The sequence below is a fragment of the Salmo salar genome, chromosome 23 (genome assembly GCF_965601325.2).
Source record: "Salmo salar chromosome 23, fSalSal1, whole genome shotgun sequence".
Taxonomy (NCBI): Eukaryota; Metazoa; Chordata; class Actinopteri; order Salmoniformes; family Salmonidae; genus Salmo; species Salmo salar.
This window is the reverse complement of record NC_138313.1, coordinates 10,790,367-10,862,455: the sequence shown is the minus strand read 5'-3', so window position 1 is coordinate 10,862,455 and position 72,089 is coordinate 10,790,367. Positions and strand designations below refer to the sequence as shown.

General features: G+C 41.1%; 3 protein-coding genes and 2 long non-coding RNA genes across 5 annotated transcripts; 1 reads left to right on the top strand and 4 right to left on the bottom strand.

Annotated features, from left to right (window-relative positions):
* Positions 1-5,670: 5,670 nt before the first annotated feature.
* Positions 5,671-33,377, bottom strand: LOC106584041 (uncharacterized). The gene is made up of 2 exons (XM_014168853.3): positions 32,644-33,377; positions 5,671-12,248 (listed from the first exon to the last, which is right to left on the bottom strand). Exons 1-2 carry the CDS (start codon positions 32,860-32,862, stop codon positions 11,409-11,411), a joined length of 1,059 nt encoding a protein of 352 aa, XP_014024328.1. The 5' UTR covers positions 32,863-33,377; the 3' UTR covers positions 5,671-11,408.
* Positions 33,378-46,075: 12,698 nt separating this feature from the next.
* Positions 46,076-46,730, bottom strand: LOC106584043 (uncharacterized). Its single transcript, XR_001323679.3, has 3 exons — positions 46,600-46,730; positions 46,392-46,498; positions 46,076-46,230 (listed from the first exon to the last, which is right to left on the bottom strand). It is a non-coding gene; the product is annotated as an uncharacterized LOC106584043 (long non-coding RNA).
* Positions 46,731-49,653: 2,923 nt separating this feature from the next.
* Positions 49,654-51,911, top strand: LOC106584042 (uncharacterized). Its single transcript, XR_001323678.3, has 3 exons — positions 49,654-49,973; positions 50,320-50,398; positions 50,555-51,911. It is a non-coding gene; the product is annotated as an uncharacterized LOC106584042 (long non-coding RNA).
* A 9,342-nt stretch (positions 51,912-61,253) lies between these two features.
* On the bottom strand, positions 61,254-66,837 carry LOC106584040 (hsp70/Hsp90 co-chaperone CNS1 homolog). The gene is made up of 10 exons (XM_014168852.3): positions 66,369-66,837; positions 64,189-64,306; positions 63,931-64,092; positions 63,539-63,616; positions 63,089-63,213; positions 62,832-62,918; positions 62,476-62,714; positions 62,141-62,225; positions 61,936-62,018; positions 61,254-61,837 (listed from the first exon to the last, which is right to left on the bottom strand). The coding sequence occupies exons 1-10, from the start codon at positions 66,480-66,482 to the stop codon at positions 61,714-61,716; spliced, it is 1,215 nt and encodes a 404-aa protein (XP_014024327.1). The 5' UTR covers positions 66,483-66,837; the 3' UTR covers positions 61,254-61,713.
* A 140-nt stretch (positions 66,838-66,977) lies between these two features.
* On the bottom strand, positions 66,978-69,989 carry LOC106584039 (putative proline--tRNA ligase, mitochondrial). The gene is made up of 3 exons (XM_014168850.3): positions 69,901-69,989; positions 68,623-69,224; positions 66,978-68,496 (listed from the first exon to the last, which is right to left on the bottom strand). Exons 2-3 carry the CDS (start codon positions 69,199-69,201, stop codon positions 67,615-67,617), a joined length of 1,461 nt encoding a protein of 486 aa, XP_014024325.1. The 5' UTR covers positions 69,202-69,224; positions 69,901-69,989; the 3' UTR covers positions 66,978-67,614.
* Between the last annotated feature and the right edge of the window lie 2,100 nt (positions 69,990-72,089).

Genomic DNA, 72,089 nt, shown 5'->3' with positions numbered 1-72,089 from the left:
CCTGAGACTAAACACCTCCCTCTGCAACTGGATCCTGGACTTCCTGACGGGCCACCCCCAGGTGGTAAGGGTAGGTAACAACACATCTGCCACGCTGATCCTCAACACGGGGGCCCCTCAGGGATACGTGCTCAGTCCCCTCCTGTACTCCCTGTTCACTCATGACTGCATGGCCAAGCACAACTCCAACACCATCATTAAGTTTGCAGATGACACAACAGTGGTAGGCCTGGTCACCGACAACGATGAGACAGCCTATAGGGAGGAGGTCAGAGACCTGGCCGTGTCGTGCCAGGATAACAACCTCTCCCACAACGTGATCAAGACAAAGGAGATAATTGTGGACTACAGGAAAAGGAGGACCGAGCACGCCCCCATTCTCATCGACAGGACTGTAGTTGAGCAGGTTGAGAGCTTCAAGTTCCTTGGTGTCCACATCACCAACAAACTATCATGGTCCGCACACACCAAGACAGTTGTGAAGAAGGCACAACAAAGCCTATTCCCCCTCAGGAGACTGAAAAGATTTGGCATGGGTCCTCAGATCCTCAAAACGTTATGCAGCTGCACCATCGAGAGCATCCTGACTGGTTGCATCACTGCCTGGTATGGCAACTGCTCAGCCTCCGACCGCAATGTACTACAGAGGGTAGTGTGTATGGCCCAGTACATCACTGGGGCCAAGCTTCCTGCCTTCCTACCATTCCTACCAGCCTCTATAACAGGCGTTGTCAGAGGAAGGCCCTTAAAATTGCCACTCCAGCCTTATTTCTTATACCGCACAGCAAGAGGTACCGGAGCGCCAATTCTAGGTCCTAAAGGCTTCTTAATAGCTTCTACCCCCAAGCCTTAAGACTCCTGAACAGCTAATAAAATGCCTACCTAGAGTGTGCAAAGCTGTCATCAAGGCAAACGGTGGCTACTTTGAAGAATCTCAAATATAAAGTATATTTTAATATGTTTAACACTTTTTTGGTTACTAAATTATTCTATATGTGTTATTTCCTAGTTTTGATGTCTTCACTATTATTCTACAATGTAGAAAATAGTAAAAAAGAAAGAAAGAAAAACACTAGAAAAGATAGGTGTCCAAACTTTTGACCAGTACTGTACATCTTCAGTGTCATGTAGTCTATTTCTTCATCCTTTGCGGCTGCTCAAATGGACTTCTTCCCTTCTCTCACTTCCTTGGCTGCTCTCTCAAGCTACCAGCTCTCACAGTATCCCTCAGAATTAGATGTTCATCCATGTTTCTCAAACGTCAAATTTCAAAGTTGTTCCAAACGTCAAATTTCAGTGTTTATGGTTAAGTTTAGGCATTAACTGCACATGTTTAAGGTTCGGGTTAAGTTCAGGCATTAACTCCAAGTTCTTAAAGGTTAAGCATTAACTCCGAAGGATTAAGGTTTGGGATAGGCTTAAAACAAAAATATCAAAAACAACTTTCTATCTCGATTCGAATTTGAAACATTTGGAATCAGAGGGAGATACTTACTTTGTTCACATTATTAATTTTGGGTATGGTTCCTAGAAACAAGGGGTGGCTCAACTAGCCTTTTGGCTCAACTTATCCCACTCTCCCCTATGAGTATAAAACTCAAATATTGGTATTTCATATGACCTTGGTCACTGTCTACTAGGTTGTAAGACATTTTTGCATTTTATTATCAGATGCCCAGTATAGTATGTTTACTCATCAGGTGTCCAGTGTATAATGTTTGGTTTGACTCCAGGTGCCAAACACTCATAATCTATTCTGAGCAGCTGGCAAACAGAACATGATTGTACACAGTAACAGATATCGACTCAGTTACCATGGGAATGATCCCAGGTTATACATATTTGAATATTCATGGCTGTAAAGTGTGTGTATTGACTTTGTGCTACTAAACAAGACAATGCTGTCATGCTCAAATGCACAAAATACTGTATTCCCTATCCTTCCTAGGGAAAGTCTAGTACAGTAAAGTACAGTTAAAGGAAATGGAGTTGTCTTCATTCTTGTCGGCCTCCTGTATGGTCTTATCAGCGACGTTGCCAACAGGTCGTCAGAAATGTTCACACCAACCATCATTCTATGAACCTGTAGCAGCTCGTCATGGAAGATATTATCATCTCTATCATAGGGGAAGCTTTTAACCAGTAGCCTTTCAGCATCGGGTTGCTTACAGTATTTCCCACATTCTGGATTAGAAAGCCAGGCTGTGTTTCAAACACATAAAAGACACACCCTCCTCCATTTACCCTCACCTTATGCTCTTTGGGGAACCCCCGGGGCCATCTTTGCCGTTAGTCCAAACAATTAGCCAAGCAAGGGAAGTTGGCAACGTAAGCCCCTCAGTCCTCGTTTGCAATCGAGTGTGTGAGTGTACAATTATTTTCACTCCGGGGCCTGAAATGCCCTATAATTCAATTCGCGATGATTGTACATCTGCTAAGAAAAGTCAGCCAAAATTGAAAACCAACATCAATATGGAGAACTCGACATACAAGTGTAAGTAAAAACGAATGTCAATGAGTTCTAAATTGTGCTACTAATGCACATGACGGGCAAAAACACGTATCGTAAAAGTAATGAGGAGCGGGGATCTGATGACAGGCCTTTCGTTGGTGGTGGTGAGGAGGTGGATGATCCATTGGAAGTCAGAAACAAACGGTGAGTGACGAGTGAGAGACAAGGGGTGAATTAACATAGAAATACTCCTAGATTTATGCCTATTGTTTGAATGAACGGAAAGGGATTATTGCACGAGTAAGTTATTCAGGAAGCGTGGTGGAATTGCCTTAGTGTGCCATGCTCATAGGCTGAAGTTAATAGGTGAATGACATTCTGCACGCTTGCTAATAGTGAAGGAGGAGAGACGTGATGCTATGCTGACGAGGTCACATTAATAACACTACCATGTAAATGCCTGCTAAGCTGATTAGGCAATGTTAGACACTACCATAAAAATACCTGCTATGCTGATGAGATAGCATTATACACTACCATAAAAATACCTGCTATGCTGATGATAGCATTATACACTACCGTAAATTCCGGACTATAAGCCGCAACTTTTTTCCCACGCTTTGAGCCTCGCGGCTTAAACAATGACGCGGCTAATATATGGATTTTTCCCGTTTTCATTCTGTGACGTGCTCAGTTTTTTGCCGGCATGAAGCTTTCATTAGACCAATGAAATTGCCGAACGGGTTAAGGTCAAACAACTTTTTTGTTTACTGTTTAGATTAAATCGAGCGCTCTCAAACTTCCCATCATTCTGATTCCGGTAGTCATTTTGTCACCCTCATCATGGCAAAGACACAGAGAAATGCATATGATGCAGCTTTCAAGTTGAAGGCGATTGATCTGGCTGTTGGAAAAGGAAATAGAGCTGCTGCACGGGAGCTTGGTCTTGCTAATTTTTATTTTTTGTTACAAGCCGTGTTTTGTTAAAGCCTATTTATTTTTGTTACAAGCCGAGTTTCTTTAAAGTCTGTGTAAAATTAATTCGTTTCAATGTACCGGTAGGCACCTGCGGCTTATAGACATGTGCGGCTTATTTATGTTCAAAATCGTTTTTTGTTTTTTTTATTCAGTGGGTGCGGCTTATATTCAGGTGCGCTTAATAGTCCGGAAATTACGGTACCATAAAAATACCTGCTATGTTGATGAGATAGCATTATACACTACCATAAAAATACCTGCTATGCTGATGAGATAGCATTATACACTACCATAAAAATACCTGCTATGCTGATGAGATAGCATTATACACTACCATAAAAATACCTGCTCTGATAATGATAACATTATAAATGCTACCATATGAATACCTGTTATGACTGTGAGATAGGAAGTGATGTGAATTATATTGTGCATACTAGATACAATTAAAAGTGACGAGCCATTCAGAACAACCTTACTGATTGAACTTCCGTAAACTACATTTAGTGCATTCATCTTAAGATAGCTGGGTGAGACAACCACATATCACAGTCAAATATACAGGATACGAACATTCCATTCCATCTAAACAATGGATATATAGCATTAAGGTAGGCAATCATTTCTGATGAAAAAACACAAATGTGAAAAATGTGTGTATATAGCATTTTGGAACTAAACTCTTCATTTAGATTCTTTCAGTGGGTCTTGTCTCAGTCTGTAATACAAGTTAAACCATTAGGAAAATATCTGTTATTTATATATGATCTGACATGTTTGTTGATCATGGGATCCTACACTAAGAATCTGTCTCCTCCATTTGGGGTGGGCTAATTTAAGAAGAAATCCACAAACTAGGAGGGAAACACTGACTCGTTGGCATGCCATGACTTAGTACCAGCCAACCCATCTGTGAAATACCATACCTAACGGGACACCCAACATCTAACCATGGACAGTCTTTTACTTTATTAACAGGCATGCACATTCTATTTCTTACCATAGGCCCAGACAGAGAGAGAGACAAAAGAGGCAATAGGGATTTAAATGATGCAGTCATGGGTCTGTAAGGCAAAGCATAAATTTGGAGGCCAGTTTTGGCATAGTCCCCCCTCCTCATCCCCAGGATTGAGTTATGGCCATTGTTTCCCCATTGCAGTCCTTATCGTACCATGGCCCTTGAGTAGACGAGCACAAAATGTGCATGTTGGCACTGGACATGTATTTCCAGCAAGTCATTGTGGTGGAAAGCAGGATGAAAAAAACTGGAGGAGGAGAAAGAAAAACAGTTTAAAAGTGAAGGAGGTGGAGTAGGGGGGTGGAAATAGGGACGGGTGGGAGGAAGGGTGTAGTGTGGCCAGTAACGTGCGGTGAGGTCAGCGGCTGGGTAAGGACTGGCTATTATCGAAGCCAGATTTACTCACAAATAAACCTTGATGAAGCCCAAGTTCATCATACAACAAATAGCTCCAACAACCAGAGTGACATTGGTTATTAACCAAAATTGACAAACAATTTTCACCAAATGTAAATACCAATGTAGCTAAGGTACACAAGCGATAGTCTCCAATGGCGGCATATTTAAATTACATCCAACAAAATGACACACTGCTCAACTCAGCTCAGCCAAAGACCGATGTAGCATCCACAGTTACAACTGAAAGGTGGCACTAAAATACCAATATTGGCACATTTCATCAGAATAATTTGCCACACAAACTCCATAGTCTTTCACAATGGATTTACAATTCTTCCAATGCACGGCGTGCGCAAACACACACGCACATAATAATATTATTATATGAAATATTATTACACACACATATAAAATAAACAAGGTTCTAACGAAATGTCTATATCAACAATCGAAATGACTGAAAAATGCGGTTCAAAACGTTAAAAAAGTGTCTCATCAAAACAAAACTCTAGCTGGATAAATCAAATGCACTCACATGGATGTTGTCTATTCTCATGATTCAACAGTAGCCTAACCTGCAAATTGCAAAGAAAAATAAATGTAGTCCTACCTTGTATATTAAATACATATGTCTGTCCTTCAACATGGAAAATAGTTTGAGGTGCAATAGTGTCCATCTGTCAGGTAACATGTTGTTTTTGTTAGCTAGCTAGCTTTGTTCAGTTCAGGGGAGGATGCGAGTGCCAAATTACGTAGATGTGACCGGTGTAGATTGTTACTGCGTTGTGTTTTGATCGGCTTACATATGACCAAAGGATCAAGGTTGGTGTTGATCTTTTATTCTCTGATAATGACAGGAAAAACTTCCATAAACAAATGCTGTACTGCCCTTTTATGCCAACTCCTCTCTTCCACATGGTTACAGTCGACAGGGCCCATATAACAATAATCTGAAGAATGACATAACAATGTAATACAAACGCAATTTACATTATGAAATGGAAACTTACAGTACAGACTATAGGCGTTATGTACAGTGACATGGTGTCCGCTCACAGTCAGTAAGATATTGTCAGAATATTTTAAGAAACAAAAACACAGGACATACCGGATAATGACAGGAAATACTTCCATAAACAAATGCTGTGCTGCCCTTATATGCCAATTCCTCTCCAAAGTACACATTAACAATGAATAGCCATGCTAGGTCAATGATGTACAGAGAAAAGAACAGTAACTAGCTAGCATGTACAGCATTCACAAATCAACAGATAAAAAGTTAATAAATAACTGAAATACATACACTACCGTTCAAAAGTTTGGGGTCACTTAGAAATGTCCTTGTTTTTGAAAGAAAAGCTATTTTTTTTGTCCATTAAAATAACATCAAATTGATCAGAAATACAGTGTAGACATTGTTAATGTTGTAAATGACTATTGTAACTGGAAACAGCTGATTTTTTTATGGAATATCTACATAGACGTACAGAGGCCCATTATCAGCAACCATCACTCCTGTGTTCCAATGACACATTGTGTTAGCTAATTCAAGTTTATAATTTTAGAAGGCTAACTGATCATTAGAAAACCCATTTGCAATTATGTTAGCACAGCTGGAAACTGTTGCCCTGATTAAAGAAGCAATCAAATTGGCCTTCTTTAGACTAGTTGAGTATCTGGCGCATCAGCATTTGTGGGTTCGATTACAGGCTCAAAATGGCCAGAAACAAAGACATTGCTTCTGAAACTCGTCAGTCTATTCCTGTTCTGAGAAATTAAGGCTATTCCATGCGAGAAATTGCCAAGAAACTGAAGATCTCGTACAACACTGTGTACTACTCCCTTCACAGAACAGCGAAAAATTGGCTCTAACCAGAATAGAAAGAGGAGTGGGAGGACCTGGTGCACCACTGAGTAAGAGGACAAGTACATTAGAGTGTCTAGTTTGAGAAAAAGACGCCTCACAAGTCCTCACCAGTCTCAACATCAACAGTGAAGAGGCGACTCCGGGATGCTATCCTTCAAGGCAGAGTTCTTCTGTCCAGTGTCTGTGTTCTTTTTCCCAACTTAATCTTTTCTTTTTATTGGCCAGTTTGAGATATGTTTTTTCTTCCCAACTCAGCTGTGCTAACATAATTGCAAAAGGGTTTTCTAATGATCAATTAGCCTTTTAAAATGATAAATTTAAATTAGCTAACACAACATGCCACTGGAACACAGTAGTGATGGTTGCTAATAATGGGCCTCTGTACGCCTACGCCTATGTACACCTATGTAGATATTCCATTCAAAATCAACCATTTCCAGCTACAATAGTCATTTACACTGTATTCCTGATACATTTTATGTTGTTTTAATGGACAAAAAATGTGCTTTTCTTTCAAAAACAAGGACATTTCTAAGTGACCCCAAACTTTTGAATAGTAGTGTACATATCACAATTTATTGGTGGAAGACCATTATAATACACTGTCAGTGAACATATAAACTCATTATAAGTGTTTTAACATATACAATTGATAATGATTTTCATGGGACAGTTTTACAGTAACCTAACTCTTCCGCATACAGTTGAAGTCGGAAGTTTACATACACCTTAGCCAAATACATTTAAACTCAGTTATTCACAATTCCTGGCATTCAATCCTAGTAAAAATGCCCTGTTTTAGGTCAGTTAGGTCAATTTATTTTAAGAATGTGAAATGTCAGAATAATAGTGGAGAGAATGATTTATTTCAGCTTTTATTTCTTTCATCACATTCCCAGTGGGTCAGAAGTTTACGTACACTCAATTAGTATTTGGTAGCATTGCCTTTAAATTGTTTAACTTGGGTCAAACGTTTCGGGTAGCCTTCCACAAGCTAAGTTGGGTGAATTTTAGCCCATTCCTCCTGACAGAGCTGGTGTAACTGAGTCAGGTTTGTAGGCCTCCCTACTCGCACATGCTTTTTCAGTTCTGCCCACAAATGTTCTATAGGGTTGATGTCAGGGCTTTCTGATGGCCACTCCAATACCTTGACTTTGTTGTCCTTAAGCCATTTTGCCACAACTTTGGAAGTATGCTTGGGGTCATTGTCCATTTGGAAGACCCATTTACGACCAAGCTTTAACTTCCTGACTGATGTCTTGAGATGTTGCTTCAATATATCCACACAATTTTCCTGCCTCATGTTGCCATCTATTTTGTGAAGTGCACCAGTCCCTCCTGCAGCAAAGCACCCCTACAACATGATGCTGCCACCCCTGTGCTTCACGGTTGGGATGGTGTTCTTCAGCTTGCAAGCTTCCCCCTTTTTCCTCCAAACATAGCGATGGTCATTATGGCCAAACAGTTCTATTTTTGTTTCATCAGACCAGAGGACATTTCTCCAAAAAGTACGATCTTTGTCCCCATGTGCAGTTGCAAACCGTAGTCTGGCTTTTTTATGGTGGTTTTGGAGCAGGCTTCTTCCTTGATGAGCGCCCTTTCAGGTTATGTCGATATAGGACTCGTTTTACTGTGGATATACTATATATACTTTTGTACCTGTTTCCTCCTGCATCTTCACAAGGTCCTTTGCTGTTCTTATGGGATTGATTTGCACTTTTCGCACCAAAGTACGTTCATCTCTAGGAGACAGAACGCGTCTCCTTCCTGAGCAGTATGACGGCTGTGTGGTCCCATGGTGTTTATACTTGCGTACCATTGTTTGTACAGATGAACGTGGTACCTTCAGGCGTTTGGAAATTGCTCCCAAGGATGAACCAGACTTGTGGAGGTCTACAATTTTTTTCTGAGGTCTTGGCTGATTTATTTTGATTTTCCCATGATGTCAAGCAAAGAGGCACTGAGTTTAAAGGTAGGCCTTGAAATACATCCACTGGTACACCTCCAATTGACTCAAATGATGTCAATTAGCCCATCAGAAGCTTCTAAAGCCATGACATAATTCTCTGGAATTTTCCAAGCTGTTTAAAGGCATGTCAACTTAGTGTATGTAAACTTTTCACCCACTGGAATTGTGATCAAGTGAATTATAAGTGAAATAATCTGTCTGTAAACAATTGTTGCAAAAATTACTTGTGTCATGCACAAAGTAGATGTCCTAACCGACTTAGTAACACTATAGTTTGATAACAAGACATTTGTGGAGTGGTTGAAAAATGAGTTTTAACGACTCCAACCTAAGTGTATGTAAACTTCCGACTTCAATTGTAGATACAGTAGACAGGGAAGAGGTAAGGGGGCCAGGGGATGTTGATGAGGGGGAATGCAGAAATAAAAGGAAGTGTGCGACATTAAAAATAAACTTACAACAACACATGGAATGTACACTAATATCAGACATGGGAACTTTTCAGATTTTGTGTAATTATACAACATGAAATGTAACACTCGTTACATAGACACGCCCAAATATGCACAGCTTACCCCAGGGCAATACCCACACAACATATTGAGGCAATACGCATGCACACAATATGAAATCTGTCTTGAATGAAGCTACGAAAAACTAGTCAAAGCTGAACCTGTCCATTAACAGTGACTGGGATGGAATTGGGAAAGTCAGTGCACGTCAAGGATTTCAATGGCTTTGATGGATGGAAAGGCATGAATACCCTGGATCCTTTCCTAAGGTTTTGATGCAGTTTTAGGAAATGATTAGACTTTTAAGGGTGTTTAATTATTTCATAACAGTCTAATAAAAAAAGCTATCACAGGGTAAGCACTGCCTCCCCGTCACTGAGTCTTGCTGAGGTCTTTAAGTGAAAACTCATCTGAAACATATTAAAAGGTTGCTCTGATAGGAGTGCTGAGTGGTACAGAACTGGAGCCATGCAAGCAAAGACATCACACAGAGACAGACACCCTAGAACCATAGAACTAAGACAGCTAACAAGGAAATAAAGGCATGAGTATACAGAATTCAAAACAACACGAAGGGAAATCCTAACTTCATTCAATTGAAAACAGTCCTTCCTAAATTGATTTGTTACACTAATCTAGTTCCATGATATGCATAATAGATCTGATAACATTCACAATGCTTATGCAATACACATGCCTTATATGATGTTATCTGGTATCCATTATCTATCAAATACAGTGCATAATTCTCCCAGCATAAATATGACTAATGGCGACAGGGTAGAATGGGATGGGACGGGAGAGGGTGATGGGGTGAGGCAATTCTTATGGATTTCTTTTACATGTTCTATTCTTACATACACCAGATAGGTGCAGTGAAATGTGTTGTTTTCCCATGACGAAAAAGAAGGGGATAGCCTACTGAAGAACAGACCCATGAGACGCCTCCATCCTCATCTAAATCTAGCAGAGCAGCTGCGCACAGCAGCCAGTTGCAAACACAAATACGTGCACTCACATGGACACACGCAGACATGTACATACACACGTGGACTCTCTCACTCTCTCTCTCTCACCCTCTCTCTCAGTTGTCCTGGCAACCCCTCCCTTGGAGTGTTGAGATATTATTAACTTTCAGTGGTGATGGTTCTGTGTGAGAGTGGGTTGTTTATAACCGAATACAAAGGCTTCGAGGGAATATTGCTTTTCTTCCCTGATGATTGTATTAAGCCTTTTCACACATTTTTCATGGTGATTTACACCAATAAACCAGTCAGCACATGACATGCAATTTTCACCCACCCAAATGACTGTAATAACTTCACACCACTCAACACTGAGTAAAAGAACAGAGACAGTTGGACTCATTAAGACACAGACAGCAGAGTACTGAAAGAGGGCAAATCAGTCATTTAAACAATCAGGACTATCAGAAGAACAGTGCAGTTATCTTGGAACGGGAGATACAGGCATAATAGTTTAAGATTACAGCAATGACAACATCTGCTTTCCAAATGAAAAATACTGTATAATCCACAAAATGACAATATTAATACTCAGCCATATTGACACATTTATCTAAACACATCCACCCACATAAGAACCTGATGCACAGATTCATTGCATTGCGATTCACTGATTATACATATTGCATTGACTGGTTAAGTACTTTAGGTAGTTTTAGGACATCCACAACAGCAATTGTGTGCAAACAGTAGGAACATTCTAGATGCTCTTTGCATGCTATGGTATAGTATGTATGAGAAGGATTCAGGTATCTATAATTCATGGATAGGGTGTTTTACAATCATTTTGACATGGGATTGATCAGTAAGGGCAAACTTTGGTCATTAACAAGGTTCTATAGATGTGTGTGTGTAACAAATATATTTATTTTCTCTGGTACTGTATGTTACAATGCACACAGGAAGAGAGGGTTAACAAAAATATCAACTTTATCCCTAATATAATACTGTCAATGTTCTAGAAAGTTAGTGCAGTCACATTTAGAGTGAATAGAACATAATGTAATGATGTTGTATTCTCCTACTCATCCACACCTGATGTCTTGCACAATGGCAATGGTAGAAGTTTGTATAATAACTGCAATCAACCACAACACCAGTCCAAGGTCCCCTCTCTCTTAACCTATGACCTGTTTGGTCATCACATGGGAGCGGGCTAAGTGTCTTTAGTGGCGTAATACATCCACCTCACAGAAATGTAACATCATCCTGCGACTGCACCCATCGCCAATGGGCGTCATACTCCAGATGCATCGTGCCGTTCATCTTGCAGCCATCCAGGTCTATCTTGCCGTTCTTATAGGGTTTGAGTTTGGGGCTCTGGTTTTTCCCCAGCTTCTCAGCCAGGCAGGCCCGGGCCGAGTCAGCAAGTCCTCCTGCTTGCCTGACTGCCTTCTCCAGGACGCCATTGCTCTTACTGGGCTGCTGCGTTTGGTTGGAGTCCTTGGTGTCCTTGGTGATGGTGGTTCCTTTCACTACCTTTTTGGCCTTAGTCCAAATGGGAGGCTCCTCTTTGGGGATCTCTGGCTTGACTTGGGGAGCCCCAGGCCCAACAATTACCTTGCCCCCTGTGCCTGGTCCTAACCCAGCTCCTGCCCCTCCTGTCCCAGCCAAAACCCCTGCCCCAGACACTGCCCCTGCTCCAGCACCTCTCCCCGCCTCTACCCCAGCACCTGTCCCTCCGCCAGTCTGAGTGGGCATCTCAGTCCCCAGTGGAGTAGAACACAGCGCATACTCCGAACTAGAGGGGCCGTACTCATCCATGTCGTCCGCCAGGGTGTCCAGGTAGCTACCTATAGAGATGTTATCCAGCTTGTCGTTGAGGGGGTCCTGCAGGCTGCTCCAGCTGTCTCTCCAGGAGGTGTCTCCTCCAGGGCCCTCTCCCAGGCTGTACTGGCTGCTGGTCAGGCTGCTGCAGCGGCTGGCCAGGGTGCCGCGCTCCTCCAGGAGCCACTTACATGCCTCGATGCCCTCGTGCACCGCCAGCAGCTGCTGCAGGATCTTCACATCCACCGAGCGCAGGTGGGCCTATGGAGAAGAAGACGACTTTGTACTTTATTGATCCAGCAAAGAGGAGAGAGGGTGGGAGAAAAGAGGAGAGAGGGTGGGAGAAAAGGAGAGAGGAGAGAGGGTGGGAGAAAAGGAGAGAGGAAAGGGTGGGAGAAAAGAGGAGAGGGTGGGAGAAAAGAGGAGAGGGTGGGAGAAAAGAGGAGAGGGTGGGAGGAAATCAATGGACCCAGGAGAGAGGAGCACCCTTAAAAATAAAAGGTTTCTGGAGGATCCTTTACGGGTTCTTCAAATTGAAACTAGGGGGGAACCCCTATAATTTATTTGAAGAACCCCCATTAACAGTTCCACAAACAACCTTTTTGTCGTTCCTTTTTTAACCCCCCCCCCCCCCCCCCGTTATTATTATTAATAATAATAACAATCAGCACAAAAATAACAACAATAATACAATGTTTTACTTGTCAGTGTTTATTAGGATTTTAGTGGCAAAGCAGAATCTAAAAAATCGAAAAATGAGGTACACTGCCAGCCTCAAGTCCAATAGATATATCCTCTGGCGTGTTGATGTTGATGTCCTCTGTAGGCTATCCACAGCCAGAATGATTTTGCATTGCATGGTGATCGAACAGGTTTCATGTTATATTCATCAAAGGTGTAGGCAGGGTGTGAATACAAAAGTCTGTGAACACCAAAAAATATATAATTACACAGATGATTAACAAAATGTGCACACGACAGTATTAATATCTTGGTTTTTGTGGTAAAACTTATGTGAATTAAAAAAGGTCACTTTTGACAACGGTTTTCATACACATACCTTGTCCATAATGTAAAGGCTTCTGGGATCTTCATTGAAAAGTTGACGGAGGACGAAGATGGCTGCTGTGACTGAGTCCTATAAGGTTTTAGAGGAACCATTCATTCAAATTAACTGTAGATGATACATGTGCATAACATTATCAGACAAACCAATATCAATTGTTCATACCTTTGTGTGCCTCCTCGTCAGTATACCTGCAAACACAGACACACACAAATAAGTGAGCAGTTCAGTCATCTGTGCCCATTGCAGCTAAAGCCTTCAACATATTCTTACCTCTTTGTTGATTCATATCCATTGAATTGTGTTCATTTTCTGGTTTAGAAATATGTTTTTTAAAAGGGAGAAAGTGTCAAATAACACAACACATCTGCACATAAGAAGATAGATGGTATCATCATAAAATAATATACATTTAGATCGTGAAGGGAGGAACCTTACCTGAAATTGAGGAGATCTTAAAATGTTTCTGTTAAGTGCCTGCACCTGCTGTCCTTCAGTTGGGAAGTTAGGTTCCAGCAAGAACCCCCAAAGAACTAAAGAAGTTCCTTGATGAACCCCACCTCCTATGGGTTTCTTGGAAGAACCTTTTGGGGGCATTTTTCAGTGCCAAAAACGAAGGTTCTACAAGGAAGTTTGAGGATTTTAGAAGAACCGTTGTTGAACCCTTCATTTTTTGATTGAGGGAGGTGTGAGAGAGTTAGGGGAGAGATAGAAGAGGTAGGTGTGGTGGAGGATGGAGGTGTAAGAGGAAGACAAGGAGAGGAGCAAGGTGAGGGAAGAGAGAGGTGAAAGAATAGCAGAGGGAGAAAAGGATGAAGAGAGTAGAGATGAAAGTGTCGGGATATATACAATGCCTTCAGAAAGTATTCACACCCTTTGACTTTTTCCACATTTTGATGTGTTATAGCCTGATGAAAAAAAGTATAATTTTGAGATTTTGTGTCAGTGGCTTACACACAATACCCCATAAGTGAAATAATGTTTTCAACATTTTTACAAATGAATAAAACATGAAAAACTGAAATGTCTTGAGATAATAAATATTAAACCACTTTGTTATGGCAAGCCTAAATAAGTTCAGGAGTAGAAATGTGCTCAACAAAGTCACATAATAAGTTACATGAACTGTATGCAATAATAGTGTCTAACATGATTTTTTAATGACTACCTCATCTCTTTACCCTACACATACAATTATCTGTAAATTCCTTCAGTCAAGCAGGGAATTCCAAACACAGATTCAACCACAAATACCAGGGAGGTTTTCCAATGCCTCACAAAGAATGGCACCTATTGGTAAAAAAAGCAGACATTGAATATCCCTTTGAGCATGGTTAAGTTAGTAATTACACTTTGGATGGTCTTTCAATACACCCAGCCACTACAAAGATACAGGCATCCTTCCTCCTTAACTCTTGCCAGAGTGGAATGTAACCGCTCAGGGATTTCACCATGAGGCCAAAACAGTTACAGAGTGAAAAGAAGGAAGCCTGTCTAGAATACAAATATTTAAAAACATGCATTCTGTTTATAATAAGGCACTAAAGTAAAACAGCAAAGAATTTGTCAAAGAAATTAACTTTGTGTCCTGAATACAAAGAGTTATGTTTGGGGCAAATGCAACACATCACTGAGTACCACTTTTCATATTTACAAGCATGGACATGGCTGCATCATGTTATGGGTATGCTTGTCATCAGGAAGGACTAGGGAGTTTTTTAGGATTAAAAAAAAATGGAATAGAGCAAAGCACAGGCAAAATCCTAGAGAAAACCTTGTTCAGTCTGCTTTCTAATAGACACTGGGAGACAAATTCACCTTTCAGCAGGACAATAACCTAAAACAAAAGGCCATGTATCCACTTGAGTTGCTTACCAAGAAGACATTGAATGTTCCTGAGTGGCCTAGTTAAAGATTTGACTTAAATCGGCTTGAAAATCTATGGAAAGACGTGAAAAAGGCTGGTGGGAGGAGCTATAGGAGGACGGGCCCATTTTAATGGCTGGAATGGAATCAATAGAAAGGAGTCAAAGATGTTCCTCCCACCAGCCTCATCTGATCTACCCTCCTGGCTTCATCTGTTCCTCCTCCCCTCTTCTCTCAACTTTGAAAACACTTCTGTTTGATACCGTTCTATTTATTCCATTCCAGCCATTATAATGAGCCCTTCCTCCTATAGCTCACCAGCCTACTCTGGGGGAGATATACTTTTTTTAAATAAATATCATGTGAAAGAGAGAAAAAGGTATAAAGTAATGAGTGGAAGATGAATGTAGTAGCAGGGTGATGGGAGCAAGAAGAGAAAATATAATTAGGGGTAAGTTTCATTCCTCACAGACAAAAGAAGTTGCCAACAGCAGTAAGTTATCTTTTTTTTATAAAGTGTTTATTTTACGAGTCTACTTATGGAAATAAGTAGGCACCACTGCTTTTTTATTGCGTGTAGGAGGGATGTTGAATAAGCTAAATGGATAGAGAAGAGAAAAAGCAGTGCATGATGGGAAATCCAACAGAACACAATAGCAGAGATGTGCTCCAGTCCAGTCAGGAGCTAGGGCCTCTCTCTCTCTCGTGCTCAATGAGTTACATGTATAAGAGTTGTTCTGCTGATGGCAAAGTCACACTGACTGTACGCTTTGCTGTAGTAATGAGTGCCTCCCTGTCTCTGCAGACCCTCCAAAGTATACTGTGTTTTCTGGACTGGCCCCAGGGATAGCAGAACCAACTGCCAACTGAATACATCACACTCTTAGAATGCAACTGTGAGTCTCATAGCCTAAAGTCTACAGTTCCAGGACAGTGGATTAAGCACGTACACCTCAAGCACACAAGATCTCTGATCTTTTGCAGTCTTTGTGTACCCCCCACCATGACCCTGCAGGTCAAGTCAATGAAAAAGGCTACTGATGGATTTCTACAGCCTTAAAACATGGTCACTGCATAGTATTAACGGCTGTATCTTCAGGTCTCTGTATCCCTTAGGCAGAGCAATACATCAGTCATGTGGATATTGATTAGCCATTCATCTCGGTCAGGCTGCATCATCATAACTACAACCACAAAACACTCATTTGGAAATAAGAGAAATGTGATCATATGAGTAATATGGGAAGCACAGATGTAATAGAGGACAATGTTGTTTATCAAATAAAATCCAATTTCTTTGGTCACATACACATGGTTAGCAGATGTTATTGCGAGTGTAGCGAAATGCTTATGCTTCTAGATCTGACAGTGCAGCATTATCTAACAGGTAATATCTAACAATTCCACAACAACCTAATATCTAACGAATTCCACAACAAAACCTAATACACACAATCTAGTGAAGGAATGGGATGAGAATATATAAGTATAAAATATATGGATGAGCAGTGACAGAGCGGCTAAGATGCAATAGATAGTAAAGAATAGATAGTGAAGGACACAGTATTTACATATGAGATGAGTAATGCGAGATATGTACACATTCTTAAAGTGGCATTATTAAAGTGACTAGTGTTCCATTTATTAAAGTGGCCAATGATATCAAGTCTGTAGGTAGGCAGCCGCCTCTCTGTGCTAGTGGTGGCTATTTAACAATCTGATGGCCTTGAGATAGCTGTTTTTCAGTCTCTCGGTCCCAGCTTTGATGCACCTGTACTGACTTCACCTTCTGGATGGAAGCGGGTTGAACAGGCAGTGGCTCGGGTGGTTATTGTCCTTGATGATCTTTTTTGCCTTCCTGTGACATTGGGTGTTATAGGTTTCCTGGAGGGCAGGTAGTTTACCCCTGGTGATGCGTTGTGCAGACCGCACCACCCTCTGGAGAGCCCTGCGGTTGTGGGCGGTGCAGTTGCCATACCAGGCGGTGATACAGCCCGACACGATGCTCTTAATTCTGCAACTGTAAAAGTTAGTGAGGGTTTTCAGTGTCAAGCTACATTTTTTCAGCCTCAAGCTACATTTTTTCAGCCTCCTGAGGTTGACGAGAGGCTATTGCGCCTTCTTCACCACACTGTCTGTGTGCGAGGAACTAAAAACTTTACACCTTCTCCATTGCTGTCCCATCGATGTGGATAGGGGCCTTCTCCCTTTGCTGTTTCCTGAAGTCCACGATCATCTCTTTTGTTTTTCTGACATTGAGTGAGAGGTTGTTTTCCTGACACCACATTCCGAGGGCCCTCACCTCTTACCTGTCTCGTCGTTGTTGGTAATCGAGCCTACCACTGTAGTGTCGTCTGCAAACTTGATGATTGAGTTGGAGGCGTGCATGGCCACGCAGTTGTGGGTGAACAGGGAGTACATGAGAGGGCTAAGAATGCATCCTTGTGGGGCCCCACTGTTGAGGATCAGCGGGGTGGAGATGTTGTTTCCTACCCTCACCACCTGGGGGCGGCCCGTCAGGAAGTCCAGGACCCAGTTGCACAGGGCGTGGTCGAGACCCAGGGCCTCAAGCTTAATGATGAGTTTGGAGGGTACTATGGTGTTGAATGCTGAGCTGTCGTCAATGAACAGAATTCTTACATAGGTATTCCTCTTGTCCAGATGGGATAGGGCAGGCGTGATGGCGATGATGGCGAGGTGTGATGGCGATTGCATCGTCTGTGGATCTATTGGGGCGGTAAGCAAATTGAAGTAGGCCGAGAGTGACAGGTAGGGTGGAGGTGATATGATCCTTAACTAGTCTCTCAAAGGACTTCATGATGACAGAAGTGAGTGCTACGGGGCGATAGTCATATAGTTCAGGTACCTTAGCTTTCTTGGGAACGGGAACAATGGTGGCCATCTTGAAGCATGTGGGGACAGCAGACTGGGATAGGGATTGATTGAATACGTCCGTAAACACAACAGCCAGCTGGTCTGCGCATGCTCTGAGGACGCGGCTAGGGATGCCTAGCGAAGGTTAACACATTTAAATGTTTTGCTCACGTCAGCCACGGAGAAGGAGAGCCCACTGTCTTTGGTAGCGGGCCGTGTCGGTGGCACTCTATTACCCTCAAATCGCGCAAAGAAATTGTTTAACTTGTCTGGGAGCAAGACGTCGATGTCCGCGACTGGGCAGGTTTTCTTTTTGCAATCCATGAATGTCTGTAGACCCTGCCACATACGTCTCGTCTCTGGCGATAATATAAAACACAATGGATATTGTTTCCTCAATCAACCTTCCACTGAGTGACTGACTGAGTGCCCTTTCAGTGAACTATTCTCCATCCAGGGAAACAAAGGGATTGGTTATGGAATAACATTGCCTTAGAGTCAACTTCTTTGGCCCTATACTTTCCAATAGAAAATGTATGTACTCCTGCCAGCTCGGGTTCACTTTTTTGTAAGTGTAGACAGCAGGGCTGGGTTTTGTTCAGGATCGAGATTGTTGAGGTTTGGGGTTTAAGCCGACAGTTTCTCTAGAAGCTGAGTGATAAACTGCTGAGCATAGCTGTAAATATTATTCCCATGGCTCGGCACTGAGGCCCTCCAGAACATCTATAGGACCTTGTGCCACAGGAAGACCAAGAAGATCATCAAAGACCCCGGCCACCTGAGCCACGGCCTGTGTGTGTGTCCCCCTCCCCCGCTTTAGTCACCCCGCTACCATCTAGAAGGCGGAGACCGTATAGGTGCATCAAAGCTGGGACCGAGAGGCTGATGAATAGCTTCTGTCTCCAGACCACCTTCGAGGCCACCTTCGAGACCGCTGCTCTACGAACATAGAGTCATAGAACACTGGTCACTTTAATAATGATTACATACTGTTTCCCCCACTTTATTTCTATATAGAGTATTTTAGTCTTGACTCATCCTATATAGCTACTGCTATACACACCTTTTCTATTCACATTCATACAGTGTATATTATTTATATTCATTCCGACATTTCTTTCTTTTTACTTTTTGGATTATGTGTGTATAGTTTTCTATTGCTCGGTATTAGTGCACTGTTGAAGCTAGAAACACAAGCATTTCACTGCACCTGCAATAACATCTGCAAATCTGAAATCAACTTTGATTTGATTTGCGGTGGCAGGCACACCATGCTATGTCGCTGAAGAGGCTCAGGTCTGGCTGAGTGTCCATCTGTATGCTCTCTCAATGCCAGTCTGTGTGCCAGTATCAATGCCAACCTTCCTATAGGGCTGTCTTACGAACAGTCTGCAGTAGGATGGGGAGAAGGGAGTTTATTGCCTTTGGAGTTTAGCCCTCAGTGGCCTTGAGGATGGTAGAGCTGTTTTCGCAGCCAAAAAGACTCCAGTTTTCCAAAGGAGGCGCTGGGCCAGACAGCTCCCGGCTAATCCACAGGATTCTGGAAATTCTTTCACCGGCATTCGGCTTGTATTTCATGCACCATGCCACGCTCAGCTGAACTCACACCGAATAAACAGCACTCTGTCTGTGTGTGTGTGTGCGTGTGTGTGTGTGTGTGTGTGTGTGTGTGTGTACGCGCGCAGCACTTTTAGCACTCTAGTATCCTCAGCCTTCATCACAAAGTGACAAGCTAGCGCTCGATGCTTCTTGAGATGTAACTTTATCGACAGGGCCAGGGTTACAACCTCTTTCTCTAGGGGGAAAACCAGATTTCCGGGCTTGATGTGCCATTTCAACAAGCAGAAATCTAGACGTGCACGCGCATGCCACTCCCGCGCACACACAAACACACACGGTGTTAGGATTTAGTTTGAATGCACACACAGCTGACCCTACAGACCAATGAGCCATAGACACGCTCCAATGCTGAGACCAGTCTGGCAATGTCACACTGCAAAAAGGCGCCGTGATGCGCCGCTGTAGCCCTGCAGGGGAATAAAACCACACACTCAATCTCTCACTCTCTCAGGCTTTATTGGCATATGAAAAATATGTTTACATTGCCAAAGCAAGTGAAATGTCAATAAACAAAAACGGAAATAAACAATCAGAAATTAACAGTAAAAATTGAACTAAAGAAAGGTTTTAAAAGAATATAGACATTCCAAATGTTATATTATTGGCTATGTACAGTGTAACAATGTTCAAATAGCTTAAGTATGAAAGGGAAAATAAATGCAGATAGGTTGTATTTACAATGGCTTTTGTGCTCAACTGGTTGCCCTTTTGTTGTTGCAACAGGTCACAAAACTTGCTGCTGTGGTGGCACACTGTGGTATTTCACCCAATAGTTTCTCAAGGTTTGATTTGTTTTCAATCAAACCTTGTTTTCTTTGTGGGTCTGTGTAATCTGATGGAAATATGTGTCTAATATGGTTATACATTTGGCAGGAGGTAAGAAAGTGCAGCTCAGTTTTCTCCTCATTTTGTGGGCAGTGGGCACATAGCCTGTCTTCTCTTAAGAATCAGGAGTGCTAATGGCGGCCTCTCTCAATAGCTATGCTCACTGAGTCTGTACATAGTCAAAGCTTTCCTTCATTTTGTGTCAGTCACAGTGCTCAGGTATTTTGCTACTGTGTATTCTCTGTTTAGGACCAAATAACATTCCACTTTACGCAGTTTTTGTTGTTGTTGCTTCTTTCCATTGTTACAAATGATTCTATTTTTCTTTTGGTTGGGTCTAATTGTATTGCTGTCCTGGGGCTCTGTGGGGTCTGTTTGTTTTTCGTGAACAGAGTCCCAATACCAGCTGACTGAAGGGATTTTGATAATTAATGGGAATCATCCTAATTCTGCCCTGCATGTATTATTATTTGGTGTTTTACATTGTATACGGAGGATGTTTTTGCAGAATTCTGCATGCAGTCTCAATTTGGCGTTTGTCCCATTTTGTGAGTTCGTGGTTGGTGAGTGGACCCCAGAAATCACAACCATAGAGGGCAATGGGTTCTATAACCTTTTCAAGTATTTTTGGCCAGATCCTAATTGGAGTGTCAAATTGTATGTTCCTTTTGATGACATAGGCCCTTCTTGCCTTCTCTTGTAGTGGCAGTTAGCCTAGTGGTTAGAGTGTTGGACTAGTAACCGAAAGGTTTCAAGATCGAATCCCTGAGCTGACAAGGTAAAAATCTGTCGTTCTGCCCCTGAACAAGGCAGTTAACCCACTGTTCCTAGGCCGTCATTGAAAATAAGGATTTGTTCTTAACTGACTTGCCTAGTAAAATGTACAGCTTTGTGGAAGTTACCTGTGGTGCTGATGTTTAGGCCGAGGTAGGTATAGCTTATTGTGTGCTCTATGCAACAGTGAGTATGGTTAAATGCACATAATGATGTGGATAATTAGATGAATATAATAGTTTGATTAAAACGTGTACATGCTTTGGAAGAAGAATGACTTCCCTAATAATCCTGTTTACATGGACACGTCTGAAATAAAGCAACCTGATGGCACTCTGATAAATGCAGAAAATGGCCAATCAAAATAAATGTTCTACCACGTTATTTTTGGGAAGCATATTTGATTCTGAGTTTGTACATACAAAGTTTGTATGTGAAAACCATTTTACATTTTTACATTTTTTGTCATTTAGCAGACGCTCTTATCCAATTCATGGATATATATGTTGAAGAGGGTGGGCTCTTTCACTCTCTCTCTCTCGCCAATTCGTTTATATATATATATATATGCTGAAGAAGGTGGGGTTTGTTCACAAAATGGAACAAACACCAAATTGAGACTCTGCATGCAGAATTCTGCAAAAACATCCTCTCCCTCTCTCTCTATTGTCCTGCAAACAGAGTGAAGTGGACACATCCTTGAGCAGGAGGATACTATCTCTATCTATCTAACTCCATCCATCTCTCTCCCTTTATTTCTTTCTAATAAGAGCACGTTCAGATACAGCAGAAGGGTGACCTCTCAACCCAGCCCTCCTGCTGTTCCATCTGTTTGCATACTCCCTTCCGCTCTGTTTCTTTCTCTCCCTCTATCGATACCTCCCACTTTCTCTCTGACATGGAAAAGTACAATTCAGTCTCCACAGACTTGCACCACTCAATATACATTGACTCTCTCCCTTCTAAACACTCTGGCTTCCTCTGAGTCTGTCTGTCCTGCCATCACTCTCTCTATCGAATTCTTTCGCTCCATCTCTGTGAAAACCAGTGGCTCTTAGAGACTGAACAGGCCTCTCTCCACAGCCAACCTTCTGGTCTGCACAATGTCACCCTATCTTTCCATCTCTCTCTCGCTCTCTCAGACAGACAAAGGGAAGAGAGAGAAAAATGACAGTATACCTACCTCGGCCTAAACATCAGCACCACAGGTAACATCCACAAAGCTGTGAATGATCTGAGAGACAAGACAAGAAGGGCCTTCTACACCATCAAAAGGAACATACAATTTGACATCCCAATTAGGATCTGGCTAAAAATACTTGAATCAGTTCTAGAACCCATTTCCCCCTATGGTTGTGAGGTCTAGGGTCCACTCACCAACCAAGAGTTCACAAAATGGAACAAACACCAAACTGAGACTCTGCATGCAGAATTCTGCAAAAACATCCTAACACAAAATAATGCATGCAGAGCAGAATTAGAAAGATTCCCACTAATGATCAAAATACAGAAAAGAGAAATGAAATTCTTTCAGCCACCTAAAAAGGAAGTGATTCTCAAATCTTCCATAACAAAGCCCTCACCAACAGAGATGAACCTGGAGAAGAGTCCCCTCAGCCAACTGGTACTGGGACTCTGTAAACAAATACAAACAGACCCCACAGAGCCCCAGCACAAGAACACAATGAGACCCAACCAAATTATGAGAAAAAAAAAAGATAATTACATGACACATTGGATAGAATCAACAACAAAAAAGAGCAAACTGGAATGCTATTTGTCCCTAAACAGAGAATACACAGTAGCAGAATACCTGACCACTGTGACTGACACAAAATGAAGGAAAGCTTTGACTATATACGGACTCAGTGAGCATGGCCTTGTTATGGAGAGCGGCCACCATAGGCAGACCTGGCTCTTAAGAGAAGATGTGCACACTGCCCACAAAATTAAGTCTTCCCTGTGGCTCAGTTGGTAGAGCATGGTGTGCGCAACGCCAGGGTTGTGGATTTGATTCCCACAGGGGCCAGTACAAAAAAATAATAATAATAAAATAAAAATGCATGAAATGAAAGGTATGCATTCACTACTGTAAGTCGCTCTGGATAAGAGCGTCTGCTAAATGACTAAAATGTAAGTGGGAACCGACCTGCACTTCCTAACCTCCTGCCAAATGTACAACCATGTTAGAGACACACATTTCCCTTAGAATATACAGACTCACAAAAAATGTGAAAACAAATCCAATCTTGATAAACTCCCATGTCTATTAGGTGAAATACCAGAATGCGCCACCGCAGCAAGATGCATGACCTGTTGCCACAAGAAAAGGGCTACCAGTGGATCTGTTTATTTATTTCCCCGTTCGTACTTCAGCTATTTGCCCATTGTTACAACACAACCTATATTTATCCAATAATATAACATTTGACATGTCTACATACTTAAAATAAATAAATATTAAATGAATATGAGTGTAATGTTTACTGTTAATATCTGATAGTTTATTTCCCTTGTTTATTGTCTATTTCACTTGCTTTGGCAAAGTAAACATATGTTTCCCACGCCAATAACGCCCTTTGAATTGAAAGAGCCCTCCTCCTGTCCTGTTTTATCTGCCTGCAGACCGTCTCTCCCCTGTGACTTCCATCTGTGCAGCACAGCAGCAGTCGGTGAGAGGGAGGGAGAGAGTGAGTCATCCACTGGGCTACGACAACGCGTTGTGGCATTCACATTCACAGGACTTGTCATTTTAATAGGACACACACAGGTACAATTGGCAGACAGTAGCCTATACGTAAACATCTAAATAAGTATTTTTATTTCATTACAGTTGAGCTCCAGACTTAAAATACAGTCGAAGCCAAACAGGCAGCTATGTAGCTGTCTGATAAATAGACAAGAGGCTCGTCTGTATGTCTTAGTCCCTATGACAGGGAGCTGGCTGCCCGTCATTGAGGATGGAGCGTCCGTTAACTTTAACTCAATAAAGCTGTTCAGAAAGACAGCTGAGATTCGGCAGCAGCTGTGGACTTCTGGAGGGAAAGTAGTCCGACAGTGATCAGACAGCCTGACACTGAGCACATAACAGTCTCAGACCAGACCCTGAGAATGATCTGTGTGTCGGTCTGTCTTCACCTTCCAGTGTGTCGCAACAAAGCCAAGTCTGTCTCAACAAAGCCATTTGTGTCTGAACAATATGATCAGATGATGACGTGCGTTCACTATAACTATAAGACTGAAGTGGAGGGGAAGAAAAGACTTGCATGGTAAAAGACTCACAACATCCCTCGTGTTGTGTCTAATTTATTGAGACGTAACAGAAAGTTCCCACATAGGAATGTAAATATTTATGGAGTGGTATTCTCTTACTGTCCTAGCTAGCCTCCCTATGACCTTCAAACGAAACAGACAGACGCTTCATCTCTGCGGGAGAGGGTCACACGGACGAACGGACAGACGGACGGACGGACAGACAGACACACACACACACGTACGCACCGCCTTTCAAATCCTATCGTGGAAACAGGCCATTTCAGAGTGTTCAACTAAAATCAATCTGTGAAATCAGTCTGTATTGAATGATGCTCCATCATGGAGCATCATTTTAGGAGACTTTTAGGAGTCTCTCTGATACTTGGGCTAAATAAACAGAATTGTCTTTATTAAGGAATGATTCCATAACCGTTTGCTCATAACAGAGCCCTGTGTTAAAATGTTAGCAGTTCTTACTCTGCTCTGGTGGTAGTATCTTGTGAGTCCTCATTGATTGTCCATGCATCCATGTGTTCTGTCCACGCACATGCCCGAGCAGGCACGCACACATGCAGTGAGACAGGTGAGATTCAGTGACAGCCAGCTCCCTGCATTAAATCTGGGCACATAATCAGAGGGCAGTTCGAGAAGGTGAGAAAAAGCCACAAAGGACGGTGCCACCGCCCTATGAGTGGGAGTGTGCTGCAGTGTGTGTGTGTGATCTGTGTGTGTGATCTGTGTGTGTGTGTGTGTGTGTGTGTGTGTGTGTGTGTGTGTGTGTGTGTGTGTGTGTGTGTGTGTGTGGGCGTGCGTGTGTGGGGGGGGGGGCGTGTGTGTCTGTGTGATATGTGTGAAAAGACAATCAGCGGGCAGGAGCATAGGTGAAAAATGGCGACAAAGGACACCGTCGCCAGTGGGAAGGCGAGAGCGTGCACAAGCATGTGCAAGCAGACATGTATGTGCATGTGTGTAGCCTATTCTGTGTACGCAGAATTCTGATGAGAGTGCAATGTCCGGTACCCCTCTGTTCTCCTGCTATCCAGCCCCGCTCAGAGAGATGAAATACAGGTCCAACACCGAGCAGCCCAGCCCTGTACTGGCTAAGAGGTACGCTAGCTCTTAATCACTCGAGCCTCTGGCTTGCATCCCAAATGGCATCCTTTCCCTATATAGTGCACTACTTTTGACCAGACCTCTGGTTCGAAATAGTACACTATATAGGGAAAGGATGCCATTTATGACACAGCCTCTGTCTGCATCCTCTGGCTCAGCAGGGCTGGTGAAATCAATGGGGTTGTTATGTGATGCTGGCCGCCCATAGATTTATGACCCTCTTCATGCCCTCTGACCTCCAAACCCTCCCTGTTAAACCACTCACTATTGGTCCACCATGTCAGCACCGTGTAAAGTACCATCAGCACTCAAATCATACAATGGCTGTCTATTCCTTTTAAGTAGGCCTATTGACTATATTGCTGGCAAAGCAAGAAAGTTTGGATTAGCATTATAGACTGGATTGTTATGGGTACATCGTCTACAACATATGGCATTTTGTTAAAGTTTTTTTTGCCAGTATCTTGGCGGTAGTCTGTGATCATTGTCAGGCCAGTCAGAGCAGATGACAAAATGACACCTGAGGGAAGACCAGTCTGTTCATGGGTGGTACAGATGTTAATTTGAACAGTATTGTTGGAGCAAAAATATCCTGCAGCAACAGGATTTGAAGGTTTAGTCCATAATGTTGCTTGATCTTTGGTTAGGCTATTAGCTGCCAAAAATCTGGCCACATGAAAAGTGCAATACTGTTAATATAGCCTTGTGTTACTGCAAATTTTCAGTGAATTTATGTAAATCACGAAGCTCATCTGCTTTTCCTGTGGTGCAGGAAAACTCTCGGCAACGAAAGATTCATCAAATTAAGATCCTTTGTATATATAAACTGCTTTGTGTGTTTTCAATTCAAACCAAGGCGCCAAACGTATCTTGTTTTGGTTTCTAGAAGGACACATCCATCGGGACCTTTTGTGTAAAAACTTTCCAATGCCACATTGATGTGCTGTCAGAACTAGTGGTGGCCACTGATTGGTTGAATACCCGGGGCGCAGGGTGGTTGGAGTTGTCAACAAAGCAGCATGACAGAAATATGACACCACATTTTAAAACTACCGGTAGTTTCTTTGAGAACATAATTAAAGCAATCTGTGCATTTGAACAACAGCATAAATACACCCATTTCACATTTGCATGGCACAAACCGAATGACCACTGCTGCACATGCTGCCACTGGTTTAAAACAGATTAGATTATAATATTCAGAATGAGCAGCGGGGTTACGAAAGAGCACAACCATGGGAAGTAGGGGTGCTGAGGGGGCTGCAGCACCCCCAGAAAAATCCATTAAAAAATATATAATTTTTTTTTTTAAACACATTGAAAAAAATATGTTTTCACATAAGTAGTGCACTGGGCCTTTATTAGTCCTCTATTAGTGGACCAATGCAGCCCTCTGTAGTGCATATAGATTTTTTTTTAGCTATCTACTTATCAAAGGTAGATAACTGGCTAATTTGACCAAAAAAAATCTACCAAATTATTTCTCAATGTTTTTCAAAATTACTGTAGCTGGCTAATTAATTTGATCATGCTTTATGATACACACGGTTTTATACTGTTTTAGTCCACACAACATGTCGCCCTGTAACCTACAGTAGAACCTGAGGGAAACAATCAAATTGGCCAGTCAACGTCATGCTTTTTTGTCCTACCAGATCCATGATGAGAAGGTTCTAGCTAGTGTACCCCTTTGTCTGACTCTTGTTGGCTGTAGATGTCCAGTTTATCAGGTCCCAGGGTCCCATGACTATTATGATTATTTATTTACAAGTTAATTACAATTTTCTTTTAGCTTTAGCGCTATCGGTACCTGTTAGAGCAGATCGAGTCTCACGTGCGGAAGTAAGCCGTCTGGCACGGGAAACTCATTGGGAGGGAGACTAGAGTAGACCCAGAAGTTCTGACTGAGCTCACATTTGAGCGCCCCAGGACAATCCATTATCTTTGTGCTGTTATAATACCGAGTCAAATGCTATGAAATCCTGTGATTTCATTGGAACAGTTCCCCCCTCATAGCAAATAGTTGGAAAAACTATCCGAGCAATGTTCACACGGCCAATGCGCCCGCGGAGCTGCTGGGAGTCACTGAGCGGCAGAATACTAAGTAACTGAATAGCTTGTTTAGAAGCTGTACACATTTACCACTTTTATGAGCATTTTAAAACATAATCCATGGCAGTGTTATTTTTTTTTAAATGTAGGGGGTAGATCAGCTTTAATATTGCAGATAGATTGTAGCTTCCATCAACGCGGTTGTCTGCATCACTTCCAATCCCCCATATATTTGTTTGCAAATATATATATATATATATATATATATATATATATATATATATATATATATATATATATATATATATATATATATATATACACACACACACAAAAAAACATATACACATCTTTTTTAATATATTTTCTTTATTACCCTCCAACCATACCACCCCTCCCCCAATTGGAGCAAACTAGTGAACAACAACGCTTAGGCCTGCATTTCCAGCTTATACATACTATATACATTTTATGGACACAGTCTATTTTACAATAGTTTTATTTTGTTTGTTTTTAACTCTTGTCCTTCCTCTGCCCTCAACCTCTCCCATATATTTATGATGTCCATCCGGTTTGATTTCCATATCTTTCAAACTGTACTCTTTCAAAAAAGTTCCTAACCTATATACCTTTTATGGGCACAGTATGTTTTACATCGGTTATCTTGGTGTTAGTCACAACCTTCAGTTCCATTCAACCCCTTCCCATCTATCTCTTAACACCATCCATATTGGATTTCTATTTGCCATATATTTTTCAACTGTGCTATGATGTTTCACAAAAGCTTTGAACCTTTCTATTCTCATTGTTTCTACAGATTGTAAATTGAAAATAAATATTTTTGCTAAAAGTATTATTATATTACTGATCGATTGACTACGACTTTTCAAAATCACCCAGTATTGCTATCTGCAGGGTTAGCTTCAGGAAAATATTGCAATTCTTCAGCCATTCCTGGACTTGTGACCAAAAACAGCTACCGTAATTTCCGGACTATATAAGCCGCAACTTTTTTCCCAGGCTTTGAACCTCGCGGCTTAAACAATGACGCGGCTAATATATGGATTTTTCCCGCTTTCAATTTTTTTTCCCCCAAAAAACACATTCTGTGACGTGATCAGTTTTTGGGCGGCATGAAGCTTTCATTAGACCAATGAAATTGCCGAACGGGTTAAGGTCAAACAACTTTTTTGTTTACTGTTTAGATTAAATCGAGCGCTCTCAAACTTCCCATCATTCTGATTACGGTAGTCATTTTGTCACCCTCATCGTGGCAAAGACACGGAGGAATGCATATGATGCAGCTTTCAAGTTGAAGGTGATTGATCTGGCTGTTGGAAAAGGAAATAAAGCTGCTGCACGGGAGCTTGGTCTTAATGAGTCGATGATAAGACGTTGGAAACAGCAGCGTGAGGAATTGACTCAGTGCAAAAAGACAACTAAAGCTTACTGCTGATTTTTTCTTTTTTGTTACAAGCCGTGTTTTGTTAAAGCCTATTTATTTTTGTTACAAGCCGTGTTTCGTTAAAGCCTATTTATTTTTGTTACAAGACGTGTTTCGTTAAAGCCTGTGTAAAGTTAATTTGTTTCAATGTACCGGTAGGCACCTGCGGGTTATAGACATGTGCGACTTATTTATGTTCAAAATAATATATTATTTTAAATTCAGTGGGTGCGGCTTATATTCAGGTGCGCTTAATAGTCCGGAAATTACGGTACATATGGACAGTATCAAAACAAATGATCTAATGATTCTGCCTCTTCGCAGCAAAATCTGCAGAGCTGGGAAGGTTGTATCTGTCACGCCCTGATCTGTTTCACCTGTCCTTGTGATTGTCTCCACCCTCTCCAGGTGTCGCTTATTCTCCCCAGTGTATTTATCCCTGTGTTTCCGGTCTCTCTGTGCCAGTTCGTCTTGTACGTTAGTCAAGTCAACCAGCGTGTTTTTCCCTGTACTCCTTTTGCTATTCTCTTTTTGATAGTTTCCCTGGTTTTGACCCCTGCCTGATGCTGGACTACTTTCCCACCTGCCTGATCATCCTGCCTGCCCTGACCTTGATTCTGCCTGCACTTTGGTACCTTTTGGACTCTGAACTGGTTTTGACTCTTGCCTGTCCACGACCATTCTCTTGCCTTACCCTATTGGATAAATAAATACTGTAAGACTCCAACCATCTGCATCTGGGTCTCGCCTTGTGTCATAATAGTATCCCCCATATAAATAACATTCTGTTGGTTGCAAAAATTCTGTATAATCATTTAAAAATCGTAAGTTTTGAATCAGGCATCGTTTTGCGTATCAGTTCATAAACCATGTGCCATGGAATCGGTAAGTCAAAAATCTCTTCCCAACTATTTAGCAATCTGTATGGCACGGCTATCAATTTTTTGGTCCTTACAAGCCCTTTTAACCAACAATGCAGTTTTAAGGAAAAAAGTGTTAAGTAAAAAAATAAAACGAACAAATAATTAAAGGGCAGAAGTAAAATAACAATAGTGAGGCTATATACAGGGGGTACAGGTGCAGAGTCAATGTGCAGGGGCACCGGTTAGTCGAGGCAATTGAGGTAATATGTACATGTAGAGTTAAAGTGACTATGCATTCCTCATGAAGCTGGTTGAGTGAATGTCAAGAGTGTGCAAAGTTGTCATCAAGGCAAAGGGTGGCTACTTTGAACAGTCTGAATTATACAATATATTTTGATTTGTTTAACACTTATTTGGTTACTATATGATTTCATATGTGTTATCATAGTTTTGATGACTTCACTATTACTCTACAATGTAAAATAAAGAAAAACCCTTGAATGAGTAGGTGCATCCAAACTTTTGACTGGTACTGTATATACACACTGAACAAAAATCAAAACGCAACATGTAAAGTGTTAGTCCCATGTTTCATGAGCTGAAATAAAATATCCTAGAAATGTTCCATATGCACAAAAGGCTTATTTCTCTCAAATGTTGTGCACAAATGTTCTTATAATCCCTGTTAGTGAACATTTCTCATTCACCAAGATAATCCATCTACCTGACAGGTGTGGCATATCAAGAAGCTGGTGCACCTTGTGCTGGTGACAATAAAAGGCCACTCTAAAATGTGTACTTTTGTCACACACCATGCCACAGATGTCTCAAGTTTTGAGGGAGTGTGCAATTGGCATGCTAAATGCAGAAATGTCCACCAGAGCTGTTGCCAATTAATTTACTGTTAATTTCTCTACCATAAGCCGCCTCCAACATCGTTTTAGAGAATTTGGAAGTACGTCTAACCGGCCTCACAACCACAGACCACGTGTAACCAAGCCAGACCAGGACCTCCACATCCGGCTTCTTCACCTGGCAGTCACCCGGACAGCTGATGAAACTGAGGAGCATTTCTGTCTGTAATAAAGCCCTTTTGTGGGGAAAAACTCATTCTGATTGGCTGGGCCTGGCTCCCCACGACTGTGTCCCTATCTAGTCATGTGAAATCCATAGATCAGGGCCTTTTGAATTATTTCAATTGACTGATTTCCTTAAATTAATTGTAAAATTGTTGAAATTGTTGCATGTTGCGTTTATATTTTTGTTCAGTATACTTTCTACATTTGTTTTTGCCACATTTATTCTGGATACTGAATACTTTTACATTACATTATGGGAGCTAAACATTCAAATAAAACAAAATGATATATTTTTTAAAATCCTGAAAGTATATTTTTTTGGAAAGTACTAAGGACTAATGTTACATGTAATTTTGTCTTTGAAACATGTAATTGAAATACTGTAGAATCCATTAATTCCAATGGAGGACTGATTTTCTGAGGAGTGCCAATATGGCCGACCAGTAGCTTCAAAGCCTGTCATTGGCCAATACATAGAATCAACAATCTAGGTTTATATACATCATTAGTCCACAGCCACCGTCTTTACCACTGAGGTATAATAAGAACTGGAGACTGCGACCAAGATATCCGACTGTTGTTTTCAAGGTAATCTACTCACGTTCGGATACGCTGATCCATGGACAGTCTATATCCTGGTTGCATCCGGTTTATACAGGCCAACATCACATGCGCACTAGCACTCAGTGTGCACAGGGAGAAGTGCGAGCAACAACGACGTCATCACGTCATCCAAAAACATGGCAAACCTTGGGTGAATTTAAAATTTCTTCAGCTGTGAGTGATGAAGAAAAACAAATCGGCCTCAGGGACAATTATTTGAATAGTTCAATTGATATTTTACGCACAAAAGTGATGACCAAAATGTCTTATTAGGAAATCCAAATCTGCCTTGTCTATGTGGCCTTGTATGGAAATTGTATTTTTGGACCGGGCGTCAGATAAACTGCAGTACCGAAGCAAAACTATAGGACCGGAACCCTGGCCCCTTACCATAGGAATGCAAGACAGGGGAAAACAACAGCAAGCCCAAAATTCTCCGCCGGAGTCCCGTTTTTGCACCAAGGGAAGAGCTGTGATGGCATCTGTTATGGTAAACCAGGAATGTATCCTATCAATGAAAGATGGCTGGCCAGGCCTGTAATAGGCTTGGGAGTAATAGGCTAAATAAACTAAAGTATATTTAATTTACAATCTAACTGACAGATGTTTGTCATCATCTAATAGAATAGTAATTCACCAGGAATAAAAACTCCATCATTGGACCTATTAACAGGCCAGGTTTCAAACAATCATGACCTGTCAGCAAGAATGAATAGAACCACAACTTCATGTTTCATAGCAGTACGTAGGTATGTAGCCCAAGGGCCAAGTTATCGCTTTATTTCCTCGCAACTTCAGCCAACTGCCGCTGTTTGCATGGTGAAGGGCCACTCTCATCGGGCGTAATAAAGCGGATTGTTTCCGGTTTTCAGGGATACAGTATTTACAACCTTACTTCCGTTTATTCTGAAAACGTATTTGGGGTCTCCGCTCAGGCGACGCTAGGTTAAAGACCAGCTGAATTATTGATTGGATGGATGCCTTATTTTCAGGAAGAGGATTTAGGACTAATATGAACAGTAAATAAATATATTGTTCACCGTAGGCCTACTGACCACGAACAATATACTTCAAGATTATTAGGGGATATTTAATATTAAATGCCAAAAGCAGAGCAACTGTTGTAGCCTGCTCATAATCTATCTAATAGCAAAATAAAACAACATGTAAATAACTATATAGATCGGCCTACAAAAGTAATAGCCCCAATACAAATCCTTACCATATCGACTTTTAATTTTCGAATCTTCTCATCCAGGCTCTTCCTCTCTGTGATGTCTCCGTCTTTGGTCTCCAGCGAGTTCAACTTGGCATCTCCGCGTTGCGTGGACGCCTCTTCCCGCATCCACTTTAGCAAACCCTCTGGTGTCTTCCGTCCGATTTTCACCTCCAAATCTTTTAAATCTGGAATAGAGTCGTTGAGAACTGTGCCTTCATCCATAATCTTCCGTTCTTTGTCAAATCAAAAGTACACTACGTCCTCAGCTGTGTTTCTTGGATATCCTTGTCTGTTAAACTGCAATAACAGAAATCTCTAATTGTAATGTCTGGCATCCTATGACCTACACAACTCCTCCACAATCAATGCGCCAGAGAGATAATATGATAAATAATGCACCAGGTCCTTTTATAGTTTTTTCAAATATGCCGAACACTGGGAAACATTAATAGACTATACTGCTGCTGAGCTCATGGATGTAGAACATAACCTATTACCATTGCAAACACGTCGATAGTGAAGTTAGTGCGCTGTTATAGCCTATTCCCAGTATGCAAAATGACGTTCCAGAACTTTGACATCAAGTGCATTTCAGATGCTGAATTAAAGGTTAGAAGACCTATTTTCCAGATGTCGAAAATACATCTTATATGGATGTCAAAAATATATATTTTCCACACGTTGAAAATATGTCATCTACAGGATATGAAAATAGTATTTTTCCATCATTGATCATGTGGCCAAATTTGAACTGCTATACATTCTCAATTATCACAATAATAATTTGTCATACATAAGAGCACAGAGAACCCAATTGAAGATTGCGCTCATCTATTACATGCACTTATGTTAGCTTTCTCAAAATCTTTGAAACTGGCAGCAATGATTCTGAAATTAGTGCAAAATACAGAGTAAACCAACAGACCACTTCAACTACAATAACATTCTGAATAATGGTTACAGATTTTTTTTTTCTTGCTATGACTGATATGTTGTTATTTATTTAGCTTAGTTGAATGCACTGACTGTAAGGCACTCTGTATAAGAGCGTCTGCTGAATGACCAAAATGTAAATGTTTTTTTTTTTTTATACTTGCACAGCATGCTGGGTATTATTCTAATGAGTTCCGCCCCCAAACAAGTACAAATCTGGTTGTTGCGGACCAGATCCAAACCTGAACTAATCATAGACCTCGGTTATGTTTCACAAGTTGGAACATCACTGTACAGTACAGCACAGTTTAGTACAGTAGAGCATAGTAGAACACAGAAGACAGTGTACAGTACAATACGGTACAGTGGTTGCTCAACTAAAAGTTTTGAGATTATGCTGCGGGATTCAGAGGTAATTTGTGGTTTAGTACGGTACCCTGCGTCACTCATTCATTGCTCCAGACCAACGCAAGGGGGAGTTAGAGCACTGATTATGCTTTTGGGTCCCAGGGTGCTACTATGTCACTAACTGACAAGAAATGGGCGACATAAACCAAATAGAAACTAATAATTGTGCACAACTTCAAAATGTAATTTCAATGAACTGAATGATGAGGATGAATAAGGTGATTGAATTAAGAACAATAGTGTAAGAATTGCTATTCCTCTGTCCTGCACGCGCACCCCAGGAAAAAAACATTTTGGGGGTTTCTACTCGTCAGTATTACTTACTAAAACTGTTGTTACACTAAGGTTTTTATTCTAAGATAAACTAAAATGTTCAATTATATTCCATGATATTCTTATGTGTTGACTGAATATAAGCAAGTGATGTCTGCTAAATAACCAAGTTGATGGTGCAGTAATAGCCTCGGCACCTACATAAAGCTGAGTGACTCACTCATTCATGGCTTTGGATCAAAATAAATAAGTACAAAGATTCTTTCTGATAGTCTCTAATAAAGAAATGTTTTGGTTATCTTGACCTGGACACCATGTCTCTAAAAGGAAAAATATTACCACAGTCTCTTGCGCATGTCATTTTCCATATGGATCCTAACAAATTACTATGGGAATAAATAGCACTGAATGACAGAAATATTGGAACAAAGTATGTTAATGAAGGTAAACAAATTGTTGCTTACAGGAAAATACTCTTTCAAAATAAATGGAAGAGGCAAGTGGAAGGGGGAAAAGACAGATTCAGAGGTCAAGACAGTGCTGTTCTGAGACAAGCATGGGGACTGGTCTTGATAAATCAACCAGATTTTTATTTTCACTGAATCTCCGTTTGGGTATAGGTTAGACTACAATTACGGTGTGGAAATGTTAGGATTATTTTGCTCTTACTGTAGTACTGTAGCCTACTCCAGACCGGTCACGTTGTACAGCGCCATTATGGACTATTAGCAGGACAATGGACTCTTGCCAAGAAGGAGGGTATGGGGAGAATTGTATCGTAAAATGTATTTCTTAGTTAGGTTGGCTGTATCACAACCGGCCATGATTGGGAGTCTCTTAGGGCGGCACACAATTGGCCCAGCATTGTCCATGTTTGGCCGGTGTAGTCCGTCATTGTAAATAAGAATTTGTTCGTAACTGACTTGCATAAAGGTCACGTTGTACAGCGTTATATTTTCCTAACGGAAACCTGAGAGTTTTGTTTTTAGTTTTTCTTGGAATAGAAACACCATAATATTAATCAAATTAATTAAGCTACATTTCTTCAAATCAATCCCATATACTATGTTCTTACAAAAATGGTTTATGAGGCGACAGTGGGCTTTTGGTTTCTCTCCCTCTAAAAACAGAAATAAATAATTCTAAATAACAAACTGGCTTTATTTACAAATTAGTAAGAATGTCTCACCTCATGTTCAAGAATGGCCTTTTTCTCGCTCACTTTCGGTTATTTGAAAACAAAATAATCTCCAAAATATTGTTATTTAAAAAAAAAAAGCCATAGAAAGTTGGTTGCAATTTCAGTTTAATCCACCAGAAACGACAGAACAAATAATAAACAAATATTGTGGTTAAACTCAAATATACTAATTGATAAAAAAAAACGTTATCAATTGAAACCTTTAACAAGTGGAAGGGGGGAAAAGTATTATTATTATTAACCCTGTTTTTCACAAGCCTAGCAGGCTGTGAATTCTGAAAAAAAAAAATTTCTAGGAGGTGCTGTTAGCAGGACAATATATATTGGTCATATTATTCATGGCTCCCGAGTGGCGCAGTGGTCTAAGGCACTGCATCTCAGTGCAAGAGGTGTCACTACAGTTCCTGGTTTGAATCCAGGCTGTGTCACATCTGGCCATGTTTGGGAGTCCCATAGGGCAGTGCACAATTGGCCCAGTGTCATCCGGGTTAGGGGAGGGTTCGGCCGGCTGGGATGTCCTTTTCCAAAAAATAGGCACGGTGTGCTTTTGGTTTCTCTCCCTCTAAAAACAGAAATAAATATTTTGGCCTTTATAAATATTATTTTGGCCTTTATTCAGATTACAATTGCCCACTTTCGGGTTATTTGAAAATGAAATAATCTCCAAAATATCGTTATTTTTTTAAACAGAGCAATTATTATTATTATTATTATTAATTAATTTAGAATGATATAAAAGTGCCTTAGATATTCTCACAGATCAGATTTGCTCCAACGAAAAATGCCCCTTAGAGAATGGAGGATTCTAAATTAATATCTAAATGTAATTATTGGAGGAGAGTCACATCATTGATTATTTACATTTTTTAGATATACTGTAGGCCTACCATAGGCAACATGAGTCTCACTAGTGTTGAGTAATATGCTGTTAAAAGTGGTGTAGGTCTTATTTATTTAAAAAGCATATTGAAGTTAGAAGCAATTGGATTTGAAGCAATAGCCTACCTGCGTGTGGTCAACTATTTCAGCACCATTTCACACTGCTCTGAGACAAGCATAGGGACTGGTCTTGATAAATCAAAGAGATTTTATTTTCACTGAATCTCCTTTTGGGTATTGGTAAGACTACAATTAGGATGTGGAAATGTTATGCTCTTAGTACTGTATCTTACTCCCGACCGTCACGTTGTACAGTGCCATATTTTCATAATGGAAACCCTGAGGGGTTTGTTTTTCGTGGAATAGAAACACCATAATATTAATTAATCAAATTAATTAAGCTACATTTCTTAAAATCAATCCCTTAAAATCAATCCCATTCTTACAAAAAAAGGTTTTACATTTTCTAGTACAGCCAATATTGAAGACTATCAAATGATTCTCAAAGATGTCCTCTGGTGGTCAAAACTAACACTAACTAGCATTAATGGCAACAATGACGGACAATTAAATAACGTGCCATAGAATTCTGCGGCAGCCCGCAAGGTGTGATGCAGTATGACACAACTTTTATAGGAAGAATCACTGTATGATACGGTACAGGACAGTAGTTTTATTCATTAGAGCACAGTATGGTATAGTATAGTTTAAATTAGTAGAGTACAGTACAGTTTAGTTCAGAAGAGTGCAGTACAGTACACTCTATACTTTACTTTACTCTAATGTACTGTAATCTGCTGTTCTCTACTGTACTGTACTGTGCTGTCCAAACTTGTGAAACATAGATGTCTATATTTGGCCTAAATCAAGGCCGATCCTAATCGCACCCAAGAATATGTCCAGAAGACGTTGCCTGAAGTCAGTTGCTTAGTGGGTTGAATTGATGTGCCCAACAGCTGAAATAAATACACTTTCACTGGACTGTATTATGTTAAATTCCCACTGGAATTTATCAAAAAGTACATTGCTTCTCGGTGGAGGTATATCTATAATAATGTGAATCTTCCTCAGAAAAAACAGTCGCATAAACCTATGAAATAATAGCATACATTTATCTGGAGTCCAGACAATTGGTTTTGCTTCAGTTCTCACTATGGAATAGTCTTTTCTAGGTAAGGCTAGTAGTTAGTTAGGCTATTCATGAAATATGCAACGGAGAGCTGAATCCAGGACTCCAGATTCCACCTGCATGATGACAGTGACAGCTGCAGAGGGAAGGGAGCGCACAACTTAGCTGCCATAAGTAGCCTACTGTAAAACATCTTTATTGAGTACCACAGTATGAGTCATAATACCCATAAAACCTAGCGGTAAAACTCGGAAGTGGTTCCAATCGTTTTTTCACCATTCATTTTTTGCGTCTGGGATTTTTAACTACTTCATATAAGGTCTGTGTTTCGTGTAGGTTTACCCTGGAGTGACGTATTCATGACGTGCAAATCTCTCTCGGACAAGGTAACTTATATCAATATATTTGTCTGTAATTGTCCCACAAAAATGAAACACTAAATAGCCACTAATGTGGCTATCATACAGAACTACACATCCTGTCGCAAGCTTTGGCGTCATCCCTCAAAGCATATTTCACCATGTAGTAACCTGTCAAGTAGATATTATAGCCTTTTTAGTTTGATATCGTTTATTTCTTGTGTGTATTCTTGTTTAGAATTTTTCAAAATTACTTAGCTAGCTACCTTAAAAACATTTAATTACTAGAATTACCATCTGGCCTTTGTAGCAAACTAGCTAACCTTAGGTCTCTCCGTCGATCTGAACCCAGCTAGCACAGTGGATCTGGGCCACTTCCGGCTGAGAGTCGGGGCACTCGGCTGAGAGTCAGACTCGGCCGACGTCATGTGGCCCGAGTCTGGGCCACCCTCGGCAGTATTACCTACGGCTAGGATGCGGGGAATGAGCTCAGGCCGATTCTGGTGTAAGTTATCTGGCCCAGATGTATTACTAGGGGCTCGGGACGATTCCGGTGTGAGTTATCTGGCCCAAATGTATTACTTGGCCTCGAGCCGATTGTGGCTACTCTCTGGCAGATGATTACAAGGGCTGCTTTATATAATTAACATTTCATTACTTATTTATCTTTCCATATTTTCTCATTGTTTCCGTGATAAAAAAATGAAATTAACATTTCAATTAAATTGTTTATGAGTCCTGTTTAAGTAGTATTTTAGTATTTTGATACTTTGTGCAAGGCAAATTGATAAGCATTAAAAACTTTGTGGATGGGGCCTCCTGAGTGGTGCAGGGGTCTAAGACACTGCATCGCAGTGCAAACTGCATTTGATTCTAGGCCGAGTCCGACACCGGGCCAATTCAATCAGTTCCGGCCCCCCGGAAGAGGGACGTTTCTGGGCCGATTCCGCATTGCTAGTTGGGAAGCCAGCTGCAAGGATGGTTCTGTGCTTTGTACCGGATTGTAACCATGGCACTACTCCGATAAGCACATGTGCATTTTATTGTTTTCCGACCTCTGTAATCGAGAGGCGTTGCTGGAGCCTTGTCATAAGGTAAGCTCTGTTTGCTAGCTGCTAACAAGCTGTTTTGGTTAGGTCAATGATCTGTGATTAGCTAGGTGCTTAAGCAAATTTGCTAGATAACCACCGACTGTAGTAAAAAGAAAACCAGCATAGGCTAGCATAATGACTGTTGTGACCTTTTTATTGACAAGTATTTAGTGAGCTAGCCAGCTAGTTAATGTTAGCTCACAGTTTAGTAGTCACACTTTTTCACATGGTGACATGCTAGTTAGCGTTAGCTAACATTAGCTAGTTAACATTAACTCAACATTCATGTAATCAGACTTGCTAGCTAAATATTGCCTGGTGGGTTAGCTAGTTAGGCTCTTTGGTTGACCAGTTACCTACATTAGTGAAAATTGGCTAGCTCACAAATAAATGATTTTACCATTCAAAACACACTTACTAAATATGATACAATATTGTGTAAAACATTGAATTTGTAGATGCATCAAAACTGACTTTATGTCCCCTTTTCCCCATGTTTTAGACATGAGGCGTGACATGCGGAACATCAGGCTCACCCCACGACAAGCAGTGCATGATTAAAGCTACCCTCAGCAAGGAGATCTGCTTCAAGAGATGTACTCTCTCTCTCACTCTGGGGGTAAGACGTAATTTAACCTCTCTTGGGTATGTGGGACGTGACCGTCCCAGCTGCGGGACACACTATTCAACAGCCGTTGAAATAGCAGGGCGCCAAATTGAAAACAACAATCTCATAATTCAAATTTCTCACACATACAAATATTTTACACCATTTTAAAGATAATCTTCTCGTTAATCCAACCACATTGTCCGATTTCAAAAAGGCTTTACAGTATTAGCATTAGATTATGTTAGGACATCATCTTGACAAGAAAAACCACAGCCATTTTCCAAGCAAGGAGAGGTGTCACAAAAACCAGAAATACAGCTAAAATGAATCACTAACCTTTGATGATCTTCATCAGATGGCACTCATAGGACTTCATGTTACACAATACATGTATGTTTTGCTCGATAAAGTTAATATTTATATTTAAAAAAAAAACATTTTACATTGGCGTGTAATGTTCAGAAATGTTTTGCCTCCCAAAATCAAAAGAAGTTCTATTTACGTTCATAGAAATATGTCAAACGATGTATAGCATCAATCTTTAGGATGTTTTTAACATAAATCTTCAGTAATATTCCAACCGGACAATTCCAATGTCTTCAGAAAAGAAAAGGAACACAGCTCACACCCACGTGAGCACGCGCCTCTGAGCTCATGTCATTTCCTCACTTATCTACTTCTAGGCCCTCTTGTTCGCTCCATATTCACAGTAGAAGCATGAAACAATGTTCTAAAGGCTGTTGACATCTAGTGAAAGCCTTAGGAAGTGCAAAATGAACCCTAAGTCACTGTGTACTGGATAGGGAATCACTTGAAAAACTACAAGCCTCAGATTTCCACACTTCCTGTTTGCATTTTTCTCAGGTTTTTGCCTGCCATATGAGTTCTGTTATACTCACAGACATCATTCAAACAGTTTTAGAAACTTCTGAGTGTTTTCTATACAAATCGACTAATAATATGCATATCCTACCTTCTGAGCCTGAGTAGCAGGCAGTTTAATTTGGGCACGCCTTTCATCCGGATGTCAAAATACTGCCCCCTCCCCTAGAGAATTTAAACATCACAGATATAAATTCCCATTGTGCCCATGATAAAATGCAATGTGAATTGTGTTGTACTACTGAATGAAACTGTGAGGCGATGCACTCAGACCAGCCTTTGTGATTGAACTTACGTTAACGACATTACTTTAGTTGGCTGCTTTGAGCAAAACTTTAATGTAATGCAACCTATTCTAGGAGCCTATTGTTTGTGTAGCTATGATCTTTATTCATTGTTCGCTTGTTTTTCAACAATGTCAGGTACAGGCAGGGATGACTGGGGCCTTCAAAAATTAAGACACAGGGGGTAAGAAATAATTTGAACATCATAGATAACTTTATCATGGGCACAGTGGGAATTTAACTACATTACTTTAGGTGGCTGCTTTGAGCAAAATGTGTATGTAATATAACCTATTCTGGGAGCCTAGTGTGTGTGCGTGTGTGTGTACATGAAATATGTGGAATATGTTTTGGACCATTGGCTTCCCTGAAATTGGGTACTGACAGGAGGAGCAATACGAGTCTGTCAGAGGTTGTCACACTGGATGGGGATGGTGAGAGAGGCTTTGGTGGTCCACACAATGAAGAAGCAGGTGTCCCTTCAAGTGATGTGGAGCTGACCTTGGACCTGATGCCAGTAAGGATGTCAAAAATTTGCTATATGAATAAAGTTTGATTTGATTGATGAATTTACAGCTGTAGAATATTTAATAAATGAATGTTCACATGTCTAGTGTTTTTTTTATTTTATTAATTGATAATTTGGGATTTTATCACTTGAAATATCAATTATATAGTGGGAAGGATCATATAAATCAAGACAGTGTATATGCATGTACCACTCCGAATAAATAAACACTTTGCCTCTGAAGATTTGTCTCTGGTCATGAAACTACAATACTGGCTGGATGTCTAAACAAAGTCAATTCTGAATGTCAATAGATTTTTAGATTTATTCTCCTCAATGACAACATACTACAACTGAGTTATCACTCATCTAAGTCTGATATCCGGGGTAATCTGGTTAATGATTATATCATTGATTAAGTGGCTTTTTACTTGTAGAATGTTGACAGCTGTATAGAACATTGTATTGCTAAAATGCTCAAACTTAATATCTAAACTCACCAACACAGGATAAACTTTCCCTCATGCTGGCCCTGACCAAACCGGAGTTCATGGATTGGACACGGCCTCTGATTGCACTGGTGAACGGCAGCTGTCAGTGTTGGCTAGAGATGACGTGAAGGAGCTTCCTGCAGGAATTTGTAGTTTTGCTGAGGTCTTCTCTCTTACACTAAACACAGACCTAATATGAAGTAGTTCTAAAATCCCAGATGCAAAAATGAATGGAGAAAAAACGATTGGAACCGTTACCAGGTTTTACTGCTAGGTTTTATGGGTATTATGAAGCGTCCATTGTGCCGGACTATATGCCTACAGTAATAGAACACTTTAACACCAACGTAATTAGCCAGTTCACCGGTGATACAAGTCAGTATTTGACGTCCATCCATGTCTGAGGTCGTGAGTTGACGTGAAAACCGGCCACTAGGGGCAAAAATGAGCAATGTTACCTTCAAGTTGGTTTTGGTTTTGCTAGGATGTTGATAGGGAAGACGGTTGGGCATCAGTATCTGCCTTTGATTCCAAAGGTTGCAAATTCAAATCCAGCAATAGAAAGTTATTTTTATATTTTAAGCCTATCCCAAACCTTAACCATTTGGAGTTAATGCCTAACCTTGAACATTTTGAGTTATTGCCTAAAATTAAACATTTACAAATTTTACATTTGGAAAAATGTAAATTTTTGATGTTTGAGAAACATGGATGAACGTCTAATTCTGACGTGAGACTGTGAGAGCTGGTTGGACGTAATAGCCTACTTAAAAGCCTTCTTACATGGCTGATGTTGATAGATCTCTTCTAGAAAAGTAGGCTATCTGTTCAGTGGCAGCAGCACCAGTGAAGTTCTAGCTAGGCAATTGGATGGGTTTAACAGATCATTTCTGTCATGATCCCCCCCTATCCCCAGTGAAAGTTGCACCCCTGTTTTTGTTACATCCCAGTAGGCATACGATGTGATAAAGACATTTTATTTTTTAATCTGGTCGGGACGTCTTATAACCAGATTACAACCATATTAAGATATATTAGTTAGTCTTTTTGACATTGGTTGATATCTGATATTTGGTTGATATCAGTTTTTTGGTTGAAATCTGATTGAGCTACTGACCAGTTATCTAAGTGCTAATCAATTAAAAGATGCCAATCTATATAAACATGTGCATAGTGTTTGTTGGCAATGCGCCCATTGCATGTAAGACAATAAAACCATTACAATAATACAAATTGGAGTAATGCTCTTTTTTCAGCAGGGTTTGCATGATTCAGTTTAGCACACTTGGCAAACAACACCTGGCAGAGCGCACCAAAGCGGTTTAGGGTCTTGTGGCAGGCATACTGTACCCAGTCAACACGCTGGACGCGGGCCTATTTTTTGGGAACTCAGTCGGGATCTCAACTTACTATTAAGAATAATACTACTAGAATGCATCAGGTGCAATTTTCGAAGTTTGGTTGTGCATTAGCAGTTTTTCTCTTGTTATGTCAGTCACTGACAGTGATTCAATTAGCCATGTCAGCTAACAATTTTTGATTAGTAGTCTAGTAATCATGGTGGAATACCGACCGGGCACGTGCCCAGGGGCCCTGACCTCCAGTGGCCCCCCCCATTGATTTCGTTAGTCACTGTCACTCAGATATCATATAAACATGGCATAAGTCATTACAAAATGGGTAGAATTGCAGGAAATTAAATGTAAAGGTGCAATTAGGTACCTTACTGTGATTGTTTTCAATTAAAAGAATTCAAAAATAAACAAATAACACTTCTTAGCAAAGAGCAATTTCTCTGTCTGGGAGTGGTCTGAGTGGGCAGGGGAAAACAGATAATTAGCTGTTATTGCAGAAAGGTTTGGAACTCTCTTATTGGTCTATTAATTACTTTACCGCATGGTGATGTCACCACGGAAGGCCAAAACTCCATCACTCCAAAACAGGATGACATTTTAGGTGGCCTTTTCAAACAGCTTTTACACTAAAATGGCATTATCATGTTCACAATTTCACAGTATTATTCTAACCTAAATAGTTTTTGACTGCACTGGACCTTTAAAACTGCAACATTCTCTACGCCCCACGGCAAAATGTGTAGAATTGCAGGAAATGTATTTTAAAACATGATATTTTCGCTGTTTAACAAGTTTTGTTTAGCTAATAAAATGAAAACATTAATTCGAACAACTTTTGGGTACCTTGTTAACCTTACAACATGAAATCCATGACTTAAACATTGCTATGTTTCGGAAATTTACATTTAGTCATTTGGAAATGGCAAAGAAAACGTGTAATCTTTTTGATACATTAAAGTTACTTACCTGACAGATCAGGAAGTCAGCTAATTTCCACTCCATTCATATGCAAATCCTTTTGATTCGTACATTGGCTTGTCTGGCTGTCATGTTTTTATTTTAACTTCTTATGGCTTGAATCCCGTTAGCGGGATCGATATGACAACAGCCAGTGAAAGTGCAGGGCGCCAAATTCAAAACAACAAAAATCTCAATTAAAATTCCTCAAACATACAAGTATTATACACCATTTTAAAGCTTTACTTCTTGTTAATCCAGCCACATGATGTGGCTGATGATGTCTGATTTTAAAAAGGCTTTAGGGCGAAAGCAAACCATATGATTATGTTAGGTCAGTGCCTATACACAAAAAAACACAGCCATTTTCCAGCCAAAGAGAGGAGTCACAAAAAGCAGAAATAGAGATAGAAAAAATCACTAACCTTTGATGATCTTCATCAGATGACACTCATAGGACTTCATGTTACACAATACATGTATGTTTTGTTCGATAAAGTTCATATTTATATCCAAAAATCTCAGTTTACATTGGCGCGTTATGTTCAGTAATGTTTTTCCTCCAAAACATCCGGTGATTTTGCAGAGAGCCACATTAATTTACAGAAATACTCATCATAAATGTTGATGAAAATACAAGTGCTATGCATGGAACTTTAGATAAACTTCTCCTTAATGGAACCGCTGTGTCAGATTTCAAAAAAGCTTTACCGAAAAAGCAATAATCTGAGTACGGCGCGCAGACACAAAAACATACATCCGACATGTTGGAGTCAACAATAGTCAGAAATAGCATTATAAATATTCACTTACCTTTGATGATCTTCATCAGAATGTACTCCCAGGAATCCCCGTTCCACAAAAAATGTTTGTTTTGTTCGATAAAGTCCATCCTTTATGTCCAAATACCTCCTTTTTGTTCGCGCCTTCAGTTCACAAATCCAAATTCACGACGCGCAGGTCAGATAAACTCAAATTCAATTACAGTTCGTAGAAACATGTAAAACGAGGTATAGAATCAATCTTTAGGATGTTTTTATCATAAATCCGCAATAAAGTTTCAACCGGAGAAATCCTTTGTCTTCAGAAATGCAATGGAACTGAGCAACCTCTCACGTGAGCGTGCATGGCTGAGGCTCATGCCCTGCTGGCAGTCATCTGACTCCAGGAGCTCTTCTTAATCCCCACTTCACAGTAGAAGCCTCAAACAAGGTTCTAAAGACTGTTGACATCTAGTGGAAGCCTTAGGAAGTGCAAAATGACCCCACAGACACTGTAGTTTGGATAGGCAATCACTTGAAACACTACAAACCACTTCCTGTTTGGATTTTTTCTCAGGTTTTTGCCTGCCATATGAGTTCTGTTATACTCACAGACATCATTCAAACAGTTTTAGAAACTTCAGAGTGTTTTCTATCCAAATCTACTAATAATATGCACATCTTAGTTTCTAGGAGTGAGTAGCAGGCAGTTTACTCTGGGCACGTCAGTCATCCAAGCTACTCAATACTGCCGCCATCCATAAGAAGTTTTAACCTGTCCTTCCCTTATCTACACTGAAATAATATAATTTCAGTAGTCCTCTATTATGATCATTTTTTCCTGTCTGGCATAGCTCATTATTAGACCCTTGTGGTTGAATATATATGTATCTGTTGTAGGTTCTAGGCTACAACAATGAATAATGTGGAACAAATAAATACCATCAAAGGATACTTTACAACTTACAATAATGAACTCCTTGTGAAACAGCTGTGAAAACCAACCTGGCAATATTTAAGATATTTAATACATAAACTTTGATTGTTTTTGGTGCAGTTGTGTCATTAATATTTTTTCACTGATTTGTTGTGCACTCACATGGCAATCATAGACTAAAATACTGAATTCTGCTGTGTGGAATATAGAGAAGGTGGTTGTTGTGTTGGTGGGAGGTTCTGCCTGTCACTTGTTCTCAACAGGCAGTCAGTCTCAGAAGGGGGACTTGAGGGAGACTGCAAAGTCCAGGCACTGCTGCTCTCTTTGTTCTGAGTGTTTGCAGTGCTAGTGTTTTTAGTTAATCTGTGTATCTCACATTTTATGTGCCCAGTATGATAGTTTTCTTGCTCTTTCTTAGCAAATAATGACAACAACAGTAGCTGTAGATGATGCAATGAAAAGTTGGAGGGTGGTTGGTAATGGAGGACATCAGGTGGATTCACATCTGGGTGTTGGGCAGAACCCCTAGGTCCTGGAGAACAGGAGCAGAGTTAAAGGGAACAGGGTAGGAAACAGATACGTAAACAAGAAAACACACAGGTTACACTTTACTGTGAGAAAATTTGATGGATTAGTGCAGTGTTATAAGTGGGAGATATGTACTTTTCAACACATTTGGAAGGTATAGCCTACCTCAAGTTGATCCCCCTCCGACTCAGAGCACAGAGAATCAGACTGATCCAAACTCACTGGTTCTGGTGGATGGGTTACTTCCTGGGGGGCTCGGACAGTCGATGGTCCTAAAGTAATTTAGAGAGGTAAATTGAAGAGGTACATTTTTATAAGCTTAACATAACTACCATTTCTTGCTTTCTCAAATGTCAACCAAAGCTTAACATACTTTATCTATTGGGCTTCACCGAAGTGTAGGGCGTCAGTGCTTCCAGTGGTCGACCATCCAACTGCTCCAAGTCAAGATTGTTGACTTCCACCAAGGTAACCCTAGGAAGACAAAGAGAAAAATATCAGTGTTAGGGAAACTAAAACTAGCTTCAGGTTATTTTGTTTGCAAATGCAAATAGTTATTATCAAGATTTTTTATATTCACTTTAACAGATGGTGACCTCAGCTAGGAGAGAGAAAGCAGCAAGGTTTCCCAGGTCTCGCTTTCCTTTCGTCCTTCTTCCAAACCATTAATTCGCTCGGATGTCGTAGCACTTGGTCCCCTTCTTGATTCTGCTCCGGTAGCTCTCCTTTTGTTTCTCCTGCTCCTTGTCCATGTTCAGTCTCACCTTGATTGATGACAGGAATACATGCAATTATATTTCATGTTACAAATACATTTCTTACATATCTCTTGGAGGGCAAGAAAATAAATGAACAGCGGGCAATCATTTTTACCTGGTCAAAAACCTCCACATCCTTCTCAGTCCGTGCCTGAAGGTAGTACTCGAAGGTGTTCTGATCTTGTTCTGATCAACAACACTAAGTCAATAACAAATTTAAAAGACTACAGTATATGCAATAATTGTATATACAATCGCATTGTTTGCCTCAGTCAACAGCTGCGGCTCCCGTCCGTACTCGGCCTGGATGCTGCTGTTGTGTACAAAGAGAATTACCTTCAGGTTGTTCTCCCACCCTTCCTGGTACCAATCAAGGGACTTGCCATTGGCAGTCTTGGGGGTCTGATTGGTCCATTCACCAAATCTGGAGGAGGGGGTAGAAAATCGATATCTATTAACAATGTAAGATATTGAAATATGGCTGATTATGTACCATGGAAAAACATAAACATTGTAAAAAATAAATAAAACAAACCATTGGTGACAGAATAACCTATAACATCCGTACCTTGTTCCAGCATTAGAGAGATTACTTTATTCTTACCTGTATCTGTGTCATACCGTATGCATATTTTCATATTTGTAAGGATACTGACACACACATTCTATAATATTGAACTCTGCTGTGGTCAAATAAAGAAACCATTACAACATTTTAATTGGGACACTTACCGATCATGTGCCATGGTGAAACAACTTTGATGGGCTTCAGCCAGTCTTCACCCTCTCAAGCTTCTGGCAGGCTAGACAGGGTACTGACCTTTAAAACCTCTTAAGGACCATACCCTTTTTTTCAATTTTCGCCTAAAATGACAAATCTAACTGCCTGTAGCTCAGGACCTGAAGCAAGGATATGCATATTCTTGATACGATTTGAAAGGAAACACTTTGAAGTTTGTGGAAATGTGAAATTAATGTAGGAGAATATAACACATTAGATCTGGTAAAAGATAATACAAAGAAAAAAACATGCATTTCTTTTTGTTGTTTTTTGTTCCATCAACTTTTGAAATGCAAGAGAAAAGCCACAATGTATTATTCCAGTTTAGGAGCAATTTAGATGTTGGCCACTAGATGGCAGCAGTGTATGTGCAACGTTTCAGACTGATCCAATGAACCATTGTATTTCTGTTCAAAATGTTGTATGAAGTCTGCCCAAATGTGCCTAATTGGTTTATTGATACATTTTCAAGTTCATAACTGTGCACTCTCCTCAAACAATAGCATGGTATTCTTTCACTGTAATGGCTACTGTAAATTGGACAGTGCAGTTAGATTAACAGGAATTTAAGCTTTCTGCCCATATCAGATATGTCTATGTCCTGGGAAATGTTCTTGTTACTTGCTTATCACTAATGTTAATGCTAATCACATTAGCTCAACCGTCCCGTGTGTGGGGGGGGGGGGGGGGCTGGGTCACCGATCCCATAGAGGTTCAATTATTTATTCCTATTTAACAATATGGACTTATATAAAGACAAACACATGGTAAAGAAAGTGTTATCTTTCCAGTCGTTTCAGCCCTCTGAAGCAGCAGGTAGTAGGCAGGTTGTCACAGTCCAAAACACCGTCCTTGGAGAGCAATTCTGAGGTAATCATTTTGCGCGGACTGAGCGATCATTTTTTTTGTGAAATAGAACTAGAACTGCCCGCATCCTCCTTACTTTGCAACAGCTATGAGGTAAAATAGAGCCAAGCAACCAGCATAGCAACGGACACTTTGGTTCATTATGTAATCCGGTCAGAATGTTGCAAGTTCTAGCAACAGCCCTAGCAACAGAAGCTAGAACTCATTGAATCCCATTGTGACTTAGAGGGGGACACTATTTGGCATGACAGGCCCCCCAACCAAATCTCACTTAGGGCCCCTTAAAGGCTAGAGCCGGCCCTGTCTGGCTGTTTAACTTTTTCAGGAGTAGGGCCACTTGAGGTTTTTATTCGGCAGGTGATGAAATACCAATTTCAAAAAACAAATGAATTTGATATATTTCACCTCCAAGTCATCGAATTTGCTAGGTCAATAAAAGCTAAAATCTGCGACAGTCTCTGAGGTCCTATAGCGATCAGAGATGGTCCCTAATTTAGAGAGTCTCCGATGCTATAAATGCTTTTGCTTTTACTACAGGCTATGGCAGTGTTTTTCGTAGTTGCAGTCCACCCAATTGCAAAGTGCACATTCACTTCCATAACATTTGTTCTAGGCTACCAGCATGTAAGATAAACATGCACAATAAAACTGCAGTACAATGAAATAATGGTTGTTTAGTTAATGGTATCTGGTAGCTTGCTGTGTGTGTTTGCTTCTAATGGTAATCTTTCGTCTGTGTTAGCTAATTGCACTGTTTATTGTGCTGCACATCTTCTGTTCCACTGAATGCTTGTTTGATGTTCTATTATGACTAGCTCAATTTGTTTTGAGAATCGCATGTATTTCCATCAATAATTATTACACCTGAATTTTACCTTAAAATATTACCATTATATTTTCGCTTAAAGCTTTTAAGCAACTAACAATGTGTGTAGTAATTGTATTTTTATTTCAGTAGCTAAATAAAGGAGGTAGACATATCAGCTCCAGCTAAAACTTGGATTGGAATCTGTTCTTCACACGGAGCAATTAGATCTCTGTGTGCAGGCAGCCTGCTTGTTCAAGTGCACCGGTCAAAATACCATACAACAGTTTGGACAGAGCGCCCAGTTGGCTACACAACAACAGTGCTGGAAAACAATGACAATTTCTCTAAACTTCGAAAAGATTTGACTGCTAAGTGGTAGTCCCTGTTCTCCTTCATTCTTGTTTTACTTTTGTACGTAAAGCGGTGGTTTGTTGTGGAGAAGAACGTCAAGGAAAATTTTCTAGCTAGCTAACGTTAGCTGGCTAATTTTAGCTAGCTAACGTTAGCTCACTGGCTAATCCTCCATGGACCTAGTACGTTTTCAATTTTACCTGTTGTAGCCATTGGTTGTAGCTAGCTAGCTAGCTAACGTTTTGAAATGTTGATATCTGTTTAGTTAATGACAGTAAATGTATGTGTGTGTGTGAGAGAGAGAAAGATGGCTGGATGGAGAGAAAAACATTGATTCATTGATTTAGATTTATTAGTTTTGTGTGTAAATGAGCGAGAGAGAGAGATGGTTGGATCCTTATATTTGTGTGTATTTGACAATCCAATACATTTTGCCTGTCACTGCTCCCCATCAACATTCATTCAACATTCATTCTAACATTACAACTCTCAACTGCTTTTTTCAATTTTTGATTCTTTTTTTTTCAGGGATCTTCTATGATGGAAGATTGGAGGAGGGAACAAACGGAAGGAGTACAGTAGTTATCCAGCCTGCTGACTAAGAAATGTAAATAGCCTATATTTTGCTGTCTATATCTCTCCGAATGTCAGCCTGACTGCCAGATTGCTGAGGGGCAACGCAGTCAATGTCCTTGCTATGCTAAGTCTGACTTAGTGAAGACCTTAGGTAATGGTTAATCATGATTTATTTCTTTCCTTACAGTTCTTGAAACATGTCAATGACCTCAAGCATGGCCTCAATAGCAGTACTTGGCCAAGTTACCAGTGACCTATTCCGCCACATCGCAGGGAAAGGAGAGAGCAGAAACACCCCTCCTTAAATCCATAGTCATTGACTAAGTTTAGTGTGCAAAATGGGTTTTTTTCTTCAGTTTGATCCTCTGATCTTCAATGTGTATTGATTCCTTCTAACCAGCTTTGTAAGAGCTAGGTTTGTACAAGCTATGCTGATGATCATTAAATGTTTTTTCTCTGCATCAGGTCTCACTGAGACTGGATTCCCCAAGATACATGATATTCAGCTGCCCATGATTGCCTGATCTTACACTCTTAGCACCTTTCTTGCTATCTAGAACCTAAAAAGGTTAATCCACTGTCCGCATAGGAGAACCCTTTGAAGAACCCTTTTTGGTTCCATGTAGAACCCTTTTGGTTCCGGGTAGAACTATGGGGACAGCCGAAAAACCATTTTGGAACCATTTTTTCTAAGAGTGTAGTGTAACTAGATCCAATTGAAACAGCACCGCTTTAAATAATATGTTTGTAAAGAAAATAAAATCCTATTTTAACTCAACTTTTTTTCGGGTGGAAAACCCATTCAACAGACACCTCCCTTGGTGAATCATGCGAAGTTTCTTCCATTTCTCTCTTGCTCATTCTCCATGTCCCTCACTCAAACACATGTGCAGTCGCAGAGAAGAGGAATAGATTTGACAAAAACACAGTTTTCTAACAATGTTTGTTGCAGGAATGATATGACAGACACTTTTAAAATATATAATTTTATTGTCTCTTTATTTCCTCTATACACATACTTACATTTTTGCATTTACTTTTCTTTTAAGACTGCCAAGCTGTCCTCAATTGGAGGAACCTCTGTCCGGGTCAATCTCCTCAGGATTCTGGACGGTGCTGATTATAAAAAGGTTGTTTGAATATTACCACATTTATTAGGATTAAGCAAAACTTTACCATTTAGAGATGAATAAAAAAAAATGTCATTATCCAACTACTGTCTAATTTTGATATCCTCTTTCTTAAAATGTTTGAGATTGATGACCAATTAGTTAATGTCCCACTGTAATATAAGGGACAGAGGAGCAAACATGTCTTTGCATGCCTTTACTCGTGTGCTCCGTTGTAGTTGGTAAGTAAATCTGAGCAGTTGAGACATTTGACATAGACCATGAGACATTTTTAGTATTTTCTGGCTGTCAAAGATATGTTACTGTTCTGTTGTGTCCTGCATGCCCACATTATGCCAATTGTTCATTTATTTTCTTCTCTTTTTATTCTTCCAGTATGTGTCATGAAAAGCCAGAAAACTAATTAGAATAATACCCAGCAGTCTGATTTGCAAGTGTTCATTTTTACATTTTGGTTATTTAGCTTGTCCAGAATGACTTACAGTCAGGGCATTAAACTAAGGTTGATCAAAAAAGAAAAATATCACAGTCAAAGCAACTAAAACGTTTCTGTAACCGTTACTGAGAATTTTGTTGTAGTTAAATGGGCTACTTGCAATTTTATTTTAGTATTACAAAATACATTAATGAAATGAAATACAAATGACAAACTAGGGTATTGAAACTATTGAAATACCTTCATCAAATACATCCCAGCGGGCAAAACCTGGTTGAACAGACATCAGAATGACTTCTTATTCTGGTCACAAACTAGTTGAAAAATAACTTTTTGTTTTATCTGCAACATAGAGAATGTTGTTTTAGTTAAGGACACATTGGTCTTCAAGGCCTTTTGTGTTTGTAACAAGATACCTTTTGATGCATCTCTGCTCATTTCTGGCAAGTGCAAAGTATGTTACTGCAAAATTCACAGTAACTTACCACCAGCTTGCTGTTACTGTAATATCAGAGCAAAGATACAGTATAATACCGCTAAATTTGCCTACTATACTGTAAGAAAGTAAATGCTACTGTAATCGTAATATTGATATTTTACTTTAATACATGGGATTGGTGCAAGCAGGTTGGCTGCTAGGTATTTGTATATTACCGCATATTTATGAATATTGGGTGTTTTATATCAATTGTACTGCTACAGGCCTAAACAAAGGCTTCCAAACTGGCTGTGATTACGAGGCAAAAAAACATGTCAAATGGACCTTGCAAAATACTCAACCAGTAAAGATTTAAGACTTGCTGCCACACTGATCTGTCCCTTATACACATTAAATGGATAGCTATATTTGTTTCACCCGTTAGTGAGAACGCTGTACCAATTTAACTGATATGTGATAGTAGTGCCTTAACAGGTTAAAAGGCACACCTCCAAAATATGTTAAACCTGTTGAGGACAGACGTTCTGCTAGCAGAACGCCTCGCCAAATATCCAAATGGTAGAGCGTGGCGCGAAATACAAAAACCTTAAAAATGCTATAACTTCAATTTCTCAAACATATGACTATTTTACACCATTTGAAAGATAAGACTCTCGTTAATCCAACCACATTGTCCGATTTCAAAAAGACTTTACAGCGAAAGCAAAACATTAGATTATGTCAGGAGAGTACCCAGCCAAAAATAGTCACACAGCCATTTTCAAAGCAAGCATATATGTCACAAAAACCCAAACCACAGCTAAATGCAGCACTAACCTTTGATGATCTTCATCAGATGACACTCCTAGGACATTATGTTATACAATACATGTATGTTTTGTTCAATCAAGTTCATATTTATATCAAAAAACAGCTTTTTACATTAGCATGTGATGTTCAGAACTAGCATACCCACTGAAAACTTCCGGTGAATTTACTAAATTACTCACCATAAACGTTGACAAAATACATAACAATTATTTTAAGAATTATAGATACAGAACTCCTTTATGCAATCGCTGTCAGATTTTAAAATAGCTTTTCGGCGAAAGCACATTTTGCAATATTCTGAGTACATAGCTCAGCCATCACAGCTAGCTATTCAGACACCCGCCAACGTCGGGGCTCACTAAACTCAGAATTACTATTAGAAAAATTGGATTACCTTTGCTGTTCTTTGTCAGAATGCACTCCCAGGACTTCTACTTCAACAACAAATGTTGTTTTGGTTCCAAATAATCCATAGTTATATCCAAATACCTCCATTTTGTTCATGCGTTCAGGTCACTATCCAAAGTGTAACGCGTGAGCTCATTTCGTGACAAAGAATTTCAAAATATTCCATTACCGTACTTAGAAGCATGTCAAACGCTGTTTAAAATAAATTTTGATGCTATTTTTCTCGTAAAATAGCGATAATATTCCAACCGAACAACGTTGTATTCATTCAAAGAGAGAAAGAAAAAAATGGCGAGGTCTCGTGAACGCGCATCTCCAGTCTCACTGTCCCCAGGCAGACCACTTACAAACTCTGCTCCTGTTCTCTTCCCAGAGACAGGAGACGCGTCATTCCACTTTCTGAAGGCTTTAGAGAGCCTTAGAGAGTGTCACGTAACAGCACAGATACTGTAATTTCGATAGAGATGCAACAGAAGGACAACAAATTGTCAGACAGGCCACTTCCTGCATGGAATCTTCTCAGGTTTTTGCCTGCCATATGAGTTCTGTTATACTCACAGACACCATTCAAACAGTTTTAGAAACTTTAGAGTGTTTTCTATCCAAATCTACTAATTATATGCATATTCTAGTTTCTGGGCAAGAGTAGTAACCAGATTAAATCGGATACGTTTTTTATCCGGCCGTGAAAATACTGCCCCCTATCCACAACAGGTTTTAACAAGCAAATTACAGTAATTGTTTTGCTGAAAATGTACAGCAATTTGATACAGTGTGGGAGAGAGGGTGATCTGGGTCTAATCTAGTGGGACATACAGTATGTCAATGTAATTTAAGACTGACTCAGTCATTCATCTGGTTTATCTTGATCTTTCTCTTCACCATCTGATATGCCATACTGCTAAATCGGACCATCAAATCACACCTATCTCAAGAATGTGTGCACTCACACAAATAGGCTACACCCACAAATGTACAGTATTTGTGTAAAAACACACACACAGCTGCTGGCCAGATGACTTCATGCCACTAGCTATAGCTACATATAGCTACAACACCCACTGCCCAACATTTTATGGGTGAGCTGTTTAGGCAGTTTAGTGCCTATTCCTCAACAGGGTTGTATTCATTAGAGCACACCATAGCAAAATGTTTTGCAATGGAAAGTGATAACAAGCCTTTCTTAATGGACAAGTTTAGGTAGTCACATACTTAAAGGTCCAGTCCACTAACAGGCAGAGAGCCAGTTGGCACTAGAGAGACCTTTGGAGCTCTAATCTGCAGTCAAACAGTGCCTCTAGAGAGCTGTGTGTGTGTGTGTGTGTGTGTGTGTGTGTGTGTGTGTGTGTGTGTGTGTGTGTGTGTGTGTGTGTGTCAGGAGTCAGGACAGACCTAGTTATTAATACGATTGATAACTGGGCTAACTGGGGCTTAGTTTCCCAACATCGGCCTTTAACATTTACAGTATGTTGGACACACGTCATAATCCTCCAATACTGGGAAAGTCTCTTGGGATTATTAGGGGTCAACACAGGGTTTCCCAAGCTCGGTCCTCGGGACCCCAATGGGTGGACGGTTTGGTTTTTGCCCTGGCACTACACAGCTGATTGAAATAATCAACTAATCATCAAGCTTTGATCATTTGAATCAGCTGTGTAGTGCTAGGGCAAAATCCAAAACGTGCACCCCTTGGGATCCCGAGGACCGAGTTTGGGAAACGTGGGTTAACATCTCTCCTATCCTCTGCCATTCCCATTTGTCTCGGTTTGTAGGAGGCCTCTTTTTGGCTGATGTAGTAGAAAATCTAATGTTAAAACTGTACTGATGACTCAAAAAATATAATGTGCAATGTTCATATTAAGTAATTGCACTGGCACTTGAGGACGGGTGAATACCATGGAAAGTACAGACAAATTAGAAAATGTTAAAGTGTATAATTCAACCCCACACGGTCACAGTTTTGCCCACCAAAAATCTGTACCTTTGAGGTTTTACAACTGTACAACAGAGACATACATTTAGGAACCCAAGAAAACTCTGACTCTCTGTCAGATTACATGACTAAGCAAGGAACAGAAATGACTTCATGCACATCTGTTCAACAGACTAATAACAGGTAAATTACAGCAGATCGCTACAGTACACAAACGATCCCCATGAAATCCTGACTCGTTACATGACAGACTAAGGAACAAACTGACTTCATGCACACATCCCTCTGGGCAAACACTGGTTGAATCAACGTTATTTCCACGTAATTTCAAAGAATTACATTGAACCAATGTGGAATAGACGTCGAATTGACGTCTATGCCCAGTGGGACGTGAGTTCCCCTCCTTCCCCATCCCTTCTTTCCCTCTTCACACTCATCCTCTCTGAATCCCAATTGCATACTCCCTGTGTCCTCTCTCCTCGTCAAAACCATTGGAGGGGACCTCTGACTTTCTCATCCAATGGGTTTTGAGATGGAGGCAAGGAGAGAGGACACGAGTATGCACTTGAGATTTTTTCTCTGTCAACACTCACCTTGGTGTTCTCCCTGGTCCTTGTCCTGGGCTGATGACATCACCAAGCAGCTGCAGACAGCACAATGGTGGGTTCCCTCCTGTTAAAGTAATTTATGAGGGAAAAAGAACAGAAAAAGGAAGGCACAAATAAGATGGGAAAAACACAGACTCAGATTTTCCAGCTGAGGTGAGCATAACCATTTGGCAGTAGAGGTGGAGGGAGTCCGACTAAAGATAAAATGTCTGACTAGGAGAGAAAGGACTCTGTTAACACACTTTACAACCTTGGCCTCTTAGAAATGGTACTATTACAAATTGTACTATTGTCTCAAAGGGTTCGCATAGATCACAATTCCTGCTCTTGAAGCAATTAGAGGACAAAAGAGAACTTCCAAAAATATATTCTAAAACTATTTTATCACTTTTAACATTAATTCATCGCAATAGTCAGATGTTTCCGTTTTTAGTCAACGTTATTGTGTCAACACAGAACACAGTCAATCTGAGTTTGTCACACAGTATGTTAATGCATGTTCACCCTCTGGTGGTGAGAAGAGGACTCACACTTAAATGGTTGAGAAAACAACTGGTGTTATCATAAGAAAAAAATACTCCTAATATATACTGTACAGATCGTAATACAACAAAAAAAATATTATCAGTGTTGATAGATTATCAAGTTTATTGACATTTGGAGGATCTGCACACTGTTCTTCATCTCAGCGTACGTGCCAAGTCAAAGGGCTCTTTGCCAAGACTCTCATGCCTTCTCATACAGCTGCAACTGTATATGCATTTGTAAATCTAGGCCTTTCTTCAGTGGGGCTCTGGGATGGAACAACTGTTGAGCATCTGAGTGTATGGTTGTTTGTGGAGGAAAGGGGTTGAGTGTATCAGTGTTTGTGTGTGTGTGTGTGTGTGTGTGTGTGTGTGTGTGTGTGTGTGTGTGTGTGTATCCCACAACTGTTGCTAGGGAGTAAAGATGTTAAGGACAATATAGGATGAAACAACAATTGTTCGCTAAAATAATAATTGCTTGCCAAAATGTAATTTTTGGAACGGCAATACTGGTAAGTGGTAACAATCCTTTGCATAAACTACCTACGTTATTACAAATATGAATTGTTAAATGAGGGTGATGGAAATGCTTTTGGCGGCTGATCTGCTTCTATTCTGTGGGTGGCACTAGCTGTGTGCTCTTTTCAACGGATGGGTCGTGTGCTCTCGGGGGCCATGGGATCTGGGGTGGTCGGGGGTAGTCTGCTGGTCACTGGGATGACAACCCAACTCGGGATGAGGAGGAGTTTTAGCTGGTGGAATAGTGGGGACCAATTAGAGGTTTACTTAGTAGCAATGCAAATATCATGGTATAGCTATATGGACACCCAATCACTATGGTACTTTTTAATGATGTGTTTACAAACATACACTACCGTTCAAAAGTTTTGGGGTCACTTAGAAATGTCCTTGTTTTTGAAAGAAAAGCACATTTTTTGTACATTAAAACATCAAATGTATCAGAAATACAGTGTAGACATTGTTAATGTTGTAAATGACTATTGTAGCTGGAAACAGCAGATTTTTTTTAATGGAATATCTACATAGGCGTACAGAGGCCCATTATCAGCAACCATCACTCCTATGTTCCAATGGCACGTTGTGTTAGCTAATTGATCATTAGAAAACCCTTCTGCAATTATGTTAGCACAGCTGAAAGCTGTTGTTCTGATTAAAGAAGCAATAAATCTGGCATTCTTTAGACTAGTTGAGTATCTGTAGCATCAGCATTTGTGGGTTCAATTACAGGCTCAAAATGGCCAGAGGCACCAGGCTTTCTGCGGCCTGATGCCTGGTAGGGCAGGCCTATCTATGCCCATCCCTATGACATGATTTTCATATATCACAGAAGAAAAGAGGAGATGGTATTTCAAAATTGCAACAATCTATAAGGGAAATTGTGTCTTGAGTCCTGAATGCTTCAGTCGATAATATCACCAAGTTAATGTGTGATAATAATGTAAAGCAAATCAATCTTTCCTTGTAGACTAGATATTGAAAAGGACATGGACTCCAGACAGTCTCACTACAATAACGGACTGAAGCTGCTCACAGAGACCCTGAAGTCAGAGAAAACATATCAGAAAGGTATGCATATACTGTACACTGAACAAAAATATAAACACAACATGTAAAGTGTTGGCCCCATGTTTCATGAGCTGAAATAAAAAATCCCAGACATTTCCCATATGCACATAAAAGCTTATTTCTCTCAAATGTTGTGCACAAATTTGTTTACATCCCTGTTAGTGAGCATTTCTCCATTGCCAAGATAATCCATCCACCTGACAGGTGTGGCATATAAAGAAGCTGACTGAAAAAGATGATCATTACACAGGTGCACCTTGTGCTGGGGACAATAAAAGGCCACTCTAAAATGTGTAGTTGTCACAACACAATGCCACAGACGTCTCAAGTTTTAAGGGAGTGTGCAATTGGCATGCTGACTGCAGGAATGTCCACCAGAGCTGTTGCCAGCGAATTGAATGTTAATTTCTCTACCATAAGCCCCCTCCAACATAGTTTTAGAGAATTTTGCAGTATGTCCAAATGGCCTCGCAAAAGCAGACCACTTGTATGGCGTCATGTGGGCCATGAGTGGTTTGCTGACGTGAACAGGGTGCCCCATGGTGGCGGTGGGGTTATGGTATGGGCAGGAATAAGCGACGGACAACAAACACAATTGCATTTTATCTACGGAAATTTGAATGCACAGAAATACCGTGACGAGATCCTGAGGCCTATTGTGCGTGCGGCCCGAAATTGTTGCATGTTGCGTTTATATTTTTTGTTCAGTATAGGAAAACATTTATAAATTATTATTGCTCTCTCGTTCACTCTTTAGCTGAACCCACAAGATGAGTGGTCTAAATGTATTGATTCATCATTCAGTATCTTCCTACCTGCCCCCCTTTCTCCCACAGCCCTAGCCTTGAGTGGTTACCGAGCACTAGAACAAGCAGTAAAGCCACAGCAGTAAAGCCTTACGACACATTTGTATAATGCTTAGCTGAAATAAGTGCTAATTTATCTGCCTGCTTCCTGAACAAATATAAAAGGGCTATAGACTTGGCGCCAGCTCCTGAGAGGGGTTATATTCTATTCATATCTCTTCCCTTGTGTGGGGTTGAAAACCTTTCATAATCTACGAGACGGCACTAGAGGTTTTCAGGCACCTGCCAGGTTTTACAAGAGAGCATACCCGGTCATTATAGAAGTTAGTGTAAAAGAGAATGTAATATTGACTGTGACTGCAGGCCATAAAACTAGCCACAGACAATGTGTTCATCCTGAACAGGCTGGCCAAGGTTTTCTATCTGCTGAGGAAACACAAGATGTCCACAGGGATCTGAAACATGGCTCTCAACTTGCTGCCTGACCCTGAACTCAACTGGCAGGTCTACTGAACCCGCACCAAGGTACAGTAGGCCTACTGCAGTAGCCCTAACACGTCTAGGCACAATGTTCAACTTAGTTTAACACACTTGACACTATTGTTATTCCAAAGCAATGCCACTTCACTAATGTCAATGTCACTAAACCAAATAGTTAATCTAAACCAAGAGAACATGACACTCTCAGGGAGAGATGCATGACAATCATAGAATACACACAAAATGTACATAAAAGGACATGTGTATACTCTCAGATCAACATGATGGCATATGTGAGGGACCTGGAGAGGGCTAAACAGGGTCAGGGAGGGCTCCCTGATAGACATAACCTGACTGAGCCCAAGGCTGACTTGGAGAAGGTGCTCAGTGTTCACCCGTCTACACACACACCTGGAGATGGGACAGGCGAGCGGGGATTGTTCTGCCGGCTTTCTGCTGTTCGACAACGCACTGCAAGCACTATGACAGCTGTCACATCAGGTGTGTAGAAATAAGGTGTGTGTGTGTGGGTGGAAAAACAGAATATCTAGTGAAACAATGTCTCATTGTGTTTCTGTTTGTGATAGGCAAACATGAATGCAGGTGTTACTGCAGGTGTATCACCACACAAGTATAACAAATCTGGGTGTATCTTACCAGGCGTATTACTACATGGGTGTGGATGCCCTCCAGAAGAGCCGAATGGTGGATGAGGTGGCGTTGAACAGAGACCTGGTGTCTCTGTCAGGCCCTGTAGTGTGACCTGGGGGACAGCCTCCCAAACCTCCACCAGGGGCGCTGTCTCCTGCTGAAGGACGATGAGCAGAATGCAGCTGACTGCTTAAAGAGGGCACTAGAGCTGGAGCGGCCTGGGAGCAGGGACACCACGGTTTTACGGTGCCTTCTGAAGTCCCTGCTGGGACAGTTCACCCAGAGCGGCCCCAACCCTGGACAAGCCATCACTCGGCTGTTGGTGTGGGTACAGAGGGCCCAGGAGAGGTACGCAGAGGATGAAGTGCAGGCCGAGCTGAAGAGCCTGTGCAGGGCATACACTGCGGAGGTGAAAGAGCTCTCCAGGGCTCTGATCAGCAGGGGCAGACTGGAGCTGGTCAGGAGCCTGTTGTGGACAGTGCAGCCCAACCGGACAGCCAGGAAGAGACCTCTGGCTAAGTCTAGCCTATGTCCTTGGGAAGTGGGAGTTATGTCGATGGAGAACCAAAGATCAAGCGCTGATTGGAACTGACAGGTTCCTTTTCTAAAGTGTTCCCAGTCTTGCAAGAAGAGAAAGCCATTTTACCATTTCCTTGTTCCAATGAAGATTTTGGCTTGTGTCAAAAGACTTTGCACTAAACATGCCATGTTCATATTCTTTTGGAAACCCTGTTTCTGTCTATGTCTTTCTTGAATCAACCCACAAACTGAATGTGCCTCAGTCATTCAAGGAGTTTATATAAGAGACAAACTGCTGATTACATCTGATTCATTCAGTAAGCAATGAGGACACACTTAATACTTTAGTGATGAACCATACCTTCCCGACAATGGTGATAATCACACAGCTAATTTTGACTCGACGATAATGCTGGGCAACTCAATGGTTTATTGATTTAATCTGGCCCAGGGGATTTTACAGACCTATAAATAAATCTTCCCATGACAATTAAACTCGATTATTACTCCTCCCCCTCTGTGTAACCATGTGAACAGGAAAAAACAATAACAGTATTTTCACAAGGACAGACAGTTTATTGGGTAGTACTGCTTTGGGGCTATGCAGTACTGTTACACACAGGCAGCTGGAGAATAATCTTAACTTCCTACCAAGAGAGAAAAGCTGGTTTAGTCAGATTGAAGTTTGATAAGCGCACGTGCAACTACATGTTGTTGTGACAGTGAGAAGAAAATGACAGCCAGAAACTTTGATGTACATTTCGTTAAGGCGTTTTAGTTACAGTGACAATATTACAACAGATTGTATGACAGGTTACACCCACTCTAAAATACAATTTGATCTCTAGATGGAGTATGCACAGCTTATGAGTATGCACAGCTTATGAGCACCGCAGCATTCTCAATCCCTGAGCATGGGGATGCTGCTTGCAACATTGTCTCTTCTATGCAATTTAACTCAATTTGTGTATTCACTGGTGAAAGAGAGAGTTCATTGTTCATTAGATTGACAGGTCTAGGTTGACTGATTAAGAGAATGTGTTAAAAGTTGTGTTTTCCTTTCTGATAAGAACTTCTCGCAGAACGGTGACCCCTTTGCCAGAATGACAAAGCTAGGAGTTCCTGCCTTTATAAAACACCTGTCGAATAAGCAGGGAAGAGCCATGAGAAAACAGTCAGCAAGTCGCAGTATACAAGTGAGTTCAAACAACTTTGTGAGAAAAAATACATTCTGTACCTTTTATGCTGAAGGATTTTAATGAGAGGCGTCTCGGGGTTAACTTGATGTAATGACTCTTTCTCATGGTCTTCAAAGAACAGCTAAGGAATAGAGGGTTCAGAATGGCAAAATAGTTGGAACCAACTAAGGAAAACTATTTCAGAGACTGTATAACCCAAAAACTGTTGAATGAAACCAACAAATCAAAGTAAAATATACTAACCTGAAGGTTTTGGGGAGAGTACTTCCTGTTAATGTCCCAGGGTGGGAGTTCCTCTCCAAACATGAGAGTCAGGTGATCTAGGAAGCTGAAAAGCAAATGTCATGATCATCATTATGCTACGTTACGTATTATTTTGAGCTATTTGTTACTTAGCAATGTAATGTTGGTCTACTTTAGACACTACTTGTAGTCATATTTGGGCTGAGTTGGGGTTGGTATTGTAGAGTATTGGATGATTTATAGAACCAACAAACCTACATGTAATGTCTGCTTTTATGTAGATCTTTCCAACCCCACATTCTGTTTAGAGAGCGCGAGCGAAGTGGGGATCATACCTGGAGGACTCGCTGAAGGCTGAGATGAAGTCTGTTTGTTGGTATTCGGGGTACAGGAAGAGAACTGGCCAGTGCATGATTCCCTGTTCGTCCAGGAACACCTTCACACCTGTGGCCTCCGTAGAACACAGACCATCCAGTTCCAGCCCTGCCATGGCTCTACAGGAGCCTCCATCATCCTCACTGTCAGACCTGCGCTTAGGACGCTGATGAGGCATTAGTAACTGGATGCCACGCTCCTGTAAAGCAAAATAAGGCAAGTTAAATGATGAGCAGCTGTTTCCTCGTCAACTTATACAGGAATCATGAGATATGATTCACGTCTTGTGATTTTTACATTCTACCATCCAACTCACCTTGATGGCAGCCAGTAGGGCCTCTCTCTCACTGTGCTCCTTCTTCTCTTTGACCTTTGCCTTCCTTGCATCTCTCTCTGCCGCTCTCTTAAACCACAAATACAACAATTTCAGCATAGGTTTATATAAAATATGCACTCCATTTACAAAGATCCACCAAACTGCTTTATCCACCTATAATCCTTTCAGACTGTGGTGACAAAAGAAAAGTACAAATGAAGGTCATTAAGCCACTGGATCATAGCCTCTTGTCATGCCTTATGTCTGTCTGCTGTAGCTCTCAGCTCCAGTAGCTTCTTGTCTGTCGGCTGCAGCTTGAGTCCCTCTTCACACCACTGCAGGGCGTCGGCGTATTTTTTCAGCTCCGTGCAACACGTGGCACCTGGGAACAGTCAAGACAGGACATGGAGGATGAAAGAGGAAGAGTAATGAACGCAGAACTGCAAACTAAACTTAAATTACACATCGGGGTTGGGGGTCGATCCACATTTCAATTCCAGTCAATTCAGACACTAAACCAAATTCCAATTTGTCCTTATTGAAAAGCATTGAAGAGAATTGGAATTTCACTGTACTTCCTAAATTGACTGGAATTTAAATGTAATTGACCCCAACCCTGACACACACCTGCCTCATAATAAATTTGTGGTGTCTAGATGCGTCTTCCAGTAGAACAGTAAAATGTGATGTTTATTCTATAGACAAACCTCTGATTAATGCTTTGAGGTGGTCTGGTTTAAACTTCTTTGCAGCGGCAGCATCATTCAGTGCAGAACGCATGTTACCTGAAAGGCAAGAGTATGCGAGTAAAGGATTGCAACAAACATCCCAGAACAAGCTTTGGAAGACTCAGAGACTACAAGACCAGTGGCTCCCACCCAGGGGTACTAGGACCCCTGGAGGTACTTGTCCTATCCACAGGGGGTACTTGAGAAGAGTCACGTGACCATAGGCCTGCTGGTAAAATGCACATGTACTTCAGGGGTACTCTGGGCTGAGCAAAACTCAGTTGGTGGTACAGTAACTGAAAAGGGTTGAGAACCACTGTACTAGACCAATATCATGAGATCTAACGATGGAAAGATTCTAAGAACAGTACCCAGGTGGAAGTGTGCTGCCGCCCGGTTAGTGTGCAGGATGGCATTAACATTATAGTCACTGCAGTTCTTCTTCAGTCCAGCCGTATAGGACACTATAGCCTTCTTGTAGTTCTTCTCTTTGAAGTAGTCGTTCCCCTCATCTTTCAAGCTCTCGGCTTGCTCTGAGAAAAAAATAACAACATTCCCCTTGATTCTAAGGTCTGGAGTGCTGGTCCTACATCAGCACTGGGTAGAAAGTACAGTAATGGCTGTCATACCTTCTAGTGGTCTGTCATCGTCATGTATAATGGACTGAATAGCAGCCAGCTCCGGGTGTTTCATGGGGTCGATCTCCTCAGGGGCTGTCTTCATGAACATGGGCACCTTATCAAACTCCTGCAGTGCAGTGGAATAAATGATGTAATTTAATTAGAAATAGAAATAGATTGGAGCCTGTGGCCCCTGAAACCCAAAGGGACAGTGCTGGGCATAGCAGTGTGCACTCAACTCAGTTGAGTAACGTTAACGTTACACACAGATATGGGCATTGCTGGCCTTTTCGTAACTAATAACCAACTAGCTAGTTATATAGCCAATACATGAGACTTGACAGTATCACAAATTGTAGAGAAAACTGTTTTAACTTCAGTATAAAAAAAGGATTTGGCTATTTAAAAACATCTTTGGTAGTATTCTAGCTAGCTAACATTTCTTGTGGTTAGCTTCCATCCACAGATACAGTTGAAAGTTTACTTACACTTAGGTTGGAGTCATTAAAACTCGTTTTTCAACCACTCCACATATTTCTTGTTAACAAACTATAGTTTTGGCAAGTCAGGAAGGACATCTACTTTGTGCATGACACAAGTAATTTTTCCAACAATTGTTTACAGACAGATTATTTCACTTATTTACTGTATCACAATTCCAGTGGGTCAGAAGTTTACATACACTAAGTTGACTGTGCCTTTAAACAGCTTGGAAAATTCCTGAAAATTATGTCATGGCTTTAGAAACTTCTGATAGGCTAATTGACATCATTTGAGTCAGTTGGAGGTGTACCTGTGGATGTATTTCAAGACCTAAATTCAAACTCTCCTCTTTACTTGACATCATGGGAAAATCAAAAGAAATCAGCCAAGACCTCAGAAGAAAATGGTAGACCACAAGTCTGGTTCATCCTTGGGAGCAATTTCCAAACGCCTGAAGGTACCACGTTCATCTGTACAAACAATAGTACGCAAGTATAAACACCACGGGACCACGCAGCCGTCATACCGCTCAGGAAGGAGATGTGTTTTGTCTCCTAGAAATGAACGTACTTAGGTGCGAAATGTGTAAATCAATCCCAGAACAACAGCAAAGGACCTTGTGAAGATGCTGGGGGAAACAGGTACAAAAGTATCTATATCCACAGTAAAACGAGTCCTATGTCAACATAACCTGAAAGGCCGCTCAGCAAGGAAGAAGCCACTGCTCCAAAACTGCCATAAAAAAAGACTACCATTTGCAACTGCACATGGGAACAAATATTGTACTTTTTGGAGAAGAGTCCTCTGGTCTGATGAAACAAAAATAGAACTGTTTGGCAATAATGACCATCCTTATGTTTGGAGGAAAAAGGGGGAGGCTTGCAAGCCGAAGAACACCATCCCAACCGTGAAGCACGAGGGTTGCAGCATCATGTTGTGGGGGTGCTTTGCTGCAGGAGGGACTGGTGCACTTCACAAATTAGATGACATCATGTGGATGGAAAATTATGTGGATATATTGAAGCAACATCTCAAGGCATCAAGAAGTTAAAGCTTGGACGCAAATGGGTCTTCCAAATGGACAATGACCCCAAGCATACTTCCAAAGTTGTGGCAAAATGGCTTAAGGACAACAAAGTCAAGGTATTTGAGTGGCAATCACAAAGCCCTGACCTCAATCCTAGAGACAACTTGTGGGCAGAACTGAAAAGGTGTGTACGAGCAAGGAGGCCTACAAACCTGACTCAGATACACCAGCTCTGTCAGGAGGAATGGGCCAAAATTCACCTAACTTATTGTGGAAGGCTACCCAAAACGTTTGACCCAAGTTAAACAATTTAAAGGCAATGCTACCAAATACTAATTGAGTATGTAAACTTCTGACCCACTGGGAATGTGATGAAAGAAATACATCACTTATTATTATTCTGAAATTTCACATTCTTAAAATAAAAGTGGTGATCCTAACTGACCTAAGAAGCTAAGACAGGGAATTTTTACTGGGATTAAATGTCAGGAATTGTGAAAAACTGAGTTTAAAAGTATTTGGCTAAGATGTATGTAAACTTCCGACTTCAACTGTCGCTTGCTAGCTAACGTTAATCAGTTAGCCATATATATAGCTAACTAGCTATCAACTACAAATGACACTGACAGTAATAGCAGTCTGTCTTTTGTGTAGAGATGTAGTTAACGTTACGTCTTACCTCTTCCCAGTTCTTTTCAGAAAAGGCATTGCTATATTTCTCTTTTTTGAATTTCTCCATAAAGTCATCCATGCCATCGTCGCTATCATCGCCCGGTTGAGCTAGTGAAGCCATATTCACTCCAAAATAAAGTGGATGTGTTTAGATTAAACTAGTTGTTGAATTACAGTTTATTCGTATTGACTACTGAAGCGACACGTATGAAAATATGCAGAACAAAATCACACAAGTTGTTGTACACGTGAATGTTGCGGTGCCACATCAAAATGCGTCCGTAGAGGGAACAGAAATTTGATTGAGATTGTTCCGTAGCAACGTGTGTATCTGACTCGAGTGGAGAGATCAATGCACTAACTATATTTTTTCACGACAGACAAACACGTATGGCTACTGAACCATATATTTATCGTCTCCTATTACAACCTACCCAACCACCTGCATGTCCATCTCAGTGTAATAATAGATTTCATTTCAGTCCATATCAGACAAAGATTGGTGTTAGTAGGTATAGGCCTGTTGAACACTAGCCTCTTTGCTACTTGTCATCATCCCACCCAACCACAAGAATGCCCATTTCAGAGCGCAATAGAGTTCCACGTAGTTCAATAGTTTAGTCAAATCAAACTTTAATTTTCCACATGCGCCGAATACAACAAGTATAGACTTAACTGTGAAATGCTTACTTACAAGTCCGTAACCAATAGTGCAGTTCAAGAACAAAATATTTACCAAGTAGGCTAAAATAAAAAGTAACAAGAATAACGAGGCTATATACTGGGGGGGGGGGTCAATGTAAATTGTCCAGTGGCGATTTTTATTAATTGTTCAGCAGTCTTGTGGCTTGGGGGGTAGAAGCTATTGAGGAGCCCTTTGGTTCTCGACTTGGCGCTCCAGTACCGCTTTCTGTGCGGTAGCAGAGAAAACAGTCTATAACTTGGGTGACTGGATTCTGACAATTTTATGGGCTTTCCTCTGACACCGCCTATTATATAGGTCCTGGATGGCAGGAACCTTGGCCCCAGTGATGTACTGGGCCGATCGCACTACCCTCTGTAGCGCCTTACGGTCAGATGCCGAGCAGTTGCCATACTAGGCAGTGATGCAACCAGTCAGGATGCTCTCCATTGTGCAGCTGTACAACCTTTTGAGGATCTGGGGACCCATGCCAAATCTTTTCAGTCTCCTGATGGGGAATAGGTTGTGTCATGCCCTCAGTAGTCCAGTTCCATGTCAAGATCAGTCCAACTCAGACTGTCTCCACACATCTGAGTAGGTCTACCAGCCCATCCCTACTGAGGAACGTTGTCTCACCAGTCTGCTGACAGATCACCTCAAACCTGGGCGTCTCCTCGGCAGCCTTCTGCCCCACTACCACCACGTACGGGTATCCAAGCCGACTGGCATCCTTCAGCCTCTTACCAATGGTCATCTGTGTCCGGTCATCCAGAACCACCTCACCTCTTAGACTAGGCAGAGCCTCCCCCAGAGTGAGGGCCAGCTCTTCAGCTAAACCAGTCACCTCATCCACCTTACTGCCCCTTTTAGGGGGCAGAACACAGACCTGGTAAGGGGCAAGCAGCCCAGGCCAGCGGATAGCCTCCTCCGTGGACATCACCTCAATGGCAGCAGCGAGGATCCGGGTCACACCCAGCCCGAAGCAGCCCATCTCAGTGACAGCAGGCTTGTTCTGGGTGTTGTTGAAGGTGGCGTTGAATATGTGGGAGTACTTGGTGCCTAGGTAGAACGTATGGCCTACCTCTATGCCCTTAGACTCCACCAGCGTTCCCTCCTGGCACTGTGGGCAGTCTGTCCGGCCAGGTTCCATGGTCTCCACATTGGCAGAGAAGGAGCAGCTACCACAGACCAGTAGTCTGTCCTCTCCGATGTCCGAGGGGAGCTGGAACTCATGGGAGAGTTTACCTCCGATGTTCCCTGTATCAGCGTGGACCTGGACAATGCACAGGCCTAACCGAGAGAAAAGTCGGGTGTAAGCCTGACACACAGATTCATATGTGTGGTATGCAGCTTCTTCGCTCATGTCAAATGTGTACATGTCCTTCATGTAGAACTCCCGCCCGCGTAGAAGCCCAAACCGAGGCTTCGGCTCATCACGGAACTTGCGGGTGATCTGCATATACAAATGAAACACACATCAGTTTATTACCATTATAATATCAACCCAAGGGTATGAAAAGATGAAAGAAGCCACACTCTGAATAAACGAATTAATGAAGCGCCATACTGTATCCTATACCTGGTAGAGTAACAGAGGCAGCTGTCTGTAGGACAGGGTTCCCTGAGAGGCCAGCAGCTCTGTCACAGCCTCCTCATGGGTGGGGCCCAGGCAGTATTCCGCCCCGTGGCGGTCCCTCAGGCGGAACAGCTCTTTCCCCATCAGGTCCCAGCGCTCACTGCGTCTCCACAGCTCTGCCGAACACAGGCTGGGCATGTCCAGCTTCTGCCCACCGATCCCCTGCATCTCCTGGTCGATCAGCCTCACCAGCTTCTCCATGGAGCGCACGGTGGCCGGGAGGTAGTAGTAGCAGCCAGGGTTGGAGGGGTGGATGAGACCTGCCTGCTGCATCAGTCTCTGGCTCTTGCAGGTCATATCCCCCTGAGCACGCTTCTCCTGGCCCACATCACGCAGGTTGGAGGGCTGGAAGAGACGGGAGACGAGGGGAAGGTGTGTGCTAAGTCGGGAGATGGAGTCAGTGGGGGTTGGCTTTGGGGCATGTCCAGCAGCACAGCTCAAATTGCTTTTCCAGGGAGTGCTCATGGCTCTGGGTAGGCAGGGCAATACTCTCTGCCAAAGGTGATGTGTCAGCACTTCCATTGTAGCAGACTGGTGTCAATATCCTTGAATTAAGAAAAATAATACATATAATTAATACATATAATTGCTTGACGGGTGGGTATAATTTGTGGAACGTTCCAACAGGAATACTTTCCAAAAACTTCGTAAATGACAAGGTTGCCGACAAACAACGCATACAAAGTTGTATAGCGGCCGAATAAGACACCGGGTAGGGAGTGGGCTATTTCATTAAGTTTTCACTCACCATGTTTATTCCGAAAAATGTCTCTGGTAGCATATGGACAAACATTAATAATAAGCTACGTGGTGAGTTGATGCCTATTCGGCAGCTAGTTAGCTAGGTGACTTGATCATGTTACTTTGTATGCATTGTTTGTTAGCAACCTTGTACTTTACGAAGTTTTTCGAACAGATTCCTGTTGGAACGTTCCACAAATTATACCCACCCAGTTACATCATGACACTTCTTTTGTTGGGCAATGCAATACCATAACAACATTACATCCTCCAATGGTAAAATATTTAACCATTGCCAGTACCAGGTTGCTAGCTAGATGCGTTCAAATAAAAGGGGAAACCCACAAACCAGTATCTTTGATTCAACCTTAACGTTAGGCAGGCAGGTGTAACGTTAGCTGTCTGTAAAGCTAGTTAACAGGCAAGTTAGCTAGCTAAGCTCTCTAAAGCAATCCGGGAGCAAGTAAGAGAGCAACTCACCTTGTGTAAGAAAGTGAAACGATGAGCTAGTATTTTGATTCAATGCTATGCTTCCACTTAAGAGCAATGTAGATCTCCCTGGATTACTATTCCCAGTGTACTGCCACCTACTGTGCTGGAGTAGCTATCGTTAGCTAAAAATGTGTTGTTGTTTTTTAATCCAAAATTATATTTTGAAAACTGATCAATTTAGAGAATGCATGATGTTATGTTATGGACAAGCACAGTCCAGAAAAGCAGACAACGGAGTCACAAAACGAGGTTATTCATCTCTTTCCTGACCAATCAGGATCTTATCCGTTTCAATGGATGTTAAAATGTAAAAGGTTATGGGAGGAGTATGTTTCTATGGTAATAGGAAATAAGAAACTGTGAAGCTAGCTTGCTTGCGGCTTTAAATGTGTTAACATAGCTAGCTAGCTTACTAACAAAGTAAACCAACACCGTATAAACACCACTATTTCGTCGGTACTTAAGACCACGTAAGACCACCAAAATGTCCACCACCACAGCAAAACTAAAGAAACCCACTCTGAAATAGTGATTGGTCGTTCGCGAACGAGTAGGCTCTAAGAGCCGGCTCTTGTAGGTGAACGTTGGGAGCCGGCTCACATATCAGAAGAGACGAATCTATTTATAAAAATATGAAAAAATTAAGATATGAATAATCATAATATTTAAATTAATAGAATTAACTAATTCAAATAACGAAAAAATAAATAAAATAATATAGGCCTGTTGGAATCGGGCTAAACTTTGAACATTGAGATATTAAAGACATGATAGGTCAGAAGCATAGAATATAAGGAGTGAATGAGACTGGGTTTTATGTCAGAAGGTAATGGTTTTCTGTGGAAAGACAGATGGCTTTGGAATGTTTTTTTTTTAGGCCAAATTGATATTGCAGTGGCTAAAATGATTGCCACCGATTTGCCACCGATTTCCCGCCGTTTTCGATCGTGGAGGACAGAGGTTTTAGAAATTATAGCAATAGACTAAATCCAATGTACACAATTCCAAGCATGAAAACCCTTTCAAAATCATTTATTCCACAACTGTACGAGAGCACACAGGTTTCAGTGCGGGAAGGAGTCTGAAAAACTACTGCAGTTTGCCTTACCACTGACTGCTGGACATCAAGGGTAATCACTTCTTTCATCCATGTCTTGCCCACACAACCAACCTGATGTAAGAGATGCTCTAAAGGTGATGAAGCCCACTGTGGACATAGTAAAAGCAGCTGTGGAATACTTCCACAGGAGCACAGTAGGTGCTGAAAAACTAAAGTCTACACAACGCCAAATGAGGATAACTGAGCTGAGGCCTAAACAAGACTGCACTACAAGGTGGAACTCAACATTTTATATGTTGAAGCGGTTTCTTGAGTCAAAGGATGCCGTCATCTCTACCCTGGCCATTGTCAATGTACCTGTTGATGCTCTGACCCAAGAGGAATGGGAGGAGGTGAGGAGGTGTGCAGAGTCCTGGAACCCTTTGAGCAGGTCACTGTGGAGATCAGTGGAGAGAGGTACAGTAAGCAGTTATTACTACATCATTATTTAATCCAGTATTATATAGGTATATGAGCAGTAGATGAGAATGTAGTATCAGTAGACAAAACATGAACCTGAACTAATAAGTTACTGTTCTCTCTTTTCAGCTATGTGACTGCCTCAAAAATGATACTCCTGTGTAAGTGTCTGCAGCGAATCACAGCCAGCCACCAGAGAGAAGCAAAGGTAACCACAAGACATGTGACAGAGGTGATGGACACCCTATGTTCATCAATGGACAGAAAGTTCCACAGAATGGAATATAATCACGTGCTATCAGAAACCGCTGCACTTGACCCCAGGTTTAAGAAGTTAGCCTTCAGTGATGCCCGAGCATCAGCAGCAGGGAGGGACAGCCCCAGCAGTCAGCTGGCTCAGGCACCAGGGCAACAGGAAGAAGAGGGATCAGATTGAGCAGAAGCACCAGCAGTAGTGCCACAAACGTCTGCTGTTTGGATGCTGTTTGACGAGAGAGCAACTGGGGTTGCAGCACGAAGGAATCCCTCAGCAGATGCCATAATGGAGGTCCGATCCGTTTAGGAGGAGCCAAAGATCTGCAGATCCTCTGAGCTGGTGGAAGAACAAGGCCTCTGTCTACCCACGGCTTACTAAAGTCATGACAGGGAGACTCTGCAT

Coding starts and splice junctions, on each gene's coding strand:
- LOC106584039 (XM_014168850.3), bottom strand. CDS start 69,201: ATGGAAGTGCTGACACATCACCTTTGGCAGAGAGTATTGCCCTGCCTA. Junction 68,497..68,622: donor TGCCTCTGTTACTCTACCAG/GTATAGGATACA, acceptor TTGTATATGCAG/ATCACCCGCAAGTTCCGTGA.
- LOC106584040 (XM_014168852.3), bottom strand. CDS start 66,482: ATGGCTTCACTAGCTCAACCGGGCGATGATAGCGACGATGGCATGGAT. Junction 64,093..64,188: donor CGATGACAGACCACTAGAAG/GTATGACAGCCA, acceptor TTTTTTTCTCAG/AGCAAGCCGAGAGCTTGAAA. Junction 63,617..63,930: donor GGCAGCACACTTCCACCTGG/GTACTGTTCTTA, acceptor CTTGCCTTTCAG/GTAACATGCGTTCTGCACTG.
- LOC106584041 (XM_014168853.3), bottom strand. CDS start 32,862: ATGGATGAAGGCACAGTTCTCAACGACTCTATTCCAGATTTAAAAGAT. Junction 12,249..32,643: donor GAAAATTAAAAGTCGATATG/GTAAGGATTTGT, acceptor TCTTCTCCATAG/GCCCACCTGCGCTCGGTGGA.